At 38.3% G+C, this 65,274-nt stretch overlaps 1 protein-coding gene and 1 pseudogene across 1 annotated transcript; one reads left to right on the forward strand and one right to left on the reverse strand.

Annotated features, from left to right (window-relative positions):
- Positions 1–13,954: 13,954 nt before the first annotated feature.
- Positions 13,955–30,603, reverse strand: LOC116898310 (T-cell receptor-associated transmembrane adapter 1). Its single transcript, XM_032899652.1, has 5 exons — positions 30,588–30,603; positions 29,811–29,847; positions 21,274–21,332; positions 19,178–19,266; positions 13,955–14,536 (listed from the first exon to the last, which is right to left on the reverse strand). The coding sequence occupies exons 1-5, from the start codon at positions 30,601–30,603 to the stop codon at positions 14,279–14,281; spliced, it is 459 nt and encodes a 152-aa protein (XP_032755543.1). The 3' UTR covers positions 13,955–14,278.
- An 8,261-nt stretch (positions 30,604–38,864) lies between these two features.
- Positions 38,865–39,439, forward strand: LOC116897900 (annotated as a pseudogene).
- The last annotated feature ends 25,835 nt before the right edge of the window (positions 39,440–65,274 follow it).

Here is a 65,274-nt window from a genome sequence, read left to right on the forward strand (position 1 = left end):
TTTGTCATGACAGGGTTTCGCCTCTTCAGTGCTGATTTTACTGTGTCAGTTTTTGGTCACCATGGAAAAGTACCTAAGGTAAGCAGTTTAAAGGGACAAAAGTACCTATTATCTCATGGTTTCAGTGACTCAGGGTCAGCTGGCTGCTATGCTAATGCCTCTGTTGTTAGGCACCAAGTCATGACAATGAGAGTGTGTTGTAACTGGGGACACTCACATCATGGTAGCTGTGAAAGAGAAAGGGATCATGAAAGCATTTTACTGCCTTGAGCCAATGAGACACTAGGCAGAGTTGGGGGAAAGTTGAACTGTACATCAATAGAAACTGGTGATTGTTGGATTCTATTAATAAAAACTAATAATTTGTAGTGCTGGACATTCTGCTGCAGGAATTGGTATTTTCCCTGCTAGATTCTAGTTTGGTCACTCATAACCCAGCCTTCCATTACAGCATGGGAATATTTAATCTGTACCATTATATGTTGGAAGTATGTAATCTCTCACAGTTAAGGGATTTTAGGCTTTTAAAGTTTTGGAATTGTTAAAGCCTATGGGGACCTTTAAAGTTGAACTGTATTTTATATTATGAGATAAACATGAAGCATAGGGGACAAAGCATATACTGTTATGGCTTCAAAGGGACGTTTATCTGACAAGTTGAGAAGGGACCAATTATTATAGTTTTAGTTGTCAATTTGATATAATCTAGAATCATCCAGAAAGGAAATATTAAGTATTAATGACAAATTGCTTAGATTAGGTTGGCTTGAGAGCATCTCTCTCTCTCTCTCCCTCTCTCTCTCTCTCTCTCTCTCTCTCTCTCTCTCTCTCTTTGTGTGTGTGTATGTGTGTGTGTGTGTGTGCGTGTGTGTGTTTGTTTGTATGTGTGTGTAGGTTACCTTGATTACATTAATTGAGATGAGAAGACTCGCTCACTCTGGGTGACACTATTCCCTAGGCATGGAATTATGAATTGTATGAGTGGAGGAAACAAGCTGAGCATCAGCAGGCATCCATTCCTTTGTGTAATGGGCAAATAGATGTTTTATGGTTGAGATGATAGGAGGATGGATACAAAGCATATATGTGAGTCCTCATTTTGATGAACTTAATGAACTAATGCTTTTAAGAGTATCTAATTTCCAACTTTGTAAAGTAGGAATCATAATAAAACTTTCTTCATATAGCTTCAAAAACCAGATAGAAGAAATAATGAATTTTAAAAATGACTTTAAAAAAGAAATGTAATTGTCCAATAAACTATCCCAAAGCTGTGGCTTACAATGAAAGATTACACTGTAACCCTATAGTCAGGCATGGTGTATTGCTGGACCAATCATGGCCACATCTGCAGGACAGTTGCCGAGGACAGTTTTCTCAGAAGCAGCAGGTAGACAGGGCATTGGATTAAATAGAATGGAAGTCACTTCTAATATGCTGTGTAATTAAGAAAAAGTTTTATAAATTTAAAAATAAAATCATCAAATTCTACTGTTAACTGTTATATTCATGTCGAATCTAATGAGCATGAATCTTAGAAAATAGATTCAGGGTTCAACACAACAAAAGGGATCCCTGGTCTTTTAGAGATTCTGACCAGAGAAGGATGTAGCTCCCAGAAGATGTCACGAATCAATATGATGCTATTTTGCATTTTACATAAATAAGAGGCGAACAGTTTGATTTAACTCAACTTTTATTTTTAAAGTGAAACTGAATTTTAATATAGAGCAAGTGGAAGGGCTTTCCTCTAGTGTTTAATGCCTTGTCAGAAAAATGACAAAGCCCCTTGCTTTGAAGCACATTCTGGAGGGAGCTCACAAGGCTCTAGAGAATTCTTGGGTGGCAGGATTTGTGTCTTGGCTCTTCTTGCTTCACTACAGTGCTTTTCTGAGCTGTTTCAGAAGTATCTCAGAACAAGGGGGAAACATCAGAGGAACTGCTGCTGTCCTAACATGACAGGGAAGGCCAGTAGCTAGGACCATTGTGGATGGGGATTTTGATAGGATTTCACTACCTGGTTATACTCAGGAAAATATTGTTCCCAACATACTGAGCATGATTAAAGCTCATTGTATAACGTCACTTTTTTAAAATGTGACATGGCAAATATATCATGAACAGACTGTTCTGTGACACGAAGCCCTCAAAACACACAAAAAATAAGAAAAGTAACATTGTTCATATTTTGCTCCTTAGGAAATTTCTGGTATATCCAACAGCTGTTTGTCATTATGTTGTTTGGTGGGCTCCCGAACCCCAACTCCCAAATCTACAGATGAAAGGAAAAAAGTTATTATGAATAAACTGTGACTGAGTTAATACAGCCTAGAGACCCAGTAGATTTATTGCGTGTATATTTAATTTTGGAGGAGTGGAATGTATTTTGAATTTCAGCCTAGCCTTTGTTTGCACCTTTCTTCAGTACACGTCCTTTTCCTATACAGAACACAAGTATTGATCATTATGCAAAATTCACTTTTCTTTCATTTGAACACTCCTGAAAGGAGAATTAAAGAGGGGCCTTTTGTTGCTGACACATGAGCAGGTGCCATTGAACAAAACGCAGATGCAAGAAGCTGAGGTTCTTGGATTCTTCTGTCTTGTGGAAGCTTCCTTTATAATCAAGTGGGCGTTTAATTCCCCTGATTAGAGTAGGACATTACCCAAATTGAAAGGAAGTAGATTAAATGGAAGCATTGGAATTAGATGAATTTATCTGTTGATGAGGACACAATGACAAGTGATTAGCATGCTTTTTTTCATCTTAATTTGCCCAATTATCTTTATTTGTTTGATTATCCTGGGTAGAAAATGAAGCCAATAAAAATTTCAAGACAGAAATGTGCATCATTTTGGTGGAGCTAATATGAGAAAACGGGAGCTGATAAAGTAATCGGGACATAACGTCAGCATCTACAGAGTCAGTTTGGAAGAATTGCTTTGTTAATATTTAGTGCACTCACTGCTTAAGCCACTTGAGGACCTGGACAGGCATTAATCCAAAGGCTTGATGGGAGTTTTGACTTTCTTCCCAACTATAATTCTGATCTCACCCTGGGGCTCTAAATTATTGAGAATGCAACACCAGTTTGTCCAGTAGCCACATCACAGAAAACACAGCTTTGGTAAATCCTGCCAAAGAGAGACCAGGAGGTTATGTAATATTATGAAGTGTCTCAGAGTGACCAATCTGTAAGGAATCCAGAATTCTATCACGGCACAGGGTATGTCTCTTTCTTCTTTTAAAACTCTGGGTGTAGGACTGTGTCTGCCATATTGTAGATAAACAATTAAATTTTGGTAATTTCCCTAAACACATATATAGAAATGAGTGACTTTTCTCACTCCACCTTGTGCATTTATTCAGTATGCCTTTCTGATACCTTTTCTCCATCAAGAAAGGTTTACACAAGTACTTCTGAATAAAACAGGAGGCTGGAAAGCCAAACAGGGTTGTCAAACACATGGAGATATTTGTCCCAGTAGGGAAGACCCTACTTATTCATCAGGATGTTTGTAAGTAGACAAGATAGTCTAAGTACCAACCTCTGCAGGCAGTAATGGTAACAGCTATTCCACATATATTTGAATAAAATGCTAACCTCTCATGCTTATGGGTAATGCCTTACTCTAATCAAGGGAATTAAATGCCTACTTGAATATAAAGGAAGCTTCCACAAGATAGAAGAATCCAAGAACCTCAGCTTCTTGCATCTGGATTTTATTCAATAGCATCTGCACGCGTGCCAGCAACCAAAGGCCCACTCTTTGACTCTACTTTCAAGGGTGTTCAAAATTTCTTTAGAGTGTACACTCCAGTGAAAGTCTGGCCTTTCAAATAAAAAAAATCAAAGAGTTATTGAAAATGTTAATTTACTATTTAAGGTATTCGATGTTACTTATTCTATGACAGTTTGGTTTAAGTAATTCTACATGGCTTTATTGATGCAAATCAAATTAATTCTCTTTCATGCCCTCACCTGTCAAGCTTGAGCGACATTTGATTTTGAGTGTATTGTAGGGGACCATTAGGTTGTCTTTAATATTGCCCAAAAGATGAGGTTCAAAAAAAAAAAGAGCCATTGAGGGTGGCTTAAAAGATGAAAAGAGGGTCTTATGTAGAAACATAAACAAAAGTAGAGGTGAGCCATTATACATAGAAAGCTAAACAGACAAAATAGTTCCTGGGACTGTGGGACACTAGAATAACGCAAGCCGAGTACGCTTCAAGAAGTATTTACTAGAAAATTACCTTATAAGGCCCTTTTGAAAGTCTCAGCATTCTACCTTTTACATAATGCTTTTCTCTACATTTATAGCCTCATCTGACCTCCCTAATAGCCTTGTAAGTAAATTTAAACAGGTATTTTGTGGATAAATTAGACCCACAGTCCTCTTGTTAAAACAAGAGAAGCTGCAGTTGTGAACTTTAACTTCTCCCCCCATGCCTATAAAAGAAGAAAAAAACCACCAGAAAGTCTTCTCTGGTATCACTTAGTAACACTGCGAGTATTTATATTGTCTGAGAGCACCTATGGGTCAATTATAATAACAATGTCAGGTCTAGCAAGATAAGCCGAGAGAACTGCACTTTTCCCTGGGTTTTATCAGAGGAAATGGCAACAATCTTCAGCCTTGCAGGTCTTTTCCTTCAATGATACTTCCAAGGACAAATTTATATTATAAGGAAGACAGGAAGGAGCTGGCAGTGGTTATGAATATTCACACAGGTCTCCTTGTCGCACAGGAGACAAGATTGATATTCTTGTGAACATTCTCAATTTAAAACCTTAGCAAATCAGACTATCTGAATTTGTTTTGTGATGCAGAAAGCTTTGTCTTCTAAGTTAAGGAGAGTGGAGACATCACTTCATCTTTCTTAGACTCCTTCTGTTAATTGTGAAAAAGACTTTTTTTAAAGATCAGGCTCAGGATTCTGTAACTGAGTCTGAAAATGTGAAAAAAAAAATCAGGTCCAAGGCTTCATTTGTATTTGCAGAGATGGAATAAAGTGTGAATAGGATTTTACTTATTAATAGTGAAAGGAGGCCCATGTGGCATTAATCTTCGACACATTCTGATTATGTCAACGGAGAATGTGTCATTATCACAGAATGGCAAATCGTCCGAAAGAAAGAGCTGTCAACAAGCATAGATAAGATTAGTTCTTGCCTAAGGTAATGAAAATGTTCAGAAACTGACAGTAACATGGCAGGGAAGGTACACATACCTGCTAAGGGCCAGCCTTGGCTTCGAGAAGGGTTCTGAGAAAAGGGGTGTCTGGGAGCAGTTAAACAAATGACTTGAAGTCAAATTGTGGGTCCAAGCTGACAACCTATGTTATGCTCGAGGCAGCTTTCCAGTTGCTCTCTCTCTCTCTCTCTCTCTCTCTCTCTCTCTCTCTCTCTCTCTCTCTCTGTTCTCAACTTTTCAGATTGCTTTCTCTCTCTCTCTCTCTCTCTCTCTCTCTCTCTCTCTCTCTCTCTCTCTCTCTCCTCTCCTTTCTCCTCTCCCCTCCCTCCCCCCCTCCCTCCTGCTCTCTCTCTCTCTGTCTGTCTCTGTCTCTCTGTCTCTCCTCTCTCCCTCTTTCCTCCCTCCCTCCTGCTCTCACTCTCTCTGTCTCTCTCTGTCTCTCTGTCTCTGTCTCTCTGTCTCTCTGTCTCTGTCTCTGTCTCTCTCTGTCTCTCTCTCTCTCTCTCTCTCTCTCTCTCTCTCTCTCTCTCTCTCTCTCTCTCTCTCTCTCTCTCTCTCTGTCTCTGTTCTGCTACAGTCAGCTTTTTCAGAGTGCTCTCTTTGTTCTCTTCTTGAGTCAGCTTTCCGTTGCTGTTCTAAAACCTCTGAGGTTAGCCCATCTCTTTCAAAAGAAAGCCCAGTGTTTGATTTGCTGTCAATTCAATCATTTCCCCAGGTTCCCCTGTAATGCCATCATTGGAACACTTACTATATCCCTTGTAATGCCATCACTGGCATTACATGCACTTACTATCATGCTTAACTTTTCATGTGACTATAGGGAGTGGGCCCAGGTAGGTCTTCCTGCTTGCCAGGCAACTGGTTTATAAGCTGAGCTAGTTTCCCCAGCCCCTGATGTTCTCCATCCTACATTAAGATAAGCCCCATTATTAACATTTTTGCTGGCATTTGGTGTTCCATAGCCTCCTGGACTTTGGTAAATTAGGGCAAATCAATAGATATATGGTAATTAAATATCCAGTAAATGAAATTGTTCTTATGAATATTTTCCCCATCACTGCTCTACCTCCTAAAGGTTCCATTACTCCCCAATCCCAAACAGTATAACCAACTGGAATCAAATATCTTAGCCTATGGGGGAACATTTCTCATTAAAATCACCACAGAGATTAAAACAGTGATAAACAGCACAGGAGAACATAGCTAACTACATTTATATCCTAGCTCTCCTGTCTCTAAATTTTCATACTCTCTGCCTTTTATGTCTTAATATAAGTTGATTATTTTATTAATTAAATAAAGACAAAACTTCTCTCTCTATCTTTATTCTACTATTAACAAACTATTTCATATCAAAAGGAAATGAGCAGTTGTCTATCTCCTTGAGACTTGAGTAGTATTCTTTTTCTCTTAACTTTAAGGTAGAATAAATTATTATAAAGCAGTTTCCTCTGAACTGAAACATTCCCTCCAGTAGGGAGGGGGAAAACTCATGAGACTCAGAAAGTAAACTGATTTTTCTTTTCATAAGTCTGGGAAAACTAAAACTTGCAAGATTCAGGAGATTCCCTCCCCAGACTACAGACACCGTAAAGAGCTGGCAAAAGATGCTGTAATCATAGGTGAATGCCAGCAGCAAACCACTGAACTGAGAACGGGACCCCCGTTGAAGGAATCAGAGAAAGGACTGGAAGAGCTTGAAGGGGCTCGAGACCCCATATGTACAACAATGCCAAGCAACCAGAGCTTCCAGGGACTAAGCCACTCCCCAAAGACTATACATGGACTGACCCTGGGCTCCAACCTCATAGGTAGCAATGAATATCCTAGTAAGAGCACCAGTGGAAGGGGAAGCCCCTGGTCCTGCTAAGACTGAACCCCCAGTGAATGTGATGGTTGGGGGTAGGGTGGTAATGGGGGGAGGATGGGGAGGGGAACACCCATATAGAAGGGGAGAGGGAGGGTTAGGGGATGTTGGCCTGGAAACCGGAAAGGGAATAACAATAAAATGTAAATAAAAATACTCAAGTTAATAAAGAAAAAAAAAAGATGCTGTAATCAGTTAAGTGGCTGAGAGGAGCTTGGACCCATCTAGCTGTCTGCAAGCCATGCACAGAGCTTAGTACCACAGCTTCTGGGAGTTTTCACCCATGTTCTGCTGGGATTTACAACAATGCTGCTGTAACCTACCCAAACCTCCCTGGATTAGTAATTCGGCCTTTTGTTGAATTGGCACTTTGGTCTGACATTGGTTTATGATTTGGGATCAATAGATGTGTGTATTGTCTCTCTCCAGGAAAAGTCTCTGAGGCAACATCAATGACAAAGTCAAGTGCTTAAAAACTTTGTCCTACCTGGGGTTCCAGCCCATATACATACAGCCACAAAACCCAGACAATATTGCTGATGCCAAGTTCATGCTGACAGGAACCTGATGGTACTGTCTCCTGAGAGGCTCTGCCAGAGCATGATAAATAAAGAGGCGAATGCTAGCAGCCAACAACTGAGCTAAGAACAGGGTCCCCATTGGGGGAGTTAAAGGATTGAAGGAGCTGAAGAGGCTTGCAACCCCATAAAAACAACAATGCTAACCAACCAGAGCTCCCAGGGACTAAACTACTACCAAAGAGTACACATGGACAGACCCATGTTTCCAGCTGCATATGTAGCAGAGGATGGTCTTGTTGGGCCAATGGGAGGAGAAGCCCTTGGTCCTGCCAAGGCTGGATCCCCCAGTGTAGGGGAATGTCAGGGCGGGGAGGCAGGCAGGGGTGGGTGGTTGTTGGGGACACCCTCATAGAAGAAGAGGGGGTAGGATAGGATAGGGAGGTTATGGATGGAAACTGGGAAATGGGGATAACATTTGAAATGTAAATTTTAAAAAATCCAACAATTAAAAAAAAAATCTTTGTTTTTTTTCTGAAGATTTTTTTTCCTTACTTTCCTCTGTGTAATTCGGTAGAAATAGTAGAGTTTGTAATAATATTCCTTCTGGAACGCAAAGTCTTCAAACTCCCAGAGGTGAAATGTTCCTATAATTATTGCCTGATGACTACAGGCTCACAGCTTATTATCATATCAAAAAACCAAGACTAAAATATATGTATAATGCAGAATTATAATAACATGATGTGAATGCCTGAGCATATTGTTGTCAATATGAAACATTATAAAGACTTCCCATGCCATTTTAGCTGAAGAGCTAGACTCTAGACAAGATAGATAAATCAATGGAACGTAAGACATTGACCATTAGGCAATGACGGACAGTGCCAAGGAGTAACAATACACAGGGGAAAACAAAGGAGTTGAAACCTCTATTTCTCTACATTATTATCTAAAGCAGTGGTTCTCAGTCTTTCTAATCCAGCGACCCTTTAATACCATTCCTTATCTTGTGGTGACCCCAACATAAAATATTTTCATTGTTACTTCATAACTGTAATTTTGTTACTGTGATGAATTATAATGTAAATATCTATGTTTTCTGATAGTTTTAAGCAACCCCTTTGAAAGGATCATTGGAATCTCAAAAGAATCAGGACCCACAGATTGAGAGCCATTGCTCTAGGGAATGTCTTCAAATATTGTCATAAGCAGAGAAAGTTTAGGTATTGTGTAAACTGAGGAAGCAGGTCAAGAAGGAAAAATGCTGTAGGAGAGAGTGATTGAGTAATAGAGTATGTTCTAGAGATTTGTAAGGGACATTCCTCAAAACCTCAATACTGATCACAAAGTTCAAATGGAAAAAGAGTCCTTCTACAAATTATTGATCAGGGAGATTCCAGAGGACTTCAAAGCAGCACAGGCTATTGCCATCATCTTGGTTAACCATGTAAAAGGCCTTTACGATAGAAACTTTAAGACACCATAGAAAGATATTGAAAGAGACACTAGAAGATGGAAAGACTGCCCTTGATTATGAATATGATTGACATGAATATGATACGAATATGAAATGAATATTATCATAATTTAGAGAATTAACATCATTAAAATATATATTATCAAAAGTTGTCTTACAGTTCAAATAAAATTACCATGAAAGCTCCAATGAAAGATTAAAAGATATGACAATACCTAATCACAGAGTCTATGATAGAGCCATTGTAACAAAATTGTATGGTCCTGGAAAAAATCCAATATATAGAGCAGAAGAGAGGATTCTGAAATAACCCTTACAGCTATACCACATCATTGTGTCCAAAAGTTAACAATATAGCATTGAAGAAAGTCCGTTTAACTTGGAAACCTGAATTCACACAAATAAATCCAGATCTCTCACAGAATATGAAAATAGATTCCACACAGATCCAAGAACTTAATGTAAGACATGAAACTTCAAAATAAACACAACGCTTGCAAATACAGGAATAGGCAAAAGCACTCTAAAAAGTATTTTAATAGTCCAGAGAATAATGCTAAGAGTTAAGTGACGAGACTACACAAACTAAGAAGTTTCTGCACAGTAAAAATATTATCATCTCAGTGAAGTATATGAAGAACTGCAAAAAGTTAAATAAAAAAAAAAACTGAAATAGTCCAGTTAATAAATGGAGTAGTGAACTAAGTAGACCGTACTTAATAAAAGAAATACAAATGTTCAATAAACACTAACCTGACACATGAGGAAGACACAAATGAAAATTGCTATGACAATCCATTTCATTCCTGTAAGAATGACTATCATGAAAAAATAAACGACCTCAAATGCTAGAGAATATTCATGCTGATAGACTTATAAACCTGTGTAGCCATTATGGAAATTAGTTTAGGTGTTATAAAAATGTTTAAATTAGAACTACCACATGAGATGGCTGTTTTTATCTGGGGGATATACTCAAAAGATGCTACATCATCATTCCATAGATATTTCTGTGTATCCAAGTTTAATGCTGGTTCATTCACAATACACAGGAATTGAAACCAGCCTTTGTTCATCAACAAAAGAGAAAGATGAACAAAGAAAATGTGGTACATATACAAAGAGAATTTTATGCCACAAAGAAATCATGCCATTGCCAAGAAAATGGATGTCACTGAAAATCATATTGAGCAAGATAAAAATGCTGTATGTTTTCTTTTTTATGCAGAATCTAGATTTATATTTATATATGAATCTCTCTCTGTGTGTATATATGTATGTAGTCCCATGTATGTGTGAATGCACTTCCTTGTGAATGTCTGTATGTCTGTGTAAAGTTTATGAAAGGGAATCGCTAGAGAGGAAGAAGGTTCCTAAGGAAGGTGGGGAAAGAGAGTAATGGCACATATATGACATGTAAGCAGAAAAGAGGACTATTTGAGGGAAGGAAGAGAACCAATCCATAGGGGCTAGGTGATGTAGAGTAAGTGGGGGAAGGGAATGAATTAGAGAAAATTATCATCAAACACACACACACAGATACACAAATGCTATAGTATAACTCATTATTTTGTATATTAACTAAAAATTAATAGAAAAATAAACATATACGATATCAAATTATATGCAAATAACTTGAGACTTTACAAGAAATATTCAAAATAGTTTTAAAATATCTAGTATAAAATAACGTATAATTCATGGTATTTTTTACCCAATAAAAATATTATCACAGAAAAACACACATGGTATGGACTCATTGATAAGTGGATATTAGCCTAAATGCTCGAATTACCCTAGATGCACAGAACACATGAAACTCAAGAAGGATGACCAACATGCGAATGCTTCACTCCTTCTTTAAAAGGGGAACAAGAATACCCTTGGGAGGGGATAGGGAGGCAAAGTTTAGAACAGAGGCAGAAGGAACACCCATTCAGAGCTGCCCCACATGTGGCCCATACATATACAGCCACCAAACTAGATAAAATGGATGAAGCAAAGAAGCGCAGGCCGACAGGAACAGGATGTAGATCTCTCCTGAGAGACACAGCCAGAATACAGCAAATACATAGGCTAATGCCAGCAGCAAACTACTGAACTGAGAATGGGACCCCCGTTGAAGGAATCATAGAAAGGACTGAATGAGCTTTAAGGGGCTTGAGACCCCATATTAACAACAATGCCAACCAACCAGAGCTTTCAGGGACTAAGCCACTACCCAAAGACTATACATGGACTGACCCTGGGCTCGAACCTCATAGGTAGCAATGAATAGCCTAGTAAGAGCACCAGTGGAAGGGGAAGCCCTTGGTCCTGCCAAGACTGAACCCCCAGTGAAGGTGATTGTTGTGGGGAGGGCGGTAATGGGGGGAAGATGCGGAGGGGAACACCCATAGAGAAGGGAGGGGGAGGGGTTAGGGGGATGTTGGCCGGGAAACTGGGAAAGGAAATAACAATCGAAATGTAAATAAGAAATACCTAAGTTAATAAAGATGAAAAATAATATTATCTTTTAAAGAAGAAGAAAGCCTATTTTTGGTTATACCTACTGTAAGAATGAAGACCACTATTAACAGTAAGACTGTTGACATTCCAAAAAATGTCGGACATTACTCTGAGGAAACATACAGGTTTCATCAGAGGGCCCAGAGAAGCCCTCTGTAGAGACTCTCAACACATTCGTGTAGAGCTGGGTTCCTTGAAAAGAAAGAACAGAGGCTCCAGGTTGATAAATGGTAGTGAAGCAGAAAGGAGCCCACTACTGTCCAATGTATCTGTAGACATGTTCACAACATAATCATGACTGTCACAACGGGCTTCCACTACATAATGAGATCTGTGAACACACATTTCCTCATCAATGCTGTTACTGAGAAAAATGAGTCTCTCTGGTTGAAATTCATAAATCATTGGGTGAAAATACAGCCACAATAGTCAAGTGGGGACAAGTGTTGCTTGTTCTGCTTCTCAAATCTTTGAAGGAAATGATATCCAGCTTGTTTCAAATTCAGCAGTTTTGATTCAGTAAGTCAAGGGTATCAACAAATTTTTGGATGGTATCTCTGTGTTCAAAAAAAAAAAAAAAAGGAACGGGACAACGGGACAGATTGTTCAAAGAAGCAGAGTCAGCTCAACCTTAGAAATTTTTTACCCAGTGACAATTTCTCTAAAAAGTAATACAATGGCTTTTTGAGATGTACAGCTGCGTGCTAGGGGAGTTTTATAACTTATTGACCCGAATGGTAAAAATAGTTAAAGAAGTCTTTTAAGTTTGAAATGTAGGGTACCAGACAGAGTTCTGCATGGATACAAAAACATGAGAATGTTAAGACACTGTTATTACATGGAAAATCATGAAAGTTACTTTTTATTATTTTAATATATTCAAAATAAATTGGTAATTTAAATGAAAACAATAGGCCTCATCAACATGACCGACTGATCTGAGCAATGGCAGTGCTGGTGGACATGCCATCATGGAGGGGAAGGCTTTCAGGGTCTCAGCTCTAGACAAACAATATGGGCAACTGGGCAACACTGACAGATAGAGAAATGGCTTTCTCCATGTAGAGCTCTCCAATCACACACATACATATTTGTAACAATTAAAGAGAAAGAGGTTACTGACAGATAGCAAGAGGGGATGTGTGGGGAAGTTTGGGGATAAGGAAGAGGAAGGGGAAATTATACAACTATATCAAAACTGAAAAAAATTCTAAAAATATGATGTACAGAAGAAATACGTTCCATGTCCAAGTTTTTATGGCAGAGTAGCATTTTTAAATACAGATTATGACAGGTTAGAGATGATTATTATGGGCTACCATCAAGCTTCCTTTCTCAATGGTGGATAATAGAAGTGATTTTGTTTCTGATTCTTTGTTTTGAAACATGGCTTCACTCTTAGCCCAAGCTGACCAGGAAATTTACTCAGTAGTCGGCAATGGCATGGAGCTAACAATGCTCTCCCTACCTCAGCCTCCTGAGTAGTGAGTCACAGCTCTGCATCTCCATGCCCTGCTGAAGTTTAGTGAGTTACCATTTGGGAGACAATGTGAGATAATCCTTTAGAATCTAAAGTGTATGCATAACTTTGGTCCAATTGCTGACCTTTCAGAGATCCGACCTATGGAAATTAACAATACAAACCCACATCTTTAAATATTTAATTCCCTTTTAAATGCTTAACACAAAGAAGAAACTAGATAAGTATCCAGTCATGCCTTTGAACATTCTCATTAAAATATTATTGTGAACATATAAAATGGAAACTTGAGTTCATTTAAGTAGTCTTCAAACTCCTTTAAATGGATTCTGATTTAATCATAAATGAGATACAATGCAGACGTTAGAATTATGAAGCAGAGTTTGGATGAAGCTCAGTGGTGAGGTACTTGTCTTTCATCTGAAAGACTCCGTGTTTGCTTCCCAGCATCATCAAATACAAAATTGAAGACATTTTAATATAGTTATATATAGTAGAAATGATTCCTACTCTGTTGATACACAAATAGAATTTAAATAATATTCATAATTCTCTATGTTTAAGTTAAAACAGGAAAAAGAAAACCTGTTACATATACATGGTTACGTCCAGCAAAATATCCATAAACACAAAGAAAGTTATTCATATTGATTATCTCTGAGTAGTAGAATTTTCTAAGTTCTTACCTTTTTAATTGTTGTAAAAAGCATGGATTTATTTTTATAACAATTTTAAAACTAATAATACTATTTACATCTTGGAAACAATACTCCTCACAATTACTCTACTTTCCTTGGCAATGTACTTTCAATCAGAAATTTCTTCTAATTAATTATTCACATTGATGAAAGAAGACATGTTTTATTGATAATTTTTTAAGACACAAGCTTTTATCTTTCATTCAAGATGTCCTATGTACTTTGAATTTTTAAAACTTTGTCCTTATTAGGTATTACTGTTCATTTTGGTTTTGTTACAAGTCATTTAAGTTGCAAACTGGACTTTATTATCTTACTTTTTCTATTTAGATATTCTTAACTGTATTCATATAGCTAATTATAATTAGATTTAGTGTGTAGGGATGCGATCCATAAAGACAAAGGAAGGTACCATTCCGCTGCAAAATGAGTAGACTGTCACTCTGCCAATCCCTGTGTGTCACATGATAATCTTGCTTTTTCAACCATCTCTCATAGGGTGTTACCATTGAGCTGAATTATATAGTCCAGCTAGATTACAGGTTCTCTCTTGGCCCGGATCAATCCAAACAGTCTAGCAGGATCATCATGAATACTTTCCTCAACTACCTGGTTATCTGGTGGGAAACTTTCTACCATATTGTTCTGAGAAACGTTGGCACCCATTGTACAGTCTTGTGCATCCTTTCCTCTATCTGACAAATTAGTATTCTGTTTCCTGGGCCTTCTGCGTTTCCCCTTCATGCTGTGATCCAGTGAGGCATAGCAAATTTGAGCTTCAGCAGGTACCTAAAAAAAAAAGGTATGTTATTTTTCCATCGGTAGTCCATTCTTTAATGTCCAAGACTTCTACAAATTTCCATGGCCTATGAAAAATAATTTATTTTCTGGCTTCGATTACCTTATTTTGCCAAAGTTGATAGTTGTTAACAACAACAACAACAATAACAACAACAACAAAAAACAATAGTCAATTCAAGACTTTTGAGTTAAAAAAAAAAGTATTTAGATAAACCTTCATGAAATTTTATTTCCCATAATCAAAATTTATATGAATATTTTAGATCATTTCTTCACCTTCATTTCAAGTAGTTTCTGCATTATATCATTCCTACTAAGTGTCTGTTTCTGTAATTTGCTTATGAGGGAAAGCATGATAGAAAGATATTTTACAAATCCTATGGTATGACTTATATGTGCTTAATAATTAGGGATTTAATATTTTAGAAGTACCCATGAATCCTCCCTCTGCCTCTTAACTTACATTTTTTTTAAAGATTCATAAGAATAATGCAAAGTTCTGCACTCTGGAGACAGAGGAAGGCAAATCTCTGAGTTTGAAGCCTGCTTAGTCTACAGATCTACAGATTAAGTTCTAGAACAGCCAGAAATACAGAGAAACCTTGTGTCAAAAAAACTAAAAGAACAAAACAAAACAAGCAAAACAATAACAACAAAACAAAACAATAAAGCCAACAGATCACATTACACAACTGACATCTAAGATAGAACGGAACTTGTTATTCATCCTTTTTGTCCTAGAGCAGGGTCAATGTCAGAATGAGGACAGGAGACTAAGGTAATGTAGGAAAACACAGGTTGATAGCTTGGAGCCCAGACCTTTAATGTGTTGTAGGAAAGCTGCAGATTCAGTCTCAGTTACACGGCCTTGGGCAGCTTCTTAAAAACCATACTCAGTCTCAGTATTCTTGCTTTTCAAATGAGAGCAGTAATATTGATCTCATAGTATTGATATGATTGGCAAATGTAGAAATGCATATCACAGCTATAATTGTTCAAAAGCAGGTGGCATTATGATTATTACATGCTTCAAACTAAAATTGGAGGACTTCCATTGAGTACAGTGTAGGTATCTACGTTCGGGATCTACCTCTAAGACCAGGCCAGTGAGGCCAGAGGCTGAGGAAGTGACACTTGGATGAACAACTCCCAGAGCCTGGGAGAGTGTCTCTCTACTGGTATAAAGGAAATATCTTGTGTTTTTGTTTTGTTTTCTTTTGTTTTCCACAGAAGGTGTGGCTCCATTTACATGCTCTTTTGTTTTGTTATCAGACTTTTTATTCTTTCATCATTTCTGCAAAACTGAAATAGCTGTCTAACTGGTATGCACTCTCCCATTTTTCCCTCCACTCTTCATCCCATATACTCTTTTCAAAATACCTTTCTTGGGTTTTATCATCTGTCCTTCAGAATCACAGACTATGGACTAAAGTTTGGATTTCCTGGCCTGCCCTTTAAGGTTTCCTATTTTGATGCCCAGTACTCCGCACCTCTGCTCTGTATCCCAGTGAAGTTGGCATCACTGCTACACACATTTAGTCCTGTCATCTGCTTTGACTTTCCCCAGACAGACAGGTGAAGAACCCACAAAGTGCACTTAGAACCATGAAAGAATGGCTATTTGTTGATCTTTCGGGACTTTGTTGAACTCCCTCATCATCTTTGGTAAATTTTACCCTACCCTGCTTTAGATACTTGGAGTGATACACCCAAAGCCAGCAAAACTAAGCAACTGACCTATGCCAGACCAAGCTCCCATTGCATTCAATTGCCCTGGCAACAGGACCCAAGAGAATGGTCCAGGAATGGGAATATTTGGTGGCATTTTACTCTCAAAAACAGAAAAGATATTTTTCCCTTGTGTCAACAGGAAAAACACATGGGCTATTAGTAGCTTGCCACGTCCCAGTGGAAGAGTATGCTGGTAGCATACTGCAAAGAGATATTGAAGTTCCTGAAGAGACCAAGGAAAGATTCTCTGTGCAATTGTCTCACGTGCAAAATGCATTCTTAGCTCTGTCTATCATATGAAGCAATAATTTCCCTTTTATTCCAAACTTTGGGATTTTGTTTCTACACTTACAGAAAATCACTCAAAATAATATGCAACTGGCCAATAACTTCTGTATTTTTTTTCAGACAGTGTCAGGAAAAAAGAAATGTGAGTCCCAAGAAAGTATCATGATTGTACATAAATACTTCAGACTTCCCTGTGCTGGCTTAGCTGAGTGAATCAGGCTGGGGAGGACATAGAGGAAAGGGTAAAATAATGTGAGTCTCTAGAAAGAAACAAGCTATGATGATGGAAACATCCCATCTAGTTTCCATCCAGTTCAGAAATCATAGGGAAAAGCAAATCAAAAGAAGGATTTTAAAAAAAATATTCTTTCTTAATATAGAGATCATTTGCACCCAAGCTAGACAAATAACAATGATTCATTTCCAGGAAGAAAAGGAAAATAAAGGAAAATTAATCAAAATTGCAAGATCTTGAAAGACTCTGGAGAAATAGTGATGAGCATAATCAGTATTGCTTTGGGAAGGGAGATGATGCTTTTGATAGAGTACAGAGGCAGAACATTGATCCAAAAATTAATCAATAAATAAAAGGAGCATCACATGTGTATATCCTTTAGGTTTATAGGGTGTAGGAATCCTTGATTCCTAGGCTTTCTGATGAACTCCTAGCAATAGACTTAATTTGTTGATGTAGACCAAGAGACTTAAATTACAGTCTCTGAATCACATATGTCATTTTGAAGGATCAAGAAAATGACCCACATATTTCCCAGAAAACATCCTTTTTCCTTCAGCACACATGTTATCGTAGATTTCCTATACTTCTGTGATTGATCAATGTGGAGAATATTAGGGTAGCAAGTTGGTCATGATGAGACGTAAAGTGAAGTTGAGCAATTAGGAAGAGACGACTCTAATGTGTGAAACGAAATTGATAAGAATGTAATAGAATAAAGACTAGTTTTCTGAATAGCATCTTTAAATACACAATTCACAAGACAGCAGGCTCAAAGCCTTCCATGATTTTGCATCATTTCCACTTGAGGAAAAACCAGATGTAGCTCAGACAAAGCTACTCTGTGCAATTCCCATGTATTTAGTCATAAAGTCTATTCAATATTCTTAGTATATTTATAGCTAAAATTGTGTGGGCGGGTCTCTTCATTTCTAGATGGTGCAATTACACCTTAATCTCCTTCAAGAGCTTTTCTTTCACAAACTCATTATCATGAGTTGAGCAGAAGATATGTCATGTATTTTTCCTCTTTCAAAAAAATAAAAGTGCCCTTTAAAGATTTTGTGTTTATGAGCATATATGTGTGTATACTGTGTGGATCTCTCTCTCTCTCTCTCTCTGTGGGTGTGTGGTATGTGTGTGTGTGTGTGTGTGTGTGTGTGTGTGTGTGTGTGTGTGTGTGGTTTGTGTGTGTGTCTGTCTGCCTTATTGCAGAGAGCAGAGAGGAAGTCAGATACTCCAGAGCCTAAGTTAGCAGTAATTGTGGGCTCTCAGTGTGGGTTCTGTGAAACAAATGCTATTAACCACTGAGCCATCTCTCCGGCCCCTGAAAGCACATTCTATAAACAAACAAATATCACACCGCATATGTGGTGACTTTTTCCTCAAACATCACATCTTGATTTCTTTTCCTTTTTAAATTATTAAGTAATTAATTTACTTTACACCCTGTCCACACTTTCCCCTCCTTATTTTCCTACAAGCACTCCTCCCCACCTCCTTCCCATCTACTCCTCCCCTTTTTTCTTTTCAGAAAAGGGGATGCCTCCCATGGACATCTAGCCTTGGCATATCATGTTGCAGCAGGACTAGGCCCATCTCCTCCTATTGAGACTAGACCAGGCAGCCCAGTAAGGGGAAAGGGTTCCAAAGGCAGGCAACAGTCAGAGGCAGGTCCTCTGTCAGGAGCCCCACAGGAATTATTAAAACGTATGCTTTCATACAAAAGTAATGTAGTGTAAAGGAGAAAAATTCTACCACAATAGGAAATTTTAAAGTGTGACCTACTTTAGGATAAAAATATTCTATGTAAGATGGATCTACCTTTGGATTCTGTCTTCACATGCAGTATCTGAGTGCACCAAGATGAGCTTTGCTTTCTTTGTAAAACTGAGGTTTTAACACTGCCTTCCTCATTGGGATCTTGTAGAAAATGCATGTGGGGTACATGAAGCAAAGCTAACACAGTTGTCTTGGAATTGTCGTCCCCATGACTAGTCTAGGTGGTAGTAAGAGGATATAAGAGAAAAGATCTTGAAAATGAAAATATTTTAAGTGAACTTTATGATGCTTTCAAAGCATGTTTGCAAACTTGCTGCTGTACATATATGTATGTATGTATATATGTATGCATATATATGCATGTATGTGCAGACAGGGTCTATTATCTTTTGAACTATGCCTAATTTTTGAGTCTTTGATTTGAGTTTTGGTTTTGCTTCTTTATTTCCCTGTATGGCTCGAGTCTCAGGAACTGACATGTGATTTCGTGCTGCAAGATGTTTAACCGGCTACTTCAAATGCATATCAGGAAACGCTCTTTGGGTCTTGAAACCTGTGAAGTGGACTACACTTAACTTGTATGGAAAACCAACCTGTGCAGGTGCAACCACTTCCTGTGCATCACTTGCAGATCTCTGTGGTCGAGCTTTCATTTGCTCATAGCAGTCTTCGTCCAGTGGTTCTTGGGAGTAGAAAAGATTGACATTTCCATAGCAAAAAGGAAAAGTGCTGGTATAAATAAAATGCATGACCCAAACAATATTTCGCTAACCATATATAACGTCAAGAATTATTTAAGTAATCCTGTGGATGGGCATGCAAAGAGGTTATGAAAACACAAATCGTTACCTGCAGATCAGGCAGAGAAGTCTTTTGTCCTCAACATTAGTGACAGACAGAAAGAAGCTCAAGGCGTAGACTGTACCATAGGGATTTTCGGTGCCTGGGAGATATGTGGAAGTCTCATCTAAGCTACCATTTGAGTTGATCTAGAGATATGATTGAGTTAAACAGTTGCCTGTGTAATCAGTTACCTGGGTGTGTCTGCCCATGGTCATTGGTAAGCACATGACATAAAGTATAGTGCTTGCAAAGTCCACCAATGACTTCAGTTTTATACTTTGTTCTACGAATAACATGTTTTATTCAGAGTCATTTAAAATGCCTTATTGTAATTTTGAGTAAAATGGCTTAGATTCTGATTTGTGACTAATTAATTAGTGGCATCTCAGTTAGGCAGGACTGTCCTAAGACCTCAAGATTGTTAAACACCATGCTAAGGATCTGGAGTCTTGTGTGATGCTAAAAGCCAGCAAACTTCTACCCACTTCATCCTCTTCTGTCTCTTTACTCTCACCAATATATCTCTACACACGCCTATATAGGGTGGCCACCTGCCTGTTAAAAATCTACAATGCACCAACTTGGCCTCAGAGGACAATATAATTATTGTCTAGACCCAAATGTATCTAATAATCTTCTTACCCTCTCTCTCTGGATCATCTCAAACAGTAGCTCGGGTAAGACTTCCACATACCTTTGTGGAACAGAAAATCCCTATGATAACAATCTACATCTTAAGCTTCTTTCTGTCTGTCATTAATGTTGTGGGGAAAAGCCTTCTCTGTCTGATCTACAGATAACAGCCCAATCCAGAGCATAAGAGGTCAGAATCTGGGAAATAAACACCAGGTATACTGTTTGGAAATCAGATTTCTGGTTGGCTCCGGGCCACTGGAATTCATAAGAGTTTAAATATGAAAGATCATAATTCTGCCAAATAAAACAGAGGGGACAGTACTTTAATATAATATTTCTAATAGTTTCTTTTGTTACAGTACAGAAAGTTAGCGAACACTCATAATGGGAAAAAATGGACCAAGTAAAATCTTTGACTCATAAAGTTCTCATATAGCTATCTTTACAATCCCATATTGGAGGAAGTGTAGCTATTAGGTCCTTTTTAGGTTATGGAAAGCCTTTGTGTTTGAGACAGAGACCTACAGCAGAATAAACCCAGAGACTGCTTATAAACCGAGTGAAGGTTCGTAGACAAGCGGCAGTTTCCTTCATCAGTCGTAGACTTCAACCCAGCTGCCTGCTTTGAGGATTTTACAGTGTTTAGTTTTAAAAGAAGTTTCGAGTGGAGAGCTCTTGTGGAAAAATAAAAGCGCAAACCACTTAGTGATGACTGGGCTTTGCTTTCTCCCCACCTGCTGTCAATTCAGCTCCAGAGTCTCCTCTCAGAGAGAACAGGTTAAAGCGCAGGAAACCAGAGAAAGCGTTCATCATTCTGGCTGTTAACTGTAGTCACGCTTTTACATACAGATCCCAAAATACTGTTTCTGCTGATCATATTTTGTTCTAGAAATGGCTCTATTTCATAGAATTCTCTGAGTGGCAAAATTCATGGAGCTTGAATATGCTATTACTAGTCTGTTAGTGATGTACTGTTCTACAAGAGTGAAATGAAGATCTCAGAGAGAATCAGGAGCTGCTGGCTTGTGCTTGAATATCATAGTGCAATTTACAATGTGGCCCTTCGAATATATACTATAATAGACTAGACATAATTATGGCTTCTAGGTTACATAACTGTCATGGTTTTTAAAAACAGATGCCTCAAATTATTTGTGGGATTAAGTAGGTTTTTTTGTGACACATTTAATTGCAGAAAAATAAAACTTACCTGGGAGGATATTTTCTAAGTTACCATAAATTGGAGCATCTTCATAATATTCTTCAACCCTACAACATGGGAGCATAATTTTCTCTATTAGACAAAATCTACTTTACACTTAGAAAAAACATAACTACTAAGTAATAACTGCTTACCTAATAAATAGAAATTAATAACTGATTTCTCAGCTAACTTCAATATGTAGTAAACTATCACATGTTCTTGTTCAGCCTCAAACTCCTGTGGTAGAAGTGATTATACATGAATGAGTTAAAGCCAGAATCAAGCATTCGTGTGTGTGTGCATTTGCGTGTGTGTGCATGCGTGCGTGCGTGCGTGTGTGTGTGTGTGTATGTGTGTGTGTGTGTGTGTGTGTATGCAAATTAAAAGTTGAGATTGGAAACTTCTTTCAGGAATAAGTAATGATAGCAAATTATTACTGAGAACTATTATGTGTTGGGGACTTTTGGAAGCACATTTCATATATTTTTATGTATTTCATATTCTCAAAGCAATTCCATAGGCTGGCACTATTACCCTAATGCTTCAGTCTTTCTTAGAAGGGGGAACATATACTCAAGAGAGAAAATACAGAGACAAAGTGCGGAGCTGAGGCTAAAGGAAAGGCCATCCATAGATGGCCACACATGGGGATCTGTCCCATATGCAGCCACCAAAGCCAGTTACTATTGCTGATGCCAAGAAGTGCTTGCCGACAGGAGCCTGATATGGATAAGCCTGATAAACCAGAGCCTTACTGATACAGATGAGGATGCTTGCAGCTAACCATCAGACTGAGTATGGAGACCCCAATGGAGGAATTAGAGAAAGGACTGAAGAACAAAATATCAACCACCCTCCCCGCCCCCACCAGAGCTCCCAGGGACTAAACTACCAACCAAAGAGTACACATGGAGGGACCCATGGCTCCAGCTGCATATGTAGCAGAGGATGGCCTTGTTGGGCATCAATGGGAGGAGAGGCTCTTGGTCCTGTGAAGGCTTGATGCCCCAGTGTAGGGGAATGCCAGGGTGGGGAGGCAGGAAGTAGTCGATGGGTGAGTGGGGAAGCACCCTCATAGAAGCAGGGTGGCTGGGAATGGGATAGGGGTTTCCGAAAGGGAAACCGGAAAAGGGGATAACATTTGAAATCTAAATAAAGAAAATATCTAATAAAAATGGAAAAAAACAATTTTGTTATCTATGTTTTTATTCTGAACTCTCACTTGACCAATAAACAAAACAAAACAAAAAAAAAAAGGAAAGAAAGAAAAATGAAATACACAGAAACACATAGATGTTACAAGGTTTCTTAGCTTCTGGGTCACAAAGTGTTTCTCCAGGTCATGAGAGTAGGAAAAAAGCAGTTATGATTAAAATGTAGGTTGTCTGTGCTCCTAGTCGTATTGCCTATTTGTTGCTCCAATAGAGCTCTGAAAGGTCTTTTAAAACTTCATTTGTTATGCAAATACTATAGACTCAGATTATAAGATGAAATATCATGATTGGAATCATTACTACCCTTGTGATGTAACTACAGACAGGAAAGCTGGAGACTCAGATAGCTTAATTTATTAACTTACTTTGGGAGCAATATCAAAAATAATTATGAGAATTTCCTACTCTTCCAAGGCTCCCTCAACCTTTGGGTGAGTCCCTTAGAAAGGTATGACTTCCTGTACTGTACACACTAGGAATCTGCGATGCATAAGAGTTAAATATCCAGACATACAGTCAGTAATTGTAAACCTAGCAAAAGAGCTAGAATTACAATGTAAATTTGATTGGAAAGTCCTATGCTCTACATATATTCTAAGGGAGTCATGCAGAAAGATACATATCTAAAGGCTTTAGGGAAATGGTCAAGAAGTAGAAGGACCATTCCTGCACCTCTAGTGAAGATAACCAACAGGGATCCAGGAGTATTGGTTCTTGTTATTTGATTAAATTTCCATCTTGGTTTATGTGACTAATGCTATTATTACAGTAAATACCTTGTCATCATCTCCAGATTGTCCTACTGATATCATGCTTATGACAACAGCTCTAATGGCTAAATTTTACATTGGTAAGATAAGGAAAGAGGAACCTATCACTTAGTAAGTGGCATTTTATGAAATAAGACCAACTGCTTTCACTTTGAGATTACATGTCACAGAATTCATTTCAAGGCACAATACCATACTTCTTAAAGAAGACAGAGTATATATAAATACTAACTAGGTCCCCTTGAATAACAGTCCAGGAGATGCCCATACAAATGGTTTGAAAAGTCCAGATGCTGGCCCACATTTGACACAACTCATCTGCAATGTACTTTCCAACCAGCACACCTTGATAAAGAACCAATGGTCTTGAGAATGTCTTTTCTCTGGATACGCAGAAAATATTATAGCAAAAGGTGAAGACTTTTAATAAGACAAGCCATTCATTTTCCCAGCCCACAGAGATAGCAGACACAACCTGCAAATGATAAATCATGTCCAAAAAATGAATATCACTCTATTCCTTATGAATGAAAATAAGATGTGATTTATAATACATTGTCCCATGTCTGCAGGCAGGCCTCAAGTGATTAATCACCTCAAATAAACTATTATTCAGGAGCAGCTGCTTAACGAACAAATTAAAAAACGTGTTTTTACTTAGTGATGCCAAATAACTCCAGCTTATTAGAGACATGTAATAACTTCAACAACAAATGTTTGGCAATGTTTTATGTGGAAGCCTACAATAATTGCTGTTTTTTCTTTTCGCAATGCTGAGAATCAAATGTCAGGTCGTGTGCATGCTAAGTAGGTACTCTTCCTCTGAATCACATACCCAGCTCATATTGTGATTGCGTTCTGAAAAAATTAGTAAGTGAGCTTATAACTGAGAGAATAATATATCTTGAATTTGGGGTCATATCAAACTCTAACTCCGGGCATGTCTGAAGATGGACTCAAGCCATTAGTTATATTTATTGACACATCAAATTTGTAAAATATATCACTATAACTTTTGTGGTCCAATTTTGAGCTTTCACTTAGACCTTATGAAGTAACTATTTTAAAAATGTGTTTACTTTATTTATCCCAAATGTTTTGTGATCTAAGCAGATTTTAAAAGATTACTTAAAAAAACACATTACTTCTACCTGATGCCCTCACAATTCTATAAGTTGTAACTGTATTAGTGATAAATCAATTGTGCTATCACTACTAATTCTTCACAGCCTCCAAATTCCATAATATAGTACAGAGTTCCAACATCCAAATAAAAAAGTAGGCTATTGCTTTAAAACTAGTAAAGTTAAGCAACTGGTAAGTTATTAGGCTGGGGAAAGAGCAAATTTGGGGGTCTGTTAGAATCTGGTATTGGCAAATGTTAGCTTGATTTACTTGAAATGCCTTTCTTTGACTATGTAGAAGTTTAATTTTATATTCCATTGGCATCTGAATGTACCTAAAACCATGAAGGGGAGTGAAATTATTTGGGGAATGAATATGGTAGAAAAGTAGTTTGCTAGAGGGATGCTGACACTCTGGTGATTTAAGGTTCAGAAGAAGAAGCTACTAGAAAGGGGAACAAAATCAATGGGGTCTTTTGGGAGCTCAGAGCCAGCAAAGCAAGCATTTCAAGTAGAAATGCTTCAGATGAGGCCAGCAAAACAAAATTAGGATTTGACCTGTGGAATGCATTGGTCACCTCTGCAAGAGCAGAGTGAGTGAATTGGAAGCCCAAAGATGGAACAGCACAGATTTGAGACTTAGAAGGGAAAGGGGGAAGCAAATATGACCAGAATGCAGCTGGATAATCACATTTGACTGTGGAAGGGGTACAGTGGACAGGCAGTTGTAGCATTAACCTGAGATTTTCTGGTTTCTTACTTTTTTAAAATTATAGTCTACTTATGTATTAAGGTAAAGATACAAGAAATGCAGAAAAACTATTAAAGCAGAAGGGAAAGGGAAGCTGCCTCGTGTGTTCCTCAATATGCTTGTTTAACTGCAACTTTCTCCACACCACAAACTGATGTCAAGGCCTTTTTGCTGACGACAACACCCACACAACTCATTAAATGTAGAGAAGTTGATCTTGTACCTATATAGAGCCTTCACTCCAACATGCTACCATCTTCGGTACAGGAAGGAAACTACATGCAATCAAAGGAGAAATGTGAACACCCACACAAACCAAACCCTTTGATGTACAATAGTGTCCAGCCTTTAAGATATGCTAGTGCAGTGCACTAAGCTGCAGAAGGAACAAACCAATACTAGATTTGACTTAAGTCCCTCCCCACAAGATGGAATCATACCCTACACTGCTTGGGTGACCGAGAACCTGAGACTAGATATAGCCCAGTGACCTAGGGTAAGACTAAATACTTCGATTCTACTAAATGAACATAGCAATAAAATGATTTCTAATGTCATTTTGCTATACTCCTAGATCAGTCTCTTCCTTGCTTAGTCATTATCAGAGAAGCCTCCTTCTGTAGTAGATGAGAATCAATACAGAGACCCACAGCCAGACAATATGTGGAGAGTGAGAGAGTACACCCAAACTTCAAAGGAATGTCTTCATCAGTTCTTTCCCTCAGGGATCAGGGAACTTCCTGGAAGAGGAGGCAGGAAGAGTATACTAGCCAGAGGGGATAGAGGTCACCAGGGAAACAAGGCCATCTAAATCAACAGGGTCAATATACATATGAATTCACAGAGACTGATACACAATGCCTGCATGGGACTGTACCAGATGGAGCGCTAGAGCGGAAAGGAGTACATGAACACACGCCCCCATCTCTACCAGAATCTATCTCCAATTCATAACCACTTACAAATGAAAATTCAATTTTATACAAGGGAGTCTCACTGGGAAAATAATTTTTAAGAGCAGTAGGTATGCCCAGAAGTAGATGGTCAACAGGAAATTAACTTCATTAAGAGGGTCCATGTCAGGGCTTTTTCCTTTTTCATGTATATATATATATATATATATATATATATATATATATATATGTATATGTATATATATAAACTCTCTTTCACACCGGTACTTTGCATGTATATATTATGGCTTCCAGTTTAGTATCGTTTTTTTAGTGATATATCTGTGCCATTTTGATAGGATCCCCAAAGGAATACCTCTGTGTCTATATATGATTCTTGTGCTTTCTCTTGGGCTCTTTTTCCTTTGTCCTATTCTATTCTGATGTGTTGGTTTTTGTTCTATCTTATTATATCTTATATTATCCCTTAGAAGTCTCTTTTCTAATGAGAGTCAAAATGAGAGTGGATCTGGATGGAAGTGGAGGTGGGAAGGAACTTGGAGGAAGAGAGGGAGAGAAAACAATAATCAGGACATATTTTATGAAGGGAAAACTCTAATTTAATAAAAGGAAAAAAGGAAGAGGAGCCTTAGCCCATGTATTCTTGGAAGCTGTTGGGTCAGAAAAGAACACCTGGAAGTCATATGTCTTGAAGATTCTCAGTCTGGAGAACTAGTCTATGAGAACAACTGCAAGAATTTAAGTAAGTTTCTGAATTCCTTGGATCTCAATCCCATAGTATAGGGACCACATAACTTCTTTACACCAATAGAAGAGGAGTAAGAAGGTTTGCAATATATTTCAAAGAAAAATGAGGTAGTCCAAGGGTAAGTAACATGGCATATGCATTTCCTTCCAGTTCTTTAAATTTGGATGTTGTGCTGTCCTTAGGTTGATCATGTTTGTGACCTTCTGATGCAGGGACTTGGAGAACTGGAAAAGCAGAGAAGTAATTTCTTTCTCTCCAGAATAGCTTCCCAGCCTAGCAGATGTTGAAAATCCAGAAAAGGGAAAACCCAGTATAATGGACATCTGTCCTGTTTTGTCTAACTGAAGAGGCCTCAGTAATTCTAGCCCACCTCAAAAAGAGATCATTTTTAAATTATTCTTTCTGGTTAATTTTACATTTTAATGAGTGAAGATAATTTCCCAAGTCTCAATGCCTTCCTACAAAAGTATTTTTGATCTTCAAGCCACATAATCTAGAAAAGTGGACTAGTTATACATACATAATCTTGGAAATAACTTATCTTTGCAGAGGGTATCTGCACTGTATATTCAATTTTTGCCTAAATGGAGATTTATAACAATAGACAATGAGTATTTAAAGCACTTAATAGCAGGCAATAGATGGTTAAATCTCTGAGGAAATGATCTATCTCCTTCCATTTTGTAGTTTTATTAATTTATTTTTTTGAAGACTGTTCTCCAGGTGACTTTGGAACGTCTCTGTCTCTTTTGTAATGCTCAAGGATAACCAGAGTATGCAACAGAAGATGAAACACCGTGGGATGAAGAGGAAATGGCTACAAAAGCCTGGGCTTGGCTGCAGTCTCCATAGAGACCGGAGCCTTCACAGCTCTAATTGTCATTTTGCCTCTGGGGTATGCAAGCCAATGCTGGCAGATTTCTGACTTTGCTCGTCTAGGAGTAAGGCACATGCAGATGAGACGCTCTGCCACCGGCAGTTGTCCTAGCCGCTGGGGACCATTCAGGATGAACTTGAGGTCTCTTCGTCCCTTGCTGAATAATTGTAAATGATAAACTCCTTCTGTGTAACACGTTGTGTCTATTAATGTCTTCCTTGCTAGGCACAGCGGGTAGGAAAGTGGAGCCCAGCTGAAGGGGGTTGAAGCATTTAAACTACTGTGCCTGATGGTTGGCATGGTGATGATCTTTGCCTTGTTCCAGGCAAGGGGAGTTTACTCTTTGGAAATCAGTGAACTGAGTTGACAATTTCCTAGCATAGCTCTTATTCTTGAGTGACTATTTGTTAAGTGAGCAAGTGTTACACAAGAACTAGCCTCATTCCTACATCTGTAGTAAAAATAAAAGCCAATTTACACTGAGATGGGTATTATACCAATTCTCCTTTCCAACTCTTCTCATACCAATACCAAAGCCATCAACGTAATCTTTAGCTAAACCATCAAATCACAAGACATTTTACTACACTGTATCTTTTTATTTCATTCCTTATCCTTTGTGCTTTGAGTTAGACTCACTTTACGCAAGCCAATCTTGCTAGACTTTTTTTTTTTTTTCAAAATAGGCCTTCCTGCCTCACCTTCCTGGTGCTGGGAATACAGATTAGTGCTACTGCCACCACACCTGGCAGGTTGTGTCTTAATTGCCCTTCAAATGTCAAGAATCAAGTTCCTCAGAAAAGAGATGAGCGTCCTAATGTTTATCATCAGAAAATCATTCTTGATAGCCTGAAATTATCTCTAGTTAAAAGATTTCGGTATGAAGAATAGTCACGAAAATTTGTACACAGAGAGTCTCCCTGCAACAATATCTTGTACCTGTAAGATATGTTTTTAAGCAGAGCAGAAACTATTATAAAAAGACCCCTTAGAGTCCAGGGGCTGTTCTGCCTGCCCTGCTCTGCGGCCTGGCCTGTAATGTCTCGATCAGTTAGAAAGCTTATTCAAAGATTTCTCAGTCCACAACTTGGGAAGATTTGAAGAACACTGCAGAAAATCAATCTTATTTGAATTATTATTCCTAAACAGAATATCCAATATAATGATACATTGGATGGTAATCTAGAAAAATGAAATTCCCTTATTATTATTCATGCCCTAGACTTTCTTTTACAGATATATTATACAAGCTTGACTTATTTGGTGCTTGTTTCTAACTCCAGCACCAAAAAGACCAAGGCAGGTGAATCTCTGTGAATTTGAGACTAGACTGGTCTATATAGTGAGTTACAGAACAGCAAAAGCAATGTAGATAGAACCTTTCTCAAAAATCAAAAATTTAAAATTATATATATACATATATATGTATATATATAACACTTTCTCATTTAACTAATCCAAAAACTATTAAAGAAATTCTGTAATTAATATTACTTCAGATTATAATTCATCACATTTCACCATTGATTAAAATCATCCTTACAAACACCATGGCACTAAGGGTGTGTATATGTGTTTGTGTCTGTCTGTCTGTTTTTTCTATTTGTTTTGTTTGTTTTTTGAGACAATATCCATATATATCCCAGGCTGGCCTCAAAATTCTCTATGTAGCTCAGGCTTGCCATAAACTTGTGTTCTTCTCTGTCTCACCCTCTCCATTGCTGGGATTATTGGCATGAACCACCAGGTCTTATTACTTAAGTCTTATGAGGTTTTATAGACCTCTTTCAACTCTGTATTCTGAAATGCCATACAATCCTATATAAAATTAGACTGCTCTTTTAAAGTTTCATCCTCATTATAATATAGATATCTATATTAGACACTGAGAGGTTTACAGATGTCAGATTAAACTGTCTTTTTACTCTTCACTCAGCACTTTGACTTGATGTATTAATAACCGGGATCAATGATAGTGTTACAGCTTCCAATCTTCAGATGCAAGTAAATCAAATTATAATTTACTTTTATTTGCATTTAGCCCAAGTGGTAATATCTCTGAGAAAAAAATCTGTAAGCAATATAGCATTTGTTACTTTCCTTATTAGTTGGAAATCATAAGACTTTATTCATTTTTTAACATACCTTGGAATGTAGTCATCAGAGTATCTGTACATTTTATCTGAAAAATATTAAAAATATACAAATTAAAAATTCTAATGCACTTTAAAATATTTCATGAGGGGAGCTAAGCCTCAGTGTAAATTGACAAAATTGATTAAGTCACAAAGGCTACAATTAGTTGGACTGGGGGAAGACATGATTTCGAGATGATTTGAGGGTATCCAAGGAATCCCTGTGACAAAGATTACTCATCGGAAGGGCAGTATCGGTGTAGCACTGGAGCTTTCAAGAGTGGACTCTAGATGAGGCAGTTTCTTATGTGACTCCTTGGCAATTCTTGGAAGATAGTCATGAATAGGAAGAAAACTGACTGCTGCCTTCTGTCTCCTGGCTGGAGATGTGAGCAGTTTCTCTAACATGTCCCCCTACCATTGCTATCAGTTATGAGGTGACATAGTCAAGGGGATGAGTCTGCATTATAACTGTCCAAACTTTGAATTTCCAGAACTATAAGGTAAATACACCCCCCCTTTTTTTTATAAGGTTAAAAGCCTTTGGTGTTTTGTTGCAGTAATATAAGTGATAAAGGCAGCTTCCTTTCTGAGCCAGTCAATTCTGTCTTGGTAATCTGAGATGAAAACAAGAAAGCTTGAGAAAGATGTATGTGTATTTTGTGCACATAAAACAATGAGAAAAATCTGGGACTTCTGTATCTGACACTCTTGTCTTGACCGTTGTGAAACGTAAACATAGTTTCTGGCTTTGAGTTCCACTAACACTTCTGGGTTTTTCTGTTACTTCTGGTTCTGTTCATGTTGGTACTGATGGACTTTTCTTCCTTCCTTCCTTCCTTCCTTCCTTCCTTCCTTCCTTCCTTCCTTCCTTTCTTTCTTTCTCTCTCTCTCTCTTTCTCTCTCTCTCTCTCTCTCTCTCTCTCTCTCTCTCTGTTTCGTTTTTGGATTTCAAAAATCTTTTATTCTTTTTTTAAAAATTGGATATTTTTAATTTACATTTCCAATGTTATCCCTTTTCCTGGTTTCCTGTCCATAAGCCCCCTATCCCATCCTCCACCCCTTCTTCTATAAGGGTGTTCCCCCTTCCCAACCACCCCACCTTCCCACCTCCCCGCCCTGGAATTCCCCTACACTGGGGGTTCCAACCTTGTCAGGACCAAGGGCTTCTCCTCCCATTGGTGCCCAACAAGGCCATCCTCTGCAACATATGCAGCTGGAGACATGGGTCTGTCCATGTGTACTCTTTGGGTAGTGGTTTAGTCCCTGGGAAGTCTGGTTGGTTGGTATTGTTCTTATGGGGTTGGAAGCCCCTTCAGCTCCTTCAATCCTTTCTCTGGTTCCTCCAACAGGGACCCTGTTCTTAGTTCAATGGTTTGCTGCTAGCATCTGCCTCTGTATTTGTCATGCTCTGGCAGAGCCTCTCAGGAGACAGCTATATCAGTTTCCTGTCAGCATGCACTTCTTGGCTTCATCAATATTGTCTGGGTTTGGTGACTGTATGTGTATATATATTCATGTATATACTGAATCCCCAGGTGGGACAGGCTCTGAATGGCCATTCCTTCAGTCTCTGCTCCAAACTTTGTCTACATATCCCCTCCTATGAATATTTTTGTTCCCCCTTTTAAGAAGGACTGAAGCATCTGCACTTTGGTCGTCCTACTTCTTGAGCTACATGTGGTCTGTGCATTGTATCTTGGGTAATTTGAACTTTTGGGCAAATATCCACTTATCATTGAGTGCATACCAGGTCTCCATGTGGAGAGGTTTAATGAGAGAAGAGTAGAAGGGGGGATAAGTAAAGGAGAGTGACCATGGGCATGTGGGGGAGGGAGGGGATGATAGGGAGAGAAGGAACAGGGACAGAGGGGAAGAAAGCAGAGAAGAGAAGAACAAAGAGCAGGGTAATATTTTCTAGTACCATCCATTTGCCTATGAATTTCATGAAGTCATTGTTTTTGATAGCTGAGTAGTACGTCATTGTGGAGATGGACCCACACTTTCTCTATCCATTCCTTTCTTGAAGGGCATCTGGGTACTTTCCAGATTCAACAACAACAATTCTACCTCTCTGTCTGTCTGTCTGTCTGTCTGCCCCCCCCCCAAGAGAGGTCTCTTTCATGTATCTATCCCCACTCCTCTAAAATTTCTTGGAATCTGATAAAACAAAGAAGCATTTTGGTAGTTCCATTTTATGCATATGGTCACAGTCTGAGAACAAAGGCACTGAGAAAAAGATACAACTTAGTCTCTGAAACTACTTAAAGTATTAGAATTGCTTCTATGTTGACCAGAGATGTAATCTAAGGAAATAAAACCATGGGAGAATGTATGTTCCAGTTCTCAGGAAGTAGTTCACACTGAACCCTGAAGGCAGTAGCCCAATGGCCAATAACTTGTTAAAGCCATCTGTATATTTAAAAATAATGGGAAACTGTAGGTTTCAAGTAATATTTTATGAAAGTAATAGATTCATAATAAATTATTGAAATTAATGGATTTAAACACTCAAGACAGTTTTGTGCTGAATATTAACTTCATTTTAGAAATTTTATTGCCTACTCATCAATGATTTATATACTAAACTAGAGGTATATGTGTAATATGACATTTATCATATTTGAATTTCTTATTATTTCATATGCTATGGAATAAAAAGTGAATTTTTGCTGAAGTTAGTCTATGAAAATAAAGACTGGAGCCATCTCAGTTTCTGATATCAGAAGCTAGATGGTCTTATAATTTTAATATCTATAAAAAAAACTGTGATTCAGGAAAGAACTAGTAGGAACCATTTAAAATAATTGAGTGAATCACCAAACAACTGGGAAAGTTATCTTTAGGTAAACATATGTCGTGGTGTAGACTTGGTCTCTAGAGAGTTTGTTGAGGTCTTTATGAAGTGATCACATTACTGAAAAAAACGGACATGCTCCATGTCAGTGTTTGGAAAGGGATTCTGAGGATAATCAAATGAGGAATGTACTTGCAGAATATGTCTACTGAGCTGTTGTAGAACCCAAGATGATGGAAGTAATCTACATGGGATGCCAGAAATAAAGCATGCAGGAAATGTATGACATAAGAAGTTACTTTAAAATTATGAAGTTACTTTCAGTTGCTTTCAGATTATTCTTTTGAATATGAATATTGAATGCTGGAGGGAGCCTAGAAAGGTCAAAAAGACACATCGCTGTTATCACAAATTAATGGAAGTGGAGCAAAATCAGAAAATACAGAAACATAACTGATATCAATAAACACAGTAGAGGGTGATGTCAAAAAATTATAAACTGGAAAAATAAAGCATGCTGTAACACACAGTTATTCTATTTTTAGAAAAAGGAACTAATTAGACTCAGACCATTAGTACTCGTAAGATTTGCCTAGGGTCATGGTTTAAATGAGAGATGTCATCCAAAATCTTGGGCGTTTGAACACTTAGTCTCCAGCTGGTCATGTTGTTTGAGGAGGTTTGGTTGGTGTAGCATCGGTGGAGAAAGTATGTCATTGGGAATAGGCTTTGAGAGTAAAACCCTCACCTACTTCCAGCTCTCTCTCTCTCTCTCTCTCTCTCTCTCTCTCTCTCTCTCTCTCTCTCTCTCTTTCTCTCTTTCTTTAAAGATGTGAGCTTCTCGCATGCCCCTTGCTGCCATGCCTCCTCACCATGACAGACTTGTATTTCTCTAGCCCAACTCTTTCTTTTAAAAGTTGTCTTGGCAATGATGTTTTATACATCAACAGAAAAGTAACCAGTGCTCTTGGAACTTAAGTAGAAAAACGTAAACTCTAGCATGACGGGTTATAGAACATATTCATGGTTAGGAATCAGCCAATATCGGATTTGGTGCCAGCTCTTCAGGGCATTTGCTACATGACAGTGTGACAATTAATCTAAAGCTATGCCTATCATTCATCTGTAAAACAGAAGAGTAAAACCTAGCATCATGGAGCGGATGTGGAAAGTCACTAAAACAATGTCAAGACATTTTATAAAATAGCAAACAATGTATCCACATCATGTGTTCTAAAGCCATATCATATAAGCCACACTCTTTGCTCATTGAATTGGAACGTTTCCTCATACATGAGTTAACTGGAAATCAACTAGCACTATTCAGTTAGCAAAGTGAAATATAAAATAAAAGTAAAGTTTAACTTGAAAGGAAATCACTGGTGTTTCACCTTTACAGAGGACATTGCCACCAGTTGAACGTTTTTCCTTGTGAAAAATAAAACTAAATAAAAATAAAGACTACTGGGCTGGAATGTATCTACATTGGTAGAGTGCTCTTCAAGTACACACAGAACCCTTGGTTCAATCCCCAGCACCATATAAACTGGTCAAGCTGGTGCACATCTGTAATCCCATCATTTTAAGGCAAAATAGGAGAAATAGAAGCATAAGGTCATTTGCTACTATATAGTGAGTCTGAAATCAGTCTGGGGTACAGGAAAGCTCATCTCAATACTTAACTAAAACAGAAAAGAATGCCATTCAGTAATAACAATAAGAAAATTAGGTGTCCCATAAAATATTTTTGCAAACTGCGGAATACTTTACAGGATAAGGACTTTTAAAGTAAAAATGTAGTACTTCTAACATGAGTATTGGTGCCTAGAAAACATGCCCATGCAATGTTTGAGAGAATAACTCTAAACTAGGGAAATATAGTTGAATGTTTCATCCCCATAGTTAAAAAGAATAGGGATCATACATTTTTGTGAGAAAAGTTAGATAAAAGGAACTGTGTACAAGATAATATATAATAGCATCTGCTTATTAGATGAAATGAAAGGGGACAAAAGCAGTATGAAAAAGAAAACAAATGGATAAAGGATATTATACATCAGATAAACCGCCAGGAAACGCTGCGAAAGGAGACTTTGAAAGACCAAGGACACCGCCCGCTGCAGGGACCTTAGAAAATACATGCGTATTTGGATGGTAGCTAGCACATGAGTGCGTGGTGACTTTAGTTATGAAGGTTAATAGACAATGACCTCCTGAAGGTGAGCAAGCTCAGATCCTGCAAAGACCTCTGTCCCAAAGGTTCAGAAGTTTATTTAAGAATAAACGGTATGGTTTAAACAACTGCCTACTCATCCCAGTGCAGCATGGCCAGACTGAAAACTGTACTCTGTCACACAGCAGCAAAGTGTGCAAGATTATGGATCAGAAGAGCTGGGCAAGGTCCCCCATCCTCCGCTGCGACATAGGTGCAAGGCTTGTGGTTGCTCTGTATCTGAGAGAGTACGCTGCAAAGACATTTGCTTTTATGCTTCCCCTTTAGGGTGTCCGCCTCTTTGGCACATTTTGTCACAACAAGAAACAGCAGCAAATGGCTGAAACTCTAACACTGAATCTTTCTGATTAACTTTCAGTCGAAAACATGCCACAATCTAGTGAATAGAAGGTTCACTAACAAGATTGATGCACAAACAAACCACGCACTTGTTTAGTCTTTTCAAATCAAAGGGGAAGAGTTGAATAAATAATATTCTTAGGATTTAGGATTTAATGGAAGAAAAAGCAAAATACATTCTGATTAGGAAAAGAAATGAATATACTCCTGAAGACCGGATTTGGACAGCGCATTGAATAAAAATAAAGATTTCTTTTGGAAAGCAGAGAGAGTATTCATTTTCAAAACTTATACATAGCTGCTACAGAAAGCGTCAAGAAAAAAAGGGAGTCTGTCTGATTAAATGCATACAGATTACACTATCGCTGGAAGGAGAGTTCCTTTTGTAAGCTATTTAATACACCAGTCAACGTTTCCTCACTGCTGGCTGGCCAAGGTGGAGTCATCTTGCAAGTTTCTTAGCCACAAAAAGTAGCACAGAGATGCTGACAGAAAAGTGACAGGGGGCCACTTGCAGCAGCATCACAATTACAGAGCACTTGGGAGAAGGCCGGATGATATGACAATTCTCTTCTAGCCTGTTTCGTCCAAGACATAGAACAAGCCTGAATCTTTAGGAGTAGGGAGGAACTGAGTGTTTGCAGAGACAGTTCAAACTGCCTGCAATCTCAGAGTGAAGAATAGTATTTGTTCCCATGAGTAGGAAAAGATGACGGGGTAAATTTTCACACGTGGCGAAAGCCCTGCAGGGTGGGGGGGGCAGCTGGGAAGGTGGAGTGAGAAATTCGCAGTCTCTGAGCGCTGGCGAGGCTGCTTCGAGGCTACTCACCTTGAGTCTGCTCATGAGTCTGTAACCTGTGTTCCAACTAAGAAGTGCCTACCAAATAAAATGACCTGTGGCCCACTGATGTGTGGAACCAATCTCATAAAAGCCGCAGAAAACCCACGGAAATAGATTAGAATGTGGCTTCGAGGAGCACCAGATAGAGCCCTCAGTGTTGTTAAGCTGTTAAATAATATAAATATGGGGGTGGGGGAAAGTGAGCCAGGAGCTACGGGGGCTCCACAGGGCTCAGATGTGGTTGGAGCAGTAAAGAGGCTGAGGAACTGACACCTACTGAGACAACGTACTCAAGTTACATGAAGTGACGTGTGGCGAGGGAAGGCCCTTGGTGATTACTATGGACAAAAGGAAGGAGGTTTAATTACTATGGAAAGAGAGAAAAAAGCACCAGGTCCACGAGGTATGGTGATATGGACTGTATCATGTACAAACCAACCTGCCAAGGCCCCAGCACCGTCCTGATAGACATAAACATTTACTTTTTCTCACGAGGGCCAGCATGGGTACTTTCCATTGGCTGTCAAAAGGACACTGAGAGACAAAGAACTTGCTACTTGCATGAGATCTGACAGCTGAAGCCTAAAACCGGAATGTATATGAATTCACACCACATTTGACTTGCTTAAGAAGCTATGCTGTTAATGACCAAATGGCTGGCATTAATCAAAAGAAAGACATCATGCATCCGATTTACTGTTTCAAATTTTCAATTTTTTTCTCCACCTCACTACTTTTAAACAATAGTTCCCTTTATGGAAAGGCTGAGAAAATAATACCTTGTGTAATTTTAAAAAATCATCAAATCTATCATGCAAAACGAATCGGAAAGGGTCTGCTTCTATTCGTATGATGTAAAATCATCTGGCTATGAACAAATAAAATCTGATGTCTGAAGCACCAAAGTTGAAAATTATATTGAGATATGAAAATTATATTGAGATATGAAAAACTAGTGTGTGGCCACCTGGACGCTCGGGCACAATTTTGATATCAAATGGTTATGTGACCTACACTATACCATCTATACCACTCATTCTCAAATACCTCCATCCTTTCAAAATCTGTGTGACAGCAACTTCCTGTCCACACCTGATGCGGGTTATCACCGCATAGGAAGCCCCTCCTAAGTGCATCAGGGACCCTCCCCACAGTCTGGTCAGCATTTGCACTAGCTTCATACAGGTTTCCTTAGACATGCGTGCAATGTTTAACTCTGGTGTGCCCACTTAGGTTTGTCCCCTTTTCATGAGTTTTATCTTTTCTTTTTGCAAATACTTTTCTGACTTTATCTTTCCTGACTATAGTTCTTGCTGCAGTTTCTCTGCCCTTCAAGTATTAAGGTACTTCCCAGAAATAGTGAGCTTTGGTTCTTTTGCACACCGATCCATGTAGCTAGTGTGCAGACTGTATACATTACAGCATTTTAATTATGAATGTCTAGGTGAAAGCCACCTGAATGAAAGAAGACAAAGCTCACAGTGGTGATGACTCTCTGACAAGGTGGTGTAGTGACAGGACTGGGTTCAGTCTGTGGATTTTCTGGTCAGTGCCGAGTCCCAGAACTGGAGCCCAGGAGAACTGAATAACTTCAGTAGAGCCTTAGCGAGCAACTCTTCACCTTTGTCACCATCTCAAAAGACTGCCATTCTCTGATTTGTTCATTTAGAGAAGCTCATTTACCACAATAACTCCTCTCAGCTGTCAATCCTGAGACAGTCATAGAGCTAAGCTTGGGAGCTCTGTCTCACATCTCCAAACCGATTTCATTCTTAAATTAAGGGGGCTGGCTCTCAGGGTAAAAATAATACCAGATCTCTCACAGTTACAAGTCACTAATGGCATCACATAACAGTATCTACGCGGAAGGTTGCCAGGTTGCATGAGGGTTGCAATGATTTACCAGAAGGTCCTGCATGTGAAATATTGCAATGGACCAGAGCCAAATACAAGAAGGCTAATCCCCAGAGGAAGAAGGGTATCAATTTCCTGAAAAGCAAAAGTTTCTGTGAACAACAGGTTTACTTAAAGCTCCTACCTTCAAACCACTGCATTTAAGAAATGGCAGCTTCTCTACACCAACAGGTGCAATGCTTCTCTAAGAGCATAGGGTCTGTCCAGGAAATAAATGAATTAATTTCCTTTACTTGAATGAATGATCTTCAAAGACTAATAAACATTGACAAGCAGATATTTCCAATTTCAAAGTGATGCCAAGCCAAGAAGGCTATTTTCAGTGTTAATGAAACCCAGAATTAAAGGGTGACAGGGCATCCAGTTCAAATTTCCTCATCCCGAAATTTCAAACTCTCCCAGATATGTTCTTCAGGCTAAAGTGCAGCCCTCTCCCACAATTGCTTGGTCCTTTCATCAGACTCAGGACTGTAACACACTAGATATTCGGATGAAAACAGTAATTCTGGAATCATGGAAGCAGTTTTATTAGCACGGATCACAGGACCTTTCCTCATTCTGCTGAGTGTCCCATTAATAGACAAGAGTAAGTTCACACTGTGAAGGTCTCTCTCCTTCCATTTTACTTCTGAGTGATAAAAGGAGTTAGGTTGCTTATTGCCAGTCAACTACCTCAGCTGATTTACAATTACCTCCACATATTTGTGAGCAACCATGAAGACAGCAGACCAGAACTGATATATCTTGGTGGTCATACCAACATGACCCATGTCATATGCTGGTCCCAAAAGATTAATTCTCTGATTATAACCACTATCAATTAGATATCTTCCCTATGTTGACGTTTATACCTGATACCAAAGAAGCAAAGATTTGAAATAAAACAAAACCAACAAAGTCATTGTTTTAAGAAACTCTTTTGGCCTCATCTACTGCGAGAATGAAGACCTTTCTCAGCAATCAGACTGTCTGTGAACATTCCGGAAAATGTCGACATCACTCTGAGGAGCGCACAGTCATTGTGAAGGGCCCCAGGGGAACTCTGAGGAGGGACTTCAGTCACATCAGTGTAGAGCTCAGTCTTCTAGGAAAGAAAAAGAAAAGTCTCCGTGTTGACAAGTGGTGGGGTAACAGGAAGGAACTGGCCATGTCAGAACCATCTGCAGTCGTGTTCAGAACTTGGTCAAGGGTGTGACACTGGGCTTCCGTTACAAGATGAGGTCTGTGGATGCTCACTTCCCTATCAACGTCATTATTCTGGAGAATGGGTCTTTGGTTGAAATCCGAAATTTCTTGGGTGAAAAATATATCCACAGGGTTCAGATGAGGACAGGTGTTGCTTGTTCTGTCTCTCAACTCCAGAAGGATGAATGAATCCTTGAAGGAAATGATATCGAACTTGTTTCAAATTCAGCGGCTCTGATTCAGCAAGCAATTAAAAACAAGGATATCAGGAAGTTTTTGGAGGGCATCTATGTTTCTGAGAAGGGAACCGTGCAGCAGTCTAATGAATGAGACCTCACTTTCCTAACTCCAGAAACAAGATCTTGATACAATTTGGGCTCTTTGGGGACAATAAAAAACTTATATATTGGAAAAAAAGAAAAGAAACTCTTGTGGAGAACATAGATGTATATAAAAAGAATTACAGGCTATAAATAGTTTTCAAGTGTCAGTAGGTCTGAGAGATATTAGTCCTTCAGAGTTCCTACTCTCTCACTATGACACCAAGTCAGAGACCATTTTTGAACCTTTCAGAAAATTAAAATATAAAATAAAATTATGTTTATTGCTAAACACAGTAAACAGTGTTTAAAAACTTTTGTAAAAAAATTTATTTATTATCTTTTTTATTGTTGTTTTCAGTACATCCTGACCTCTCCTTTCTCCACTCCTCCCTGTTCTACCACATCTACTCCTCCATTTCCATTCAGAAAAGAGCAGGCCTCCCAGGGACATCCACTAAATGCAGCAAAACAAGATACAGTAAGACCAGGTACAACCCCCCCATATCAAGGGTGGACAAGGCGACCCAGTAGAGGGCAAAGAGTCCCCAAAACAGACAAAAGAGTCAGAGACAGCCCCTTCCCCCACTTGTAGGAGTCCCACAAAACGCCAAGCTAACCTACAGAAGAAATGTGTTTAATGAGAATTCAGGGTCAATAAAACATCCTAGCTTCTCTACTGTCTTCTGTATCTCAGACATGACATTTGAATTTTGATTGTTTCTTTGACTTCTCATCGATACTTCAATAGCTGTTTACTTGCCATTAGAAGTTCCTGTGCTCAGGTGGACATCATTCATCCTTAAATAAACATGTTCAGGCATATAAAGAGTATTACATATGTGTTTATGATGTAGACATGCACACTCATATGCACATGTAATTTACATATCATGTATTCGTATGCATGAGTGTGTGTAGGCACATACTGACCAGAGGGGGTGTCCCGCTCTCTCTCTCTGCCTTGTTCCTTTCAGGCAGAGCTTTCCACTGAACTTCTGAGCTAACAAGAAACTCCAGTGATCCTTCTGTCTCAACAATGCTGGCTTTACAGACTCACATAAGCTCACACCCAATGCTTTGGTTGTTGTTGCTTCTTAAATGTGGGTGCTTGGAGCAGAGCTCAGGTCTTCCTGTTTCCACTCTTACACATCGAACCTGCTCTGCAGCACCAATTGTTGCATATTCATTCACTCAAAAACACAAAATTATATATATATATATATTATTTAAGCTACTTTGAGTTTTATTTTAAGCCAGATATGTCTATTACTTTTTATTTAATTTGATACTCATATTATTTCTAGATCTTCAGTACGCCATAAACAATTGAAAATAGAGTTATTTCTGACTTCCTTTGGTAGCAACAACTAATGTGTCCTTTATAAAATAATTTTCAAGAATTAATTCTTCAATAATGGTATCTTGAATAATCATATGAAATGCATGGTGTTTTTTTCCTTTAAGGGAATATTAGTATCTCACAAAATGTAAAAACAATAGAAGCTTTAATGATTTCCCTGCCCAATAATTTTATTATCTTATAATTTTATTATTTGTTTGCAATTTCTTAGAATTATTTATAATTTTACTAACACACTCCATCAAGTATTTATTAAGCATTCTATAATTTAATAACTATCAACTATATCTTACAGTTGTCAATAGATGCCATGCCTGGTTATGTTCTTATGTCTCTGTAATTGTACTTTTCCTGACATGCCTTTTTTCTTAGGCAACTCAAAGAGACAATCTTCACTGTGAGACTTTCATTCATATCTTTATACTTAGAAGCCTTCTGTAAATCATTTTTATACTAATTTCACTACCAATCTAAACTGTGAACCTTCTAAGGGCCAGACACTGTCCTATTCATCTTTGTCTCCATATCTCAATTTCTCCATTTGAAAAAAACCCTAATAATAACGTTTATCACTCTGGGGTTGGAGTTAAAACATGTGAGAATGTTTTCAGAATAATGTTACTAACAGCTCAATAAATGTTAGCTACTGAGATTAGTATTATCCTTGTTATAATTATCATCTCACCGCTGATAAGTATGCTATTATTTTTTTTAACAGATTCAGGAGAATGTCATTTCTCATTAAGTATCATCAGCTCACCCAATAACTGGAAAATTGAATGGAGAGGAATAATTATATAATGGCTCCAGAGCCAAAGGAAAAGTTCTGGCTGGTAGGAGGTCTAAAACATCCACCACCGAGGAAGAGATACACAGATTCTCATCTGTATCCATAACTCTACTGAGAGGCCCACTCTCTGAGCAGCAGGAAACAGACTTCTGTGCTAGAGAGTGATGAACTCCAGGCACTGTGGCTCTGGTAGAAAGTGTTCGTCAACAATACCCAGAACTAAGGACATCTGTCTGCTTTGAATCTATAGTTACCAAGAAATGTGGCGGTTATTTATTTGTTTCTCAGAAAACATGAAGCAAGGATTTAGTGCTGATGGATAGCCATCTGATCAAACTGATCAGTGTGTTCACTATAAATACAAAATCAGTTTCCTTTTGGGAGGTTGATTGATTAGGGAAAAAGTCAATAAAAGGTACTTTGAATACTCTTACAAGAGGAGGTAGGCTATAAAGCCAGCTGCAAGGCTATAAAAGGTCTACTTGCCTAAGGCCAAGATGTTTAAGTCTCAAGAGTTCACTCTGAGTGGAAATGACCTCCTGGTGAACAATTGGATTTGCTCTCTGCTATTCTGTTTTCAAATTTGAGCCTAAAACCTTAAGTATTTATTTTTCTTAAGCTCCCGCCATCCTATGAAACAAAAGCAGATACTTTCCTGTGTGTTCATAACATAATTCTTCCTCCAGACACCACACTAAGCAGCTAAATTGGTTGTTTTTTTTAGCAAAAGAGTAATCACCACAATTCAAATTACTTCTTGACAAATACTTACTATTTTTAAAAGCTATATTCTTTATACTTACATAGGATAGTAACAATCACATAGTATACTATCATTTCCTAAAAGTTCCCGAAGTACACATTTTACAGCTAAGTTATTGTAAACTTAACCCAAATGTTGAGCCATCTAATAGTAAATATTTAATGGATAGATTGATAATTTACTTTTAGTGAAGCTGAACTTGTTATTGTGCCTTAGAAGTAATCCAGCCTAGAAGTCACACACTTTTAGATCTCTTAGGGGATTTGTGATCTTGATCATGTGCTCATCTCAGGGATGTAAAATTGATTTGGGGAATTAAATTTGACTCTACCTAAGTGAAAATATCTGGATTTGTTAAGAGAACAAGGATGGGCTCATATGGCTTTCTACTCCACGGAAGTTTCCAGTTCTAAAGAGAAGGGGAAGGCATTGTGCATCAGACTGAACACTGAAGTGTGCTGTATGCCCTAATCTGGGCAGAATTGCAGAACTGCAGTTCAGGTTGTAGTTAGTAAATAAAATCTGGAATTCTCTGTGGCTCTTTTTACATTTGCCTGTTTTCCAAATTTTCTGCCCTTGTTATCAGGACAGAAGAAAATAGGTTTAAAGAAAAGGAAACAGACATATGAAACTCATCACCAAATGTATTAATTATAAAAATATTTCAGAACCATTATGTAAGATACCCCAGATATAAGGATCTCAAGAATGGCCAGCACTTGGAACCCACCTAATGTGGCATCGTGATCCTCCTTACAGCATTCCCAAACAAATCTCTAGGCCTTTATGTAGTCATGTTGATGATGCTTTAATACCCTGATTTCTGTTCCCCACTTTTACTACAATATATCTTTTAATACTCCTCTGTCTGAGGAGTAACAAAAAAAGAAAATAATAAAGAGACCTACACCTCTCACCATTTTGGAAGATTGCTAAAACTAACCTTTGTACCTAGTCTTTTGTCTTGCTGTTCATTTAGCACAATTTCTATTATTTTGTATACAGTCATTAAGTTGCTATAATTTGAATAAATAAAAGAAAGCCTAATATAAGGATCCATAGTCCAAAGAACTGTGGTTATACTAAAAATAGTTATAAATTATCCTATCATTTGGCCAAATGTATTTCAAATAGAAGTTGCACTTTTGCCGTTTCAATCAAAAGGAGAAGTGAAAGGTATGCTAATCCATTAATTGCTACAGGAAGATAACTTCACTATCAGCCATAAATAAACAGTCAAAATACCAATACCATTCTATACTGAAAGCTTTAGGGTAAAACTTGGGATGTTCTGTACATCCCATGGGGCTGTGTTGCACTGTTTATAAGACAGTGAATTTGTTTTACATGAGAAATTCTAGTCTTCGACAACATAACCTAAATTGTAACATACTGGGAAAGGTTTAGATGTGTGAGTGGGGAGGTGGTTTATATGGGCTTGTCTCCCTCTGATTTTAGCATTTTATGTATGTATTTTTTCAGATACATAATTTGCCTTAGTAATGCGATATGAATTTTATTTTCACTCGGAAGCTTTCACAACATCCTTAACTTCTTTTGCATCTTCTAGATTGACAGAAATGCCTGCTCTCCCTTTGAAAAATAAAACACACTGTGAAAGGTGGAGAGATTGTGTAACTAAATAGAAGAACTTCTCACCAGATCTATATATGTGAACACACACACACACACACACACACACACACACACACAATTCTCTGTGACTACTCTGCAGTGTAAATATCTTCCCACCACTCTGAGTTTTCATGAGTGCAGACTGCATCCTCTTGAACCCAACAAGATTTGTTCAACAAGGGCATGTTTTAGAAGAGTTAATAATTAATTGTACTTTCGTTTATATAGTTTTCATTCACTTAAAAAAAAAACCTACATGATCGGAATTCAGCTATTTACATCGTTAAGAAGCCAAGGATCTCAGAAAATCATTTGTGAGACAATAACAAATAGAAAAAGTATGCTTATTTCTATCTTGTTTTCAATCACCAAGCACCAATAATGGTGGGTTTTGTTGTAAGATCTCTGACTCCCATTAAGTCAACAATAATTCACAGGCATTGTACATGGAGTTCATAATTGCATGTGTTCTGGAAGGAGACCTGGCTAAGTAAATGGATTGCTTTTCTATTATCATGCTTTATTAGTGCAGAAACCTTCACTTAAACAATTAACAATGAAAAGAAGTAAACGTAATGCTTTATCTAGTTCAGACCTCAGACTAATTTAACCTAGAGCAAGTGTATGGGTATACTTTACATAGCCATTCCCTCATGATGCCTGCCTTGGCTTATAAACTCTATTAGAGCAATGGACCTCCTTTTGCATCCCACAATTGTGCTTATTTATTTGAAGCATCTAAATGTTTCGAAAGAAAAATGAATCAATATTACATTCTCCATATATCTACTCATGAAATTATTTTTTCAGTGGGGTGGTGGTTGTGTTGTACACAGCCTATTTTTGTTTGGGAGTTATAGCATGCTAGCCCCATTTCCATATTCCAAACTGTCACTACCTGGACCCAGTATCACCAACAAAATGTACGAGAATCATAGATGTTAGCCTCAAGGGAGCTTTTACCTTAGTTCCAGGTTTCCAAGTAAATAACTTCTTTTTAATGCAGAACTTGAAACCCACCAACCTTAAAATGAATGCCTGTCATGAATAAAGGGTATCTGAAATATGACCGGTAGAGATCCCAAAGTGCTGGGAGAGAAGCAAAAGAACATCACAACCTTTGATGTGTGTATTTTCACACAGTGTGAGAATGAGAACAAGATTAGGCTTCCGGAAGTTGTAAAACTTCCCCTGCACAAATCACTGATCTCCAGTAAGCCAACAGTCAGACTGGAGCACCAACTTCATCCTTGTGACTTGTGACATCACCTCTTTCTAAAGCATCTGGATTCCCCTTAGTTAATATTAAAATTAATTGGAGAAAATATGTCGAGGAACTAGATGGCATTTTTTAAGAGAGCATGCTACAGATTTCTCCAATGCAAGATTCCTTTGTTGCTTTTGCAATTAAACAGATTGGTAAACTCCATAGATGCTGTTGGGGTTGAAGGGCTGTCCAAACCTCCGCTGTAGACAAGCTGCTTTCATCAGTGCTTAGTTACTTCACTGTATACAAAGACTGTGTCTCTTTTAGAGAAGTAACCAGGAAGAACTGTGGAGGTAAGCGTGGGACTGTGGAACCTTTCAATCCATAACACTGGGGTTAAAAGGGTTTTTTTTGAAAGGTAACTAAAGATTTATTATAGGTGCAAGGACAAAAGATCAAATGTTGATTGGGTCCATCTATGTGAAATTTCAGTAATAAGTCACAAAAATTATGAAGCCTAACTTTCAGTAAACCTATGTCACAGATAATGAATATTTGGTCTTTATGGAGACATATGTGAACATCTCTGTTGGAAACATAAATATATTATATTATAAAGAATATATATATATTAAAGATATATATATCTTTACGAACTGGTCTTTCTTCCTTGAATTCCCTAAGTCATTTGGTCCTCTTTTTTTCTAAGAGGGTGCTCCCCCATCTACATACCCAATTCCACTTTAGCCCTCTAGCATCTCCCTTCTCTGGGATATCAAGTTTCCACAGGACCAATTGCCTCCTGTCCCAGAGATGGCAGATGAGGCAGTTGTCTTTTCCATATGCTCTTCTGTCTATGTAGCAGAATCCATGGACTGTCCCATGAATACTCTTTAGTTGAGGAATGCTGTGATAATTAAGTAAAATGTAAAATGCATAGGAAATTGTGCAATAGTGGCCCATGTTATTATTCTATTAACTTGTACACACGTTTCCATGACTGTGACCATGAAGTGATGATGCGCTTTTTCCTTTGGTTAGCTCATCTTAAATATATTGACAGATACTACTTAAATTGCATGGTGAAAACTGTCTCTGGATCTTTAGCAGAATGCTTGAGTTTAGGAGGCCATTCATAACTAGTCAACCCTAGTTCCAAAAGAGTCTCACTCTGTTCATAATGTACCTGAAGCTCCGGCGAGCAAAGGCACTGAGAGTCTTATCAAGCAAACAACGGAACACAACAAAGTGTTAGCTAACTGGTGTTCATCACATGAATTGCCAAAGGAATGGATTCTAGGCTTGATCAGTTGATACGTATTTAGTATAAATGGGGATGCATGGCCTCAGCTATTATATCAGCATATTTATTTCACTTGTTTCAACATGGGACATGTTATTACCAGATTCCTTTTGTTCATGTTAAATTCTGTGTGATGGGAATCATTTTGGCTCTTAAGATCTAGGAGGCCTTAATGACCAACACTTTAATCTCTGTTTTGGGGAAGTCCTCATTGGCAAGGCTAGCACTCCTGCCCTGTGATCTAGTGCTGAGCTGAGAAGTGTATGCATCATACCATACCTCATCTTGTTTAGAACTAGTAAGTTCTAGAAATAGTTGAATATCACATTAATTGCCTTTGAACTTCCCCATCCCAAGCTCCCATTGGCAGCACAGACAGAGTACTGCTATGTCTGTTTCATACATGATCCTAGCATATTTAGAACTATCCTCTTTATTTGTGCTCTCGTACAAACTGGGACATCATGAGGCAGCTTCCATTCCTATGCCTTATCCAAATAAATGATCTTTTTTTCAAACCCTTCAGACAAACTTTGGGAAGCAAACTCTGAGAAATTATAATGTGTGATATCTTTGCTCTACTACTGGCCAATATTTATTGCTATTGAACATGCCAGCCACATAACAATTAGGTATAAGATATGGTTAGACAAGGTACAAACCTTGCAGGATGTTTGGCGTTCAAACTCATTGTAACCAAACAGATGTGTGTGAAGCAGTGGACTAGTATGTTGTGCTCATAAAGATATTTAAATGAGATCAACCATTAACAAGAAGCAGCCTAGAATGGGAGAGAATTGCCGTCTGCCTTGGAGAAGCAATTTAGCAACAATGAGACTTGAAATAACCACATATTTTATTCAGTAACTTCGACTCTAGAAATATTTTTTGAAAAATAACCCTCAATACACAGAAGCCTGAGAGTCGTTCATTTTCCTGCCATTTAAAAACATACATATAAAATGCCGGATACAACAGAAGTGTCTAGCAATAAATGAATAAATGGACACATTTTAATTAGTGTAATGACTGTTGTTCTGTGCCTTTCTTTAATGAAGAAAGAAATGGTTTTGTCGTAAGAGCTGGTCCCAAAGCTGGGTAGATGACTTAATGGCTGCTATTATTCTAGTTTTAAAAGGTACATTGTGTGGCATGCATAGAAAACTTTAAGAAACTTCAGCTTAATATTTTGCTTTTTAAAATAATTAAATATATCTGTAAGATCATGTTTACTGCACAATGTTCTTTTTGTCTGATATGCATTTTTCTCTTGAAAAATATTTGTTAAAGAAATGAAGAGCACATCAAGAATACAGGAGGAACGAGTGACAGGCGTGGGTTTCTAGTAGCAAATTGATCTGAGCTCTCATCACGATCTTTCTCACCGCGGGATTTCCACTGGCCTTTTCAAAGTCTTTCATCCTCCTGACCATTGGCAATGCCACTGATTCCTGGGGGGGAACTATAATGTCTAATTGCTAGACAATTGGAATCTATTACTCCTATCCCGTTTTATATTTAAACGAAGTAAAGTGAAATACACACGGTCAACAAAAGATTCTGTAAAAACAACAAATCTTCAAACACCTCAATGACCAATGAACATCCATCACTAACTGTGATAGCTTTATTGTCAGGAGACACTGCCTATTTCTTTTTTCTTTACGAGCAAATAACCAATATAACCATTGGCGCAATTTAAACCACTTTCTAACCGTATGAAACATCGTCGTCCATTATTTTTAAAATACCATGTTAACCAGTTTACTTTCCCACAAGTAAATGTTTCATTAAGACTGAGGAATTATTACTAAAGACTATTATTATTACTAAATGAACTGTGAGGTATAGCAATGAAAGACAAAAAGAATTTAGACCGCTACTCACCTGACATGCTTGTCTTTTTAGAAGAACCTGTGTGCAGCCATGAAACAGATTGGTAAGCTAAGAATTCTCCCACCAGCTTTTTTCCTTAAGTACCGTTGCTCTGTTATGTTAGAAACAGCACAGCACCAACATATATCTTTATCTGTACTCAGGTGTTTTTTTTTTCTCCGCTGTTTCTTCAACTCTTTTGTGTGTAGTTTGTTCAGTTATAAACAGGAAATGTGGTGATAGAGGCTTCTAGAGTTTAGGTCTGTAACGAGTAGACTTAAATGGTTGTGAAACGTGGGGAGAAAAATCCCCTGTGTTTCTGCGTGCCAAAAGGTGGATTTTTAGCACTACCGGAGTCTGATTTAAAAATGAGAAATCAAGGCAAAATGTGTGAATGAATGAAGGTCAAATCCACTCTGTCTTGAGAAAAATGCAGGGGTCTCCTCATATCGAAGTTCCCCCTAAAAGAGAGTGAAATCTACTAAAATGATGAGCCAAGAGTAAGCAAGCCCCAGTGCGTGCTCAGCTGCCCACTCTGTCCTTGGACATGATGACTAGAAGGGAATTAATAAATTGTGAGTGCCTACTGGGTAATAGATGCCTGTCAGAGGCACAGCATCGTAGCAGGAGACCAGGGGTCTGCCTTACCCACTAGACGTCACAGTAGGCAGCATGAGTCACTCTGTGCAAGCCAGAGTCATCAGGAAAATAAGCTCTACCACCATCCCAGCCTCCGTATCAGAATTTCTTAAGCATCTGTACGTAAATGTGCTGTGCAGGAGTAGTGCAGTGCACTGGTGCATAATCCGTGGAATCAGAACTTTTGGCATGGAGCAGCCCTGGGTATTTTGTTATCTTTTTAAAATATGAGATTGTTAAGGAAGAAAAATGAAAAGATTTATTTGAAGGCACTTTCTTTATTAATATACCTATTATCTAAGATGGTTTCTTTAGTTTTAAAACAGCAATGTAATTGACATAGCATACACACGTATTTATGGGATATGGTACAATTAGGCACACATATTCAGTGACTAATGATAAAATCCAGGTAATTAGCTTTCACCTCTCCTAGCATTTATAATTTCTGTGTGTTGGGATGTGGACTTGTCCAGATATTTTTAAGTACGTCATAAATTGTTACAGAATATAATCATGGGAGCCAATTCTCCTTCCATTGTGGGTCTACAGGGCAACTCGGAATGGGCACCCTGAGCCCTCTTTGTTAGCTCCGGAACATACATTTAATAAAACGCTTTTAAGAATTAGAGTAGAGCATCTTTCAGTATTTTTTAGTTTCAAATCAACTGGAGTCATCAGGAAAATAAGCTCTACCACCATCCCAGCCTCCATATCAGAATTTCTTAAACATCTGCATGTAAATTTATTTTTTATTAACTTAGTTGCATTTCTAGCCCTTTCCTGCCAACATCCCCTAACCTTCCTGCAGCAGAAATTAAATACACTGCTGTATAATCTTTTGAGTCAACCAGAACTTTTTAGGGTTTTAGTTTCCCTGAAATCAATTAAAAATTAATTTCTTCTATTTAAATGTGCTTTCTGCAATCCATTTTAGTTTTATCTTAACAAAATCAGTCATTTACTATCTTAGCCCCGCCCCTTCCTGGTCTCCCAGTGACCCTTAACCTCTAAATTTGGCTCATTTTTTCCTTCTATGATGACAGGAAGTATCTAAATTTGCCTTTCTATAACTGCATTATTTAAATTAGTGTGATACCTTTCATTCCAATCTGTGTTGCCATAGAAGATATTTTATTCTTGTTAATAAAGTAACACTGTTTTGTTCACATACAGTATGCTCATTCTTTTTTATTGGTTAAATAATATTTAATTTAGTATATACCACATCCCCTTATGTGCTCAGGTGCTTGTAAACTATTGACAGATTCCATAACTTTGGTAATTTGAATAAAGGTTCTCTGGATGATGTTTTGAGGAAGTCAGACATACGAGATAGAGTTAATCTAATTCATCACTAAAACTTCAGAGCCTGGAATTATGCTCTACCCATTTTAGGTTTCAGTAAACGTTAGCACGCTGTGGAAAATATAGCCCAAGGGGTGGGGTTTTCTAAAGCATCTTCGGTCCTCTATAGACCATAGGAGCCAAAGTACCGTACTTGTGGCTGTAGGATGGAGTTGGCTAAATAGTAGGGATTTTTTTTCACTTGATTTCCTTTTCCCCAGAGTTGTGAATAATCAAACCAATCTTTAAAATGAAAAAACACTAAAAGATACTCTAATTCTTAAGGGCATTTTGAAAGTATGTTCCAGGACCAGCAAGGTGGCTCAGTGTTGTCATTCTAGACCCACAATGGAAGACCCACAGTATTTTTTACAGACTACTTGGCATTAGGAAGCTCTTGGTGTTAGAGTTTTGAGGCAGAAGGAAGGGCATGTTGGCTTACTGGAGTCAAAGAGTACCAAAAAGTCACACCATGCAACAGGCCGCAGACAAAAGATCTATTGAAGGAACTATTTCTTCATCGGTCACCATGACAGAGTCTGTGGAACAGACCTGGCTGACAATAGACTAATACTTCAGAAAAACAATAGTATTTGGTTCGTTTATAGTTTAGAAAGCAATGAAGAATTAGAAGGTTTCATTCTAGAGTGAGAGAGAGGGAACAGTGAACATGAGATAGCTGAAGGTCTGAATCCCAGACATCTACACAGAGATGGATTCTTGAAACATCAGTTTGAAAGGACAGGATGCCATTGTGGGATGGCATGTAGGAGTTGGTCCTTAAAGAAGGTAACTGGCAAGGATAGCTGAAGCTATGTGTCCAAGGAGAAATGACCCAGGTTAACCGAACAAGCGTATGTATGTGATTCATACAAGTGACACTGGAAAAAGTCTCAGAGCTGAAAATTTGGGTGTAAACACCTCACCAGAAAGAACATTCCAGTAAAGAAAGAAAAAGGAAGAAAGAAAGGAAGGAAGGAAGGAAGGAAAAAGAAAAGAAAGAAAGAAAAAGAAAGGAAGAAAAAGAAAGGAAGACAAAAGGAAGGAAGGAAGGAAAAAGGAAGGAAGGAAGGAAGGAAGGAAGGAAGGAAGGAAGGAAGGGAAGGAAAAAAAGAGATGCTCACACCCTGAGTCATCTAAGACTTTCAATTCCAGAAACAACAATGGTGTCCAGGCTTTGACTCCACAAGTCAACAGCATGAATGGCTTCGGCAAAAATGCAAGAATTCTGTTGCTGGTACTATACACACAAAAGAACAAGAAGACACTCCAACCAACCCCACTGGTGACTGTGGCTGTCCTAGAGCTTCCCAGGCTCAAGCTTGTGACTGTACATCAGACTTTACAAGTCTAAATGGAACTGAACATTAGGAGCACAGAACACAGTGTACTGAAGTTCAGTAAAAGAATCATGCAACGCCTTAAAAGAGTAAAATACGTATTCTAAATTCATGACTGAGACCTCAGAAATGGAAAAAAATGTAGGCTAAAATTTTTGCTTCCCAGTTTCTAATAATTATAATATCTTTAAAATGTGATCTTCATTACAATGCTCTCTCTGTTCCTTAAGTTTATGCTATAGGAAAATATAACAAAGTTGAGCAAAACCACAGGGAACGTCTACAAGTATGGAGCAGAGAGCTCCGCATTTTAATTTCCAGGAAAATAAATAGCTTTTTACTAAAAGATGGATGGGTAAGGCAGACATTACTAGAATACAAAAACATCCATGGATATATGTATGTTATGAAATATATTAGTGGGTACAGTCAGATTTGAATAATAGTTTCATGAGCTATGCTCAAATAATAAATAAACATGAGGACTCTGCACTATATTTTAATAAGATGGGTTATCAAAACGAAGTTTAAAAGATAGCTTGGCTAAGCAGAAATGTCCCAGTGTACGCCAAGCATGCTATAAAAGTAGGAAATTTGAGGTAAGGTTTTGATGGCTACCTGTCAAGAAAAGAGAATTTTAAGACCAAGAAAGTTGAAGTTTTGTTGCCAAAAGTGAAAAACACACAATGACAGGTGCCACTCAATCCATACACAGAAAATTAGAAAAATAGATCACAAGGTAAAGAAGTGGAACTATTTGTCTAGAATAGTTTTATGGTTATCTATCATTTCTATAATTAGTTATCCCTTATCGGTGTGGTATATTTATATTTATGTTGAATTCATTCACACATCTCTATGTTGTCTATCTATCTATTCCAAGAGGGTATAAACATTTACAATCAGGTATTCTAGTATATCTAGAGTTGTCTTTCTCTGTGATTTGAAGTGTTCAAAGTAAAATTGACTGTATAATGTCCCCTGTTTTAAAAGCTCTTTACCATACCTTTTGTTTTATGGAATTTCCTTTATTATTTCAAATCACTCAACCACACAGAAACTAGTGCAAAGTACAGAACAGCTTTATGAGAGACAAGAAGGGAGAGCGCCCTCTACCTGATATCAAACAATCTAAAATATTAAATTATTCAAAACTAGTTACAGAGCTGCAATTGTATCTGGTTAGACTATATTGGTCATTCACACTTTTATTGAACTTCATTGGAATTAGACTTAGATCCTCTGGCAAATTTACTCATTCAGAAAAGAAAGTAAAACCAAGTTAAAAGCCATAGAACAAAAGGTGAGCATTAAAGTAACCACCCTTTTATTAACCATTTTGCAGGGCTAGTGTTCTGAAGATCCTATTTTAGGAAACATTAGATTGAGCACTTTTTTATTTCCTGAACTGCTTGAACATGCAAGGCTTGACTTTCTTGAAGGATAGTAGGATGATATTCGTTTTATCATCTGAACATGAACTTTCCTCATTAAAAAACAGTTTTCCCGAGATTAAAGGAATAAGCCCCAAAACTCCAAATGCCTTAGGACATTTGCAACACAAGTAGCAAGTTCAGAATGACTGACATAGCGAATTTTCTTTTGGTTGATCTTTCACTAACTAAGACATGAGTAGATTAAATTTTGATCAAAACTAAGAGAAGATTGAGGCTAGAGTATTCCCAGGGATGGCGATCCTAATGGGAGAAGCAGAAAGCAAAAGCAGGGGCTTGGAGAATTGATGCACACACCAGAGTCCTGGCTGGGAACTTCCCTTTCCCAGTCAAAGGGAAATCAGAAGAGTTAAATAAAGAGACTGTCAAGTTAGAAGAGTCAAAAGAGATAAGTAGAGAGAATACCGAGGTGCAGGTAGTTAGGTGTAGGTAGGTAGGGAGCATTCGTCAGTTTTCTTATCACTATGGGATGTTGACAACCTACGGAAGAACTTCTTTTGTCCATGGGTTCATTCCATCATGACAAGAAGGGAGTGCAGACTGGTACAACCATTCTGGAAATCAGTCTGGAGGTTCCTCAGAAAATTGGACATTGCACTACGTGAGAACCCAGCTATACCTCTCTTGGGCATATACCCAAAAGATGCTCCAACAAATAACAAAGACACAAGCTCCACTATGTTCATAGCAGCCTTATTTATAATAGCCAGAAGCTGGAAAGAACCCAGACACCCTTGAACAGAGGAATGGATATAGAAAATGTGGTACATCTACATAATGGAATACTACACATTTATCAAAAACAATGACTTTATGGAATTCATAGGCAAATGGATGGAACTGGAAAATATCATGCTGAGTGAGGTAACCCAATCACAGAAAAATACACATGGTATGCACTCATTGATAGGTGGATATTAGCCCAAATGCTTGAATTACCCTAGATGCACAGAACACATGAAACTCAAGAAGGATGATCAAAGTGCAGATGTGTCTTCACTCCTTCTTAAAAGGGGAACAAGGATACCCTTAGGAGGGGGCAGGGAGGCAAAGTTTAGAACAGAGGCTGAAGGAATTCCCATTCAGAGTCTGCCCCACGTGTGGTCCATACATATACAGCCACCAAAGTAGATAAGGTGGATGAAACAAAGAAGTACAGGCTGACAGGAACCAGATGTAGATATTTCTGAGAGACACAGCCAGAATACAGCAAATACATAGGCGAATGCCAGCAGCAAACCACTGAACTGAGAACGGGACCCCCATTGAAGGAATCAGAGAAAGGATTGAAAGAGCTTGAAGGGCTTTAAGACCCATATGAACAATAATGCCAATCAACCAGAGTTCAGGACTAAGCCACTGCAAAGACTATACATGGACTCGACCCTGGACTCCAACTGCATAGGTAGCAATGAATATCTAGTAAGGGCACCAGGAAGGGGAAGCCCTTGGTCCAAGACTGAACTCAGTGGATGGGATTGTTGGGGAGGAGGCAAAGAATAGGGGAAAATGGGGGAACACCCATAAGAAGGGGAGGGGTAGAGGTTACGGGAATGTTGGCCTTGAAACTGGGAAAGGAAATAACATTTGAAATGTAAAAATAAATCAATTTAATAAAGATGGGAAAAAAAAAAGAAGGAATGATGGGGAATTCACAACCTGGCTTTGGGGAAGCAGAACAAATAGTAATAAATGGACAGGACTAACAGCACCCTCAAGGATGTAACCCCCTGCAACCTGCTTCCTCTAAAAAGGTTTACTATTTTTCCAATAATCTACCAATTTTTTAAAGCATATCTATTCCCTAGATTAGAGCACTTATATTTGTTAATAAAAGTCTTGGGGCAAGGGCTCCTAGAGCTGCGCTGTGGCAATCTCCAAGGTTTTGTTCACACCAGTAAACTGACCAGAATAATCATGATGCAGAGTGACTAAAGGAGAGGGAAAGACTTCTGGGTTAGCACAGGATCATGCAGATGAGCAACCCTGGACTTGAAAGTATCAGTGAAAATATCAGTGAAGAAAACTCCAAGAGATTTCTCCAAGCCTGGCAGGAGGCACAGTTTTTAATACCAAACACCCAGTGCTATGCGATGACCAGGCACAAAGAGAGCTGTCCCCTCTGCTTTCAGTGTTCCACATTGCCTCTTCCATAGCCAATCTTATAGCTTGGAGATGACAGTCATGAGGTTGTTGACCTTAGATTTCAGTCTACAATGTTTCTAATAGAGCAAGGAAGAAGAGACAATGGCTCTGAAGAGGTAAACATAGGAGGGACTTCAGTGAGAAAGTTAGTTTTGGATAAGCTGTTATGTGTATCTTCAGATATGGACTGCATAGTGTTATAAATAGAATTATCTTTAAGATTGCTGCAGAGTGAATCATGACAATCTTGAGATTTTTATTGACTCACAAATAATATATGAGATATCTTCAATAGTGAACCTGGTTCTGCATAGTAGAACCAGGAAAGGTAAGGGTAGAAATTAGCCAATAACTCTACCAAAATGATAGAAAGGAGATACAGGAAAATACACATGGGACTTCCCCAGTTTTAAATATGAGTCATGAAAATGAGAAGCATCAGGAGATGAGTAAGAAAATAGTATCTATGTAGTGGGTGGTTGGGATGTGTATAATCCGTAAAAGTACATGAGAATATCTATTATCCGTAAAGTAGTTTTCTAAAATAGAAGTTTGAATATAATATGTAAATTACTCAGAGCAGCATCTGATAGCCATGAAATACTTATCATGGGACACTGATGCCATTAGTACCACCCTGATAGCAAATTCTAAGGGGGTCATAAGAAAAGAAAATTACACATAAATTGTTCCTCATCTGCACAAGTCGAAAATTCTTAATAATGTTTTAGCAACTAAAATCACACAACATCTTAAACGGATAGTTATGGCCAAAGGAGGTTTATTATCTTTGGACAGTTCATGTCAAGGTGTACCCGTGAGAAATTATACCATGCAACAGATCTGGTATAAAGAGATTTACTGGGGGAGGTGGATGAGGAAAGGAGCAGAGAGAGACACAGACAGGCAGAGACAGGGAACAAGAGTAGGGGGCCTACATGGAGCAGAGAGAGGAGGCGTGCAGAGAAGAAAGAGAAAGGAGAGAGAGAGAGAGAGAGAGAGAGAAGAGAGGGAGAGGAGCTGAGTTACATCCATTTGCTATGAATTTCATAATATTTTTAATGGCTGAATAATATTCCATTGCATAAGTGGATAGAGGTATTTTTCAAAGCTAAAATTTATAGTGCACTCAATAAATGTCACCTTAAAAATACTGAGAAAGAAGTGAGGCAGTACTCAGCAGTGAAGCACAAACACTGAGTTCATTGTCTAACACTGAGAAAGGAAATATTGAAGGAAGGAAGGAAGGGAAGGAAGAAGGAAGGAAGGAAGGAAGGAAGAAAGAGAAAGGAGGGGAAGGAAGGAAGAACAAAAGAAGGGAAGGAGGGAGGAGGGAGGAGAAGAAGAGGAAAAGGGGGAGGGTAGGAGGAAAGGTGGGTGAAAGAAAGAAAGGGAAGGAAATTATACCTTCATTCATCAATGAACTGTAGTCCTTTTTCTTTGTATTTCAGATTCTTCTCTCTAAATTTTCATGTTGATAAATGAAGAATGATTGAAAAAGAAATGCTGGGTTTTTTTTTTAGAATAGAATATCCATAACAGTTGCAAAAATAATGAAGTCAGAAAGTTCAGTACTTTAGAACTATAAATTAATAAACGATGCAAAGGAATGCTGTCAGTGACACTGAAGGCTAGCGAAGAGTGATGGATGAGCAAAGAGATTCTTAATCTTGAAATCTCCATCAAAATTATGTATAATGTTGAAAGGATAATCTGCTAACTACATGGTAGACAGAATCCAAGAACTATCACCAATAATGAAAAAACCACAGTCGTCTATCTCCCTGAAACAAGGCACCAAGGGAGTACTTTTTCTGGCATTTGGAAAATTGTACTTTTTCTAGATATTCTTGTAAGTGGCAAAAGAAAGAAAAAACAATATCTAAATTTTCTGAAATGCACCCAAAGCAATGCTCTGTGGGAAATAAAAGAAGTGGATATGGTGGTACCGTTCTATCATCCCAACTTATAGAGAGACTGAGGAGGGAAGATTATATGTATCACCCCAGGAGTCAAGGACTGACTAGACATTGTAGCAAGATTCTGCTTCTAAATAAGTAACTAAGTTTTCAATTACATTGCATAAAATATATAACGAAGGAAGAAAAGTCTAAATCTCGTCTTTTATCTGAGAAGCAACAAAAAAGAAAAGTCGTGGGTCTGAGGAGGTGGCCCAGGAGTTGAGAGCACTGGCTGCTCTTCCAGAGGACCCAGCTTTCGATTCTGAGAATGGATACAGTGGCTCGCCACCATCTGTAATCCCAGTCCTAGAGGAACTGACGCATCTTCTGGACCCCACGGGCATCAGGCAGATATATGCTGCACATACACACATGGAAGCAAAATACTCATATAAAATGCGATTTTTTTTTTAAAAAAAACAAGCAAAACTGGAAATTAAAAGAGTGAACAATAACGGCCAGAGAAGAAAATCAGAAAAAACAAAAGAAAAGAAACATCACCGTGGTGAAAAGCTTTGCTTTCTTGGTAATGATTAACAAAACTAATATTAAATACATGTGCAATAAATATTGACAAGGAAATATGATTCACTTAATGCATGCAATGCTAATACTTGAACAAATTAAAATTTTAAAATGGTGCACATTATCAAAACTGAATTAGGAGAGAAAATCTTGCTGGATCTATAAAGACTGAAAATTAAATTAGTCATTGTAAATAAGGAAGAGAGAATTATGGGAAAACTATAGAATTCTATAGCAGCCAAATCTCTTACAATCAACATACAGTAGGGAATTATTTGTGTGATGACAAATGCGTAGTTTGTATTTCAACGTGTGTAGGTCTTAGTTTGGTTTACAAAGGTGTGAGGCACATTTGTCTTCATCCACTGCATTTATTTAATTTTAAGGAAGCTCAGAAGAAACCGCTGTTCACAGCAGCATAGGTGTGATCTTACTCCACCCTCAGCCAGCTGGAGAAATGAAGCTGAGAAATGTCCCAAATATCTCAACTCAGGAAACCACCAGCTCTGTGTTCCCTGAGACGCCCATTTTTTATCACTCAGCATGTTTCTTGCAGGAGCATGAGACTCAGTACAGTGGACTGCAGGCTGAGCCGCATCTCACCAATGGTTGTTACTCTTTGGGAGTCTAAATAAGAAGGTATGGTGGCTGGTCCTGTACCTGTCCTTTTTATTTCTCTCTCAATATGAATGTTACGTTAAATTCCTAAAATCTACTTCCATTCGCATTGCAGATAACCTAGAACATAGCATAGTCCTTAGGCTCTTCTGAGCAAAAATCCAAAGAAACAGATGTTAGCTCTAAACATTTGGACAGAAAACACTCAAGGGCATGCATGTATTCAGGGAATACATGATTTATTTTTCTTATTGAAACTTTTACTTGGTTTGAATCTTTACAATGAGTAGTAATTAATGTTAAACCAAAATTATTTCAAAAAATTTGTATAAATAAAATCAAATATTTAGTCAGTTTAGGACATAAACGTCTACTTGGTGCAGACGTCAAATTTATTTTTTTTATGCTTAGAATGTTGAAATAACAGGATTTCCCACTGGACATAACGTTAAAAGTTCTCTGAGAGAGAAGGGAGGAAGCAGGAATGAAGGGAGGGAGAGAGAGAGAGAGAGAGAGAGAGAGAGAGAGAGAGAGAGAGAGAGAGAGAGAGTGTTCATTCCTCATTCTTATTCCTGCTCCACCCTGCTTGGAAAGGAAATTTCTGGGATATACTTGGATACATTTAAAGTTTTGAAACTCTTTGCTTTGTGTAATAGTTTTAAATTAGCATACAAACTAAGGGTCTTCACTGTGACATCTTCATGCATGTGTGGTACATACTTTCTTCCCATTCATTCTCTTCCTCCAGAGGGTAGTTTCCTTTCTTCCCCAGCTTAGCCACTCTTCCTGCTCTTTTTCTCTTTCATTCCCTCAATCTCTCTGTTTCCTACCTCCCTTCTTCCCCCTTATAATTCCCTTTTTAGAATTATGACTTTTACACACTGTCTTAGTTAGGGTTACTATTGCTGTCATTAAATATAATGACAAAGCGACTTGGAGATAAAAGGCTTTGTTTGGTTTGTGCTTCCATATCACTTCATCATTGAAAGGAAGCCAGGGCAGGAACTCAAGCAGGAAGGAACTTTGTAAATGTAGTTATTATTTCCCAAGAAAAGGGGATAAGATGAGAGCTGCACCCAAGCTGTACAAATACGACTTGGGCTGAGCCCAGAACATTTCTTTCTCTGTTCTAACTATCCCTAGCCTAGGACTGGAGGTTCCTAAAACCTTCAAGCCTCAGGCTGCTAACCTAGGCCTAGAATGTTTCAGCCTGAGCCTTACTGCTGAATAAACTCACTCCTTCTAGCTCTTTGTGAACTCTGGCAGTATGTTTTAACTCAAACTCCCCTCCAAGCTGACTGATTCAACCTGGCTTCTTTCTGAACTGCTCTGCTTGGAAAAACTGCCTGGAGCTCGACATACTCAACTCCAGGGCACTGCACTCACTGCACTAGTCGCCAACTGAATGACTCAACTGTCCAGAAGTTCAGTGACCTTAACTAAGTAGCTATTCTCCTGAAAGGTGGGTGTATCCTATCCTGTCAAATCTTTCTCTGATTCATCACTTTGTCTGTCCCTCAATCAGATGTCATCATTTGAGATTAAAGGTGTGCAGTAATGGCTTTTCTGTATTCCAGCCAGATCACACAGACCTAGAATGTCTTTGAATGTGATCAGAATAGCCATGCTGCTGGATTAAAATTCCTCAACAGAACTTGAAGGCAGGAACTGATGTAGAGGCCATAGAGCAGAACTTCTTACTGGCTTGCTTATTATGACTTAGTAAGCCTTCTTTCTTATGGAACCGAGGACCACCACCTCATGGATGGCAGTACCCACAATGGTCTGGGCCCTCCACCATAAATCATTACTTAAGAAAATGTCCTAACAACCAAATCTTATGGAGGCACTTTCTCAGTTGAGGTTTCTTCCTTTCAGATAACTAGCTTGTGTCAAGGTGACATAAAAGTAACCAGCACATACAGATATATACATGTACACACCACACGCTTAAATATAGGATTCATGTGTAAAAGATGTGGTATTGGTCTTTATCCATCTGTTTATATCACTTGACACAGTTTTTCCTGAAGATCTCATGAGTCTTTTTTCTTCATGGTTCCACAAAATTAAAGTGTGTGTGTACCACATTTTCTTTCTTCGCCCATTGATGGATATTTGGGTTGGTACCATTTCCTGCTCCTACGAACACTGAAGCTCTCTATCTTCTCTTTATAACGGCTACTCGAATTGAGGTTATGTAGAACAAGGCAGTTTATATTTGCATTTTTCTGATCTCTAAGAATGTTGAATATTTTCCCAACATTTCTTTTTTTTATTGCTTTCCATATTATTTATTTTTTCTTGCTATTTTTATTGAAATACAATATAACAATATTTTTGAAGAACATTAATATTTTTTTTAAATTTTTTATTTATTTATTTATTTTATTTTTTTTATACATTAAAAATTTTAAGTTGCTGACAGCTTAGAAAGAACATCTCTAAACAGTTCATCAGTGGGCACTCTTTCTCCTCTATGAACTTGTTGATGATTCTTGGTTGTCAACTACATCTGGATTAACTAAACTTAAATGGCTGGGCACACGAGAGGGACTTTTTTCTTAATTAAATCATCTAATATGGAAGATCCATTTTTTTTTTTTTTTTTTTTAACTTGAGTATTTCTTATACATTTCGAAAGTGTTATTCCCTTTCCTGTTTCCGGCAAACATCCCCTTCCCTCCCCCTTTCCTTATGGGTGTTCCTCCCCAATTCTCCCCCCATTGCGCCCTCCCCCGACAGTCTAGTTCACTGGGGTTCAGTCTTAGCAGGACCTAGGGCTTCCCTTCCACTGGTGCTCTTACTAGGATATTCATTGCTACCATGAGGTCAGAGTCCAGGGTCAGTCCATGTATAGTCTTTAGGTAGTGGCTTAGTCCCTGGAAGCTCTGGTTGCTTGGCATTGTTGTACATATGGGGTCTCAAAGCCCTTCAAGCTCTTCCAGTTCATTCTTCTGATTCCTTCAACGGGGTCCTGCTTCAGTTCAGTGGTTTGCTGCTGGCATTCGCCTCTGTATTTGCTGTATTCTGGCTGTGTCTCTCAGGATCGACTCATCCTGCTCCTGTCGGTCTGCACTTCTTTGCTTCATCCATCTTGTCTAATTGGGTGGCTGTATATGTATGGGCCACATGTGGGGCAGGCTCTGAATGGGTGTTCCTTCAGTCTCTGTTTTAATCTTTGCCTCTCTTCCCTGCCAAGGGTATTCTTGTTCCCTTTTAAAGAAGGAGTGAAGCATTCACATTTTGACCATCCGTCTTTGAGTTTCATTTGTTCTAGGCCACTAGGGTAATTCAAGCATTTGGGCTAATAGCCACTTATCAGTGAGTGCATACCATGTATGTCTTTCTGTGATTGGGTTAGCTCACTCAGGATGATATTTTCCAGGTCCAACCATTTGCCTACGAATTTCATAAAGTCGTTGTTTTTGATAGCTGAGTAATATTCCATTGTGTAGATGTACCACATTTTCTGTATCCATTCCTCTGTTGAAGGGCATCTGGGTTCTTTCCAGCTTCTGGCTATTATAAATAAGGCTGCGATGAACATAGTGGAGCACGTGTCTTTTTTATATGTTGGGGCATCTTTTGGGTATATGCCCAAGAGAGGTATAGCTGGATCCTCAGGCAGTTCAATGTCCAATTTTCTGAGAAACCTCCAGACTGATTTCCAGAATGGTTGTACCAGTCTGCAACCCCACCAACAATGGAGGAGTGTTCCTCTTCTCCGATCCTCGCCAGCATTTGCTGTCACCTGAGTTTTTGATCTTAGCCATTCTCACTGGTGTGAGGTGAAATCTCAGGGTTGTTTTGATTTGCATTTACCTGATGACTAAAGATGTTGAACATTTCTTTAGGTGTTTCTCAGCCATTCGGCATTCCTCAGCCAGAATTCTTTGTTTAGCCTGAACCCCATTTTTAATAGGGTTATTTGTCCTCATGTCTAACTTTTTTGAGTTCTTTGTATATTTTGGATATAAGCCTCTATTCTGTTGTAGGATTGGTAAAGATCTTTTCCCCAATCTGTTGGTTGCTTTTGTCCTGACCACAGTGTCCTTTGGCCTTACAGAAGTTTCAGATGGAGAGGTAGTTTTAAATATTTTTTTTATTAATTCTTGAATATTTTTATGAGGTCCCATACATTTTTTTTTTTTTTTTTAGATTTCTTATATACATTTTATTCCTTTCCCTGCTTCCAGGCAAACATCCCTTCCCCCTTCCCTTCCTTATGGGTGTTCCCCTCCCAACCCTCCCCCCATTGCTCCCCTCTCCCCAACAGTCTAGTTCACTGGGGGTTCAGTCTTAGCAGGACCCAGGGCTTCCCCTTCCACTGGTGCTCTTACTAGGATATTCATTGCTACCTATGAGGTCAGAGTCCAGGGTCAGTCCATGTATAGTCTTTAGCTAGTGGCTTAGTCCCTGGAAGCTCTGGTTGGTTGGCATTGTTGTACATATGGGGTCAGCCCCTTCCCAGCTTTCCAGTTCTTTTCTCTGATTCCTTCAACGGGGGTCCTTTCTCAGTTCAGTGGTTTGCTGCTGGCATTCTCTGTCTGTATTTGCTGTATTCTGGCTGTGTCTCTCAGAGCATCCACACTTCTGCACTTTTGCTTCATCCATCTTGTCTAATTGGGTGGCTGTATATGTATGGGCCATGTGGGCAGGCTCTGAATGGGTGTCCTTCAGTCTCTGTTTAATTTTGCCTCTCTCTCTTCCCTGCCAAGGGTATTTTGTTCTATTTAAAGAAGGAGTGAAGCATCTACATTTTGATCATCCGTCTTGAGTTTCATTTGTTCTAGGCATCTAGGTAATCTTTGGGCTATTAGCCACTTATCAATGAGTGCATACCATGTATGTCTTTCTGTGATTGGGTTAGTTCACCAGGATGATATTTTCCAGTTCCAACCATTTGCCTATGAATTTCATAAAGTCGTTGTTTTTAATAGCTGAGTAATATTCCATTGTGTAGATGTACCACATTTTCTGTATCCATTCCTCTGTTGAAGGGCATCTGGGTTCTTTCCAGCTTCTGGCTATTATAAATAAGGCTGCTATGAACATAGTGGAGCACGTGTCTTTTTTATATGTTGGGGCATCTTTTGGGTATATGCCCAAGAGAGGTATAGCTGATCCTCAGGCAGTTCAATGTCCTCCAGACTGATTTCCAGAATGGTTGTACCAGTCTGCAATCCCACCAACAATGGAGGAGTGTTCCTCTTTCTCCACATCCTCGCCAGCATCTGCTGTCACCTGAGTTTTTGATTTTAGCCATTCTCACTGGTGTGAGGTGAAATCTCAGGTTGTTTTGATTTGCATTTCCCTGATGACTAAAGATGTTGAACATTTCTTTAGGTGTTTCTCAGCCATTCGGCATTCCTCAGCTGTGAATTCTTTGTTTAGCTCTGAACACCATTTTTTAATAGGGTTATTTGTCTCCCCATGTCTAACTTTTTGAGTTCTTTGTATATTTTGGATATAAGCCTCTATCTGTTGTAGGATTGGTAAAGATCTTTTCCCAATCTGTTGGTTGCCGCTTTGTCCTAACCACAGTGTCCTTTGCCTTTACAGAAGCTTTGGTAGTTTTATGAGATCCCATTTGTTTCCATTCTTGATCTTAGAGCATAAGCTATTGGTGTTTTGTTCAGGAAATTTTTTCCAGTGCCCATGTGTTCCAGATGCTTCCCTAGTTTTTTCTTTCATTAGTTTGAGGTGTCTGGTTTGATGTGAGGTCCTTGATCCACTTGGACTTAAGCTTTGTATAGTGATGTTGAATCGATCTGTATTCTTTCACATGTTGACCTCCAGTTGAATTGTAGCACCATTTGCTGAAAATGGATCTTTTTTCCATTGATGGATTTGGCCACTTTGTCAAAAATCAAGGACCATAGGTGTGGGTTCATTTCATTTGGTCTTCAATTTCTATTCCATTGGTCTATCTGTTCGTCTCACCAATACCATGCAGTTTTTATCACTATTGGCTCTGTATTACTGCTTGAGTTCAGGGATAGTGATTCCCTGAAGTCCTTTTTTTATTGTTGAGGATAGTTTTAGCTATCCTGATTTTTTTGTTATTCCAGATGAATTTGCAAATTGTTCTGTCTAACGCTTTGAAGAATTGGATTGGTATTTTGATGGGGATTGCATTGAATCTGTAGATCGCTTTTGGTAAATGTGGCCATTTTTACATTTATTAATCCTGCCAATCCATGAGCATGGGAAATCTTTCCATCTTCTGAGGTCTTCTTCAATTTCTTTCTTCAGTGTCTTGAAGTTTTTATTGTACAAATCTTTTACTTGTTTGGTTAAAGTCACACCGAGGTACTGTATATTATTTGGGTCTATTATGAATTTCCCAACATTTCTTCTGTTGGGAACTGTCTGCCTAGCTCATTAGTCTGTTTGTGAGCTGTTTAATTTGGGTTTGAGGGTTTTGTTTTCATAATCCTTTATGTAACTTTGATGTGAATCCCTTGGTTGACATGGAGTTGACCATAGTTTTCCATCTGTAGGCTGTCTTTTCATTCGGCTGGTTATTTCCTTTGCTGTGCAGATGTTAATTCCATGGCAGCCCATTTTGTGGATTTAGATTGTGTGCTATTGGAATCTTCCTCAGAAAATGCTTATATCAAGGATTCTTGCTGTTTTCCTCTGCCATTTTCAACGTTTTAAGTCTTGTTTGACCTTTATGTGGTTTCTGTGCAGGGTTAGAGAAGTGAAACTAGTTTTTCTAGATGTCATTACATGGTGAAATCTAGTTTCAGAAGCACCTTGTATTTAAAAAGAGAAAAAAAAACTGTTCTATACCTGCACTGTATGGTTTTTGTTTTTGTTTTTGTTTTTGATAATTTGTCAAGATCTAAGTAGTTGCATCTTTGTGGAGTTA

This window comes from Rattus rattus, chromosome 4, assembly GCF_011064425.1.
Source record: "Rattus rattus isolate New Zealand chromosome 4, Rrattus_CSIRO_v1, whole genome shotgun sequence".
NCBI classification, from domain to species: Eukaryota; Metazoa; Chordata; class Mammalia; order Rodentia; family Muridae; genus Rattus; species Rattus rattus.

What these genes read in the sequence shown, in the direction of transcription:
- LOC116898310 (XM_032899652.1), bottom strand. An exon ending in CTTAGAAAATATCCTCCCAG is followed by an intron (nt 19,267 to 21,273) that starts GTAAGTTTTATT and finishes TCTACTCCCAAG; the next exon opens with AACCACTGGACGAAGACTGC. An exon ending in AAGTGGTTGCACCTGCACAG is followed by an intron (nt 14,537 to 19,177) that starts GTTGGTTTTCCA and finishes TTTTTTTTTTAG; the next exon opens with GTACCTGCTGAAGCTCAAAT.